This window comes from Trachurus trachurus (assembly GCF_905171665.1).
Source record: "Trachurus trachurus genome assembly, chromosome: 10".
Classification (NCBI taxonomy): Eukaryota; Metazoa; Chordata; class Actinopteri; order Carangiformes; family Carangidae; genus Trachurus; species Trachurus trachurus.
In genome coordinates, this window is record NC_139894.1 from 18,496,528 (window position 1) to 18,565,218 (window position 68,691).

Sequence of the window (68,691 nt, forward strand, 5' to 3'; positions counted from 1 at the left end):
ACAGTGGCCACAAATCAGAAACAGCACTGTCAACATTTTCTCCTGGTGTTCTTTGTGTCCTACATACAAACAAACTGTCTCAGGTGTCAGCGACAAATTTGTGCCATGAAAAGGATCCAAATATCAGAATTACAAGACATCTACAGTTTTTTGGTGCAGCTTTTTTTTCTCGCTTACTTTGAGACTCTAATCAAAAGATTAAGAATGTGAAAATTGATGATTTTGATTCTACTCACACTGATGATTTATTTATTTATTTATTTGCTAGTTTCCCAGAATAAAGCCTGACATTTTGTGAGCAGGGGAAGTCTGATGGGAAATGGGGGCTGGGAGTGGGTTAAAACCTCCATCTGCACATTTCCTGCTGTCAGTATATATATAGGAGGAAACCCCAGTGACAGCTCACAAGCACCCAAACTCCGGACGCTGAAGGGACACAAAGGAACTATAGGTCTCAGTTAAGGTTTTTAGCTCTGATACAGAAGACCTCTGTCAGGACGTCTCAAAGGAAGATGCTGCAAGTCTCAGCGGGAGCTCTGCTCCTTTTCCTGCCCTGGTTTGGTTGCCTGGTCCTTGGAGAGGTCAGCGAAGACTTTTCCAGCTGCCTTGATTTCTTCTATGACAAAACTCCACCACAGGGTATCAATGGAGCAGGATACCAGCCAATATGCCAACGCTACAAAAACCAGTACCGCTTCGCCAGCCTGTACAACCGTCAGCATCGCACACCACTGTATTCTGCGTACATACTCAGCCCTCCAGATGGCAAACGGCCCAATTCAACTTGGATGTTTGAACCACAAGTAAGTAGAAAGACAGTGTGTGATTATTAAGAGCATTACTGATGTGTTTCGATATGCCGATGACTATATATTGATTATCTGGGAAAACCCATATTCTGACAAGGGCAAAGTTAAGCAAAATTCTTCCTCAGCTGAGACAGAGTGATCCCTCCTTTGATTCAGTGAATTTGCAGAGTTTTATAAGGCATTGTTGTCAAAGTGCAATGCTCTAATAAAGACATGTTAAAAAAAACAAAAAAAAACTAAGATGATCATCCAGTCCTCACACTGGAATACAGATTTAGAAAGAGGTATGCTTGATGGTGAGTGTGTAATTAATCATTTAAATTGAGTTTTTGCCAATAATTTCAAGCAGAAGCTAGAATCCTTTTCTGAATTGTAACTATAAAAATACTGTCACTCACATCTTTTCTCTTTTTTAGCCTCTCGACAATTTATTTGTTAGAAACTCCCGCACACAGTCGGTATCTTGCACAATTAATTTATGTGCTGCAACGTTTCGGTTGTAGACCTTCATCAGACAAACCATTCAACGTCAGTGACAGGGTGCCTTAAGTAAAGAAGTGCTTACCTGTCTAGCCCATTTTCATGACGTCAGAGTTGTATCAGTATTTTTTGAAAAATAAATCTTGTTGAAAACAAACTCTTGTTCTAAATGACAAAAAAGCACATTATAATTAATCAAAAAACAAAAACAAATAACTATTTACATTTCATCATAATAATTTCAAATAGGCGTAGGTCAATTCTTGTACATATGAATAGACACACCAGACTTGATCAACAGTTCTTCTCAACAGTTGCATGTACAGTGGGGCAAAAAAGTATTTAGTCAGCCACCAATTGTGCAAGTTCTCCCACTTAAAAAGATGAGAGAGGCCTGTAATTTTCATCATAGGTATACCTCAGCTATGAGAGACAAAATGAGAAAAAAAATCCAGAAAATCACATTGTCTGATTTTTTAAGAATTTATTTGCAAATCATGGTGGAAAATAAGTATTTGGTCACCTACAAACCAGCAAGATTTCTGGCTGTCACAGACCTGTAACTTCTTGTAACTTCTTCTTTAAGAGGCTCCTCTGTCCTCCACTCGTTACCTGTATTAATGGCACCTGTTTGAACTCCTTATCAGTATAAAAGACACCTGTCCACAACCTCAAACAGTCACACTCCAAACGCAACTATGGCCAAGACCAAAGAGCTGTCAAAGGACACCAGAAACACAATTGTAGACCTGCACCAGGCTGGGAAGTCTGAATCTGCAATAGGTAAGCAGCTTGGTGTGAAGAAATCAACTGTGGGAGCAATTATTAGGAAATGGAAGACATACAAGACCACTGATAATCTCCCTCGATCTGGGGCTCCACGCAAGATCTCACCCCGTGGGGTCAAAATGATCACAAGAACGGTGAACAAAAATCCTAGAACCACACGGGGGGACCTAGTGAATGACCTCCAGAGAGCTGGGACCAAAGTAACAAAGGCTACCATCACTAACACACTACGCCGCCAGGGACTCAAATCCTGCAGTGCCAGACGTGTCCCCCTGCTAAAGCCAGTACATATCCGGGCCCGTCTGAAGTTTGCTAGAGAGCATTTGGATGATCCAGAAGAGGATTGGGAGAATGTAATATGGTCAGATGAAACCAAAATAGAACTTTTTGGTAAAAACTCAACTCGTCGTGTTTGGAGGAGAAAGAACGCTGAGTTGCATCCAAAGAACACCATACCTACAGTTAAGCATGGGGGCGGAAACATCATGCTTTGGGGCTGTTTTTCTGCCAAGGGACCAGGACGTCTGATCCGTGTGAAGGAAAGAATGAATGGGGCCATGTATCGTGAGATTTTGAGTGAAAACCTCCTTCCATCAGCAAGGGCACTGAAGATGAAACGTGGCTGGGTCTTTCAGCATGACAATGACCCCAAACACACCGCCCGGGCAACGAAGGAGTGGCTTCGTAAGAAGCATTTCAAGGTCCTGGAGTGGCCTAGCCAGTCTCCAGATCTCAACCCCATAGAAAATCTTTGGAGGGAGCTGAAAGTCCGTGTTGCCCAGCGAATGCCCAAAAACATCACTGCTCTAGAGGAGATCTGCATGGAGGAATGGGCCAAAATACCAGCAGCAGTGTGTGAAAACCTTGTAAAGACTTACAGAAAACGTTTGACCTCTGTCATTGCCAACAAAGGGCATGTAACAAAGTATTGAGATGACCTTTTGTTATTGACCAAATACTTATTTTCCACCATAATTTGCAAATAAATTCTTTAAAAATCAGACAATGTGATTTTCTGGATTTTTTTTTTCATTTTGTCTCTCATAGCTGAGGTATACCTATGATGAAAATTACAGGCCTCTCTCATCTTTTTAAGTGGGAGAACTTGCACAATTGGAGGCTGACTAAATACTTTTTTGCCCCACTGTATCTCTCTCTCTCTCTCTCTCCTCCAGTTAGCCTTTTCCCGTGCTGACTCAGAGATGAAACCTTTCCCTGACCCTGTGGACCAGAATGTGATTGAGAGCCAGGCAGAGCGTCTGGACTACAAGAACTCCAACTTCACCAAAGGTCATCTTAATCCCAGCATGCACCAGCTGACAAAAGAGGACCGCGAGGCCACCTTCACCCTTACTAACATCGTCCCTCAGCGGGCGGGCTCCAACTCGGGCCCCTGGAGCATTCTGGAGAATGAGATGTTGAGGAAATTTAAGGCCTACTGTGATGGGCCGATGTATGTGATCACTGGGGCCATGCCTTATGAGTCTGGAGCACGTTGGATTAACAACAGGGTGTCTGTTCCTGAGTATATGTGGTCTGCCTACTGTTGCCCATCCTACAAACCCAACCTTCCTGAATCTGTGCAGTCATTTTTTCCCACGTATGCTGCGGTGGGAAGAAATGACCGCAACAGTGGAGAGGAGATTGTGCCGGTTAATGCCAAAGCAAGAGCCTCAGTGCGAGGTTATGACGTGAGGCGGATGACCTTAGAGACTCTGGAGGGGATCCTCAGGCAAAGGCTGGACATCCCCATCAGTCTGTTCCACGGCCAGTGTCAGTAGGAATTAGGAAATGCTTCAGTCACGTGTTAAAATCAAATGAATCACCACATACAGCACATACTTTTAATGTCTGATTAGAATGAAGAAGTTGAGGAGATTTAATTCCCTCATTTCCTGTTTCTTGAATTACTGAATGATTGTTTAATCATGACATTATCATTTTGTGAATGAATTTCTCCCAATTTTTTCTTTGAAAGCATAATCTTGTAATGTGCTCAGTAAACGACCTGATGATTTTACTTGCAAAATAAAAATGAAAAAAAAAACACACACACAGGACTTTGGTATAAATGAGAGTTTTTGTCACTGCTTGTTCACAAATGATGAAAAAAGGTTATAACTTTGTTCAGACAAATACCAACACATAAACAAATGTTCAGGACTGCATACATTCTGACGCTGACAGAAAGGTACGACCCAAAAAATGAAGGTATGGAAAGAATGGAGATATCAAGGCCAAATGAGTTAATGGACTCTTCATCCTCTCAAAACTCATATATCTCACTCTCTGTACATTGTGTAGGCTACTTGTGTTTATATTGACAAAATGACTTAAGCAGGTGCACCTGTAAGATCCTACCTACAATCACTGCCATGTTGCTAAACAGTGAAGTGAAATTAGCATCTTAAATTGATCAACCATGCTTTCTAATGTAAAAAAGATGGGTTGGGGTGAGTGCTTCAAAGGCCAGAGGAAGAAAAAAAAGTGAAAAAAAAATGGAGTAACTCAAGGTGCTCTTCAAGGAAAAGTGGTAAAATGAATAGAGAAAGAAAACTGACTGTCTAGGAATGGCTGGTATCTGGTGCAGTCAAAAAGGAGAGATCCAGAGGCACTCTTGGATGAAGCAGAGATGTAGGCTATGTAATAAATAAAAAAGAACCCAATGCTGTTCATCTATGCTTTCTAATGTTTTGGGAATATGTGGAACTTTCTAAGATGAGGAAACTATCAATGATTTTCAGTGCATGTTCCTACAGTAGCCAGGGACGACCAAATCAACAAAGACAAAGCCACTGTACTGCAGCGCCACTTGGAAAGGGGGGTGAAGGTATGGGTGACCATTTGGTTACAATTTGCTATCTCACCACTAGATGCCGATAATCCTACAAAATAGGCTTTTTGCTCCTGCACAATGAATCATGAATAGGCTACAATTACAGTGTCACACCCAACACAATCTTATTCAAACAAATACAAAGGACAAATGGTGACTGAGCACTAAAGCCTGCCACACACATAAAGATTTTATAAATCTCAACCGATTTATTATAAAAAATCTGTGATTGAACAGTTTTGATCGTATTGTGTGTGGTGTGCTGCGATATTCCAAACACAGCACACCACACACATTAAGATTTTTCAGAATCTTGACCCTCTGGTCAGAAAACAATCCGGCATCAGCAGCGAATAGGGGTGTCGTTGTAGCTACTCTTTCGGGTCTATTTCCGGAATGGACAATGAGAGCGACGTAATTTTTTTTTAATGAAAGCGGGACACTTCAGCCTTTACAACGATCCCATCTGTGTGTGTCTGTGTGTCTGTGGCTCCGGACGCCAAGCAGTCAAGCGGCTGTCCAATAGGGAGCCGTGCGCTGTCACATGACGGGCTGTGAGTGGCGGTCACATGATCGTTTTAACATGGTTGCTCTATTGCCGGCTGTTGCCGGCTACGAGCGCTACCGTCTTTGCTATCGGCTATCAGAAAATCTCCTGTGTATGCGTGAATGTCTGTGTGAACCTCATGTAATGCCAGGGCTGCACTGTGGCTCTCTGTGAGGTTGCCGGTGCTGTGTGGAGAAGTGGCTTGTTGCCGCGAGCAGCATGCAGAGCTCGGTGAGCAGAGCTCGGCAAGCAGGCGCTTCTCCGCACAACACCGGCTCTCCACACACAAGATGACTTTTGATTGAAACGGCCACCGAAGTCGGCCCCGATAATCGTAAATATTGAACATGTTTAATACTTACGATTATCGGCGCCGAACGTTTTCCGGGCCGATTGTCGGGGGAATTTTGACTCTTAACACACCACACACTACAAGAGAATCTTATAAGATAATCTTAAGGCCTTAAGATAATCGGGCGGTGTCTGTCCGTGGTCGGAAGGGGGAAAATCGGGGCAAAATCAGCCCGATTATCTTTATGTGTGTGGCAGGCTTAAGGTGAATGTTGAATATTATTATATTATATATTATATATTATTATTATATAACACCCACTCTACAAAGAAAGTTAAGGAACAGTTATGTTTACATTTATGTACCGGTATGTTGGTTTTATTGAAGTAAGTTACTGCTCCTTCTTCCTTCTTCAACAGTAATTTATTTAATTGCTAATTTAAAAGCTTTTAGCTACCAGATTTTCATGCTGTGATCTTTGCTGGAGGCGACATGGTGACCTGTTTATAAATATGTGTGATTAAGTATATAATATTTTTGCATAGATTGTGAATATTTCAAAAAAAAAATTTTTTTTACAGAGAAATTGATTTAAGCTGTCTTCATCGTTCAGCCTTACAAAGAGAAGAGTGTACAGTATTTTCATTTTTACATACTGAACATGTTTGCATAAGACAGTTGGCGAAATTGCTACTGACATGATAGGGAAAAACGTACAGGAGAGCAGTAAAACGTACAGGAGAGCAGTTAATTTGATCTACAGATACTGAACACCACTGTGAGGCTCACAGCAGATGAATTCCCCAATTTGTTTCTCCATAGTCATTTGTCTATAATGTGGAGCAGATAACTTTAAAGGCCCTAAAAATATGTCACTGACTGTTTCATGAGCAGTATCAAGGCAATGGGCTTTTGTTCTCTTTCAGTTCACTTATTACCTGCAGTGCACACAAATTATGAAAATATGGTGAATAATAAGAGTTTAGGACCCAGTAAAGTCTAAAGTATCTTTCATTGTACTACCACACTCTTTAAACGTGTCATCATTTATTTGGTAATTTTTTTTATACAAGGAACATTGCAGGGAAATTACTCAATCAGACATCAAAAAAGTCATGGTTTTTGAATACTGACAAAAAAAAAAGGTTGACTTCTTGACATTAGTGTTTTCCAAATCTGCATTTGGGTTGGAATTCTGCGGATTTAAGGGGTTTGAGTCTGATATTTGAATTTCCACCAAAAAGTAGGTGGCAGTGGCAGTTTGTTCACGTTGTTTGCTTACCAGTAATTAGAAACATCACAATACATTATTCACAATATATTACAGCATATTTCTTATTCTCACCTAAAACGACTCGTTATGATTTCAGACACCCCTGGAGGCGACTGTGCCATTTTTCCATTAGCCGAATGTAAAAATTTTATTGCCTCCCTCTTATCAGTGCATGGCTCAAGTGTCTCTGCTCCTGAGCTTTGCACAAGCAAATTGAGAAACTGTAGGTAAATGTAATTTGTTCAATATGGTGTCCAGGGTACAGGTGCTGAATATTATCAAAATCCATGTGTGCTGACGGCAAAATGTTATCAGTGGTTAATAAAGTATACATTTTGTGTGTAAGTGCTGTAGTTAGTGCACATGTGATATACCAAGTTTCTATTACTTTATCCAAACAAGATATTGTTTGTGTAACACTCAAGTATAGTTTCTTTATTTATAAATATGTGATCAAAATGTGGGCAATCTTGCTTTGACATATATCATATTTGACTATATAAACAAGAAGGAAATGTGCTCTCAATATTATCACATTTAATGAACAAATGGACAACTGCCATGCTCTGTTATACATATATATACCTGAAACTTCCAATTGTGTTTGAAAGTATTTTTTGTACCGACAAATATTTCATTTGGTTAAATAAATGTTGGATTACATCTTATATTTTCCATGTCCTCTCTTTTTCATAGAGTGATTTGTTGTTGCTCTTCCTCATTCTGAATGTATATATGCTATTAAAATTGCGAATCAATAACTTTACTCTTAACAATTATTATTTAGTTATTTAGTAATTATGTCATTAATGCAAAGAATATGGTTCTATTTCCAGAACTGACTACATGATACCATAAATTTAGATTTAAAAAATTAAGTGCATTTAGTATGTACAACAGTAATGTGGTGGTAGTCTACTGTAAAATCACCGTAAAATACAGCAATTATTCAGTACATGGTATTATGACAGAGTGGAGTAGTAAGAGAGCTGTAAAACTAACTGCTTCTAGTATATTACTGTTGATTTGCCTGGCAATCTTTTGTCCTACACACACACACACACACGCACGCACGCACGCACGCACACACACACACACACGGACCACCCCCAGAGGCTGAAGAAAGAGTATTTAACCTGCAGGCTGTCTCAGTTATTTCACCAACGGAGAAACAGGCAACACTCATCGTGCTCAACGTGGAGGAAACCTTGTAGGTAAGACTGCTCAGAAGTGACTTGTCAGAGAGGAGGTCTTAGACCAGTGTTTTTCAACCTTGGGGTCCGGACACCACGTGGGGTCGCCTGAAATTGAAATGGGGTCGCCTGAAATGTCTGGTATTTGATAGGCTACTCAAAAAAATTACTGATAAAAATATATTTTTTTTTACTAATTATTATTCTTTTTAAAATTATGATTTAAAACACCATACACAATCTTAAACAACTGTATTCTATACTTTAACTTTCTCAAATATAAAGCGAGTTCAAATAAAATGCAGCATATGAAAATATCGGAGCTGGCGCATCTTGATTGAGGGCATGGGGTCGCCAGAAATGTGTGATGTCAAAATGGGGTCACAAGCCAAAAAAGGTTGGGAACCACTGTCTCAGACTGACCACTGTCTGACTGGCATCTCTGTCTCCATCACAGGTGGCCTACATACCGTCTCTGCTCTGCTGTGTTGTGCAGGATGTCTCACAGGAAGATGCTGCTTCTTCTCCTACCCTGGTTCAGTGGCCTGGTCCTCGGCAGGGTCGTTGATAACTTTAATGATTGTACGAATAATGATGGTGATACATTCTTTTACAACGGCAATGCACCGACAGGTATCGCTGGAAATCAATATCAGCCAATCTGCCAGCACTACAACAACATGAACCGCTTCGCCACCCTGTATGACCGTGACCGTCGTTCTGCACTGTACTCTGCATACATACTCAACCCTGGAGAGGGGGCGAGAGAGGAAAAATGGATGTATGAACCCCAGGTAAGATATAGGCAGGATACTGATAGTCACATAATCATTTGTGTGAAAGTCACAAAGTCTTTTATTTTTTCTGAACATGACCCATCAAAATATTAGCCTACTCATTGGTTGTGAATTTTCAAAAAAACGTCACTTTTTTTTTCATCAGATCAATTTAGATAATAATAACGTTGTTTTAATTATAGCCAACTATTACAGACAATAGAAAATGAACTATCCAAGCATCAATTATCCATACTGTTTTGCCTTATAAAGGGTTATAATGGTAAAGTGATATCTTCTTCTTCTTCTCTTTTAAGCTTGCGAACCGTAGGACAGGTGACCCAGCCATGAAACCCTTCCCAACTACAGACAGCAATGTGATTGATAGCCAGGCAGTGTCTGAGGACTACAGTGGCACACTCTACACCAAGGGCCATCTCGCCCCCTTCAGTCACCTGCACACAGAGGATGACCGTGTTTCCACCTTCACCTTGACAAACATTGTTCCTCAGCGGGAACGCTCCAACGCAGTCCACTGGAACACACTAGAGAATGAGATGATTGACTTAAAAAATTTCTGCCAAGGAAAGATGTATGTGATTACTGGAGTCTTGCCCGGAAATCAGTGGTTGAAGACCCAGACCAAGGTGCAAGGAAAGGACAAGGAGACAAACAAGGTGTCTATCCCCAAATACCTGTGGTCTGCCTACTGCTGTCCAAATCCCACCCCTGACCTTCCTGGGGATAAGAAGTCAGTTTTCCCAACCCATGCTGCAGTGGGAAGCAATGTTGACAAAAAGCCAACAGGTGACACCGTGGGAGTCGAAGTAACAGACTTTGCTGTAACACGAATGTCCTTGGCAGGGTTAGAGAAAATCCTGAAAAGAGAGCTGAATATGCAAAATCTGAATCTGTTTGACGGGCAGTGTCAACAGCAGCAGTAACAAAGCGTGATGAGCTTTAGCGGGAGTCTGTTGTTAACTAACTGCACTCACAGCCAGGGTGCAGCACACCGCCCCCTGGTGTCTGCTCAGCCTCACTGCTTCTTTGCTGAATAAATGTTTCATCAAACTGCTGTCTTGTCTCATGATGGTTGGAAATGAATAAACTAAAATGTGTGAAGAGTCGTGTGATGAATTGAAATATTTATTTCTTAATGACATGACCAAAACACAAACATACAAAACACCAAGCTGTCAATGATATTGTCAGAGAAAAACAAAGGCCGTAGCTCAGATTTTAACACGAGTGAATTACTGATAAAAAGATAGAAATGTACAATTTATTGATCATCATAAATAAGTACATACTTTGTACATAAAAATGACAACAACTCCAATTAAAATAGCTGGATGTCTGAGATTATCATTATTTCTCCTCCTACGGAGAAACAACATACAGAATTGTCTTGCTTTCTATTGGCTTCTTTACTTAGTCCACATTAAGAAATCATCCACACACGTATCCACTCCTCCACCTTCGAGTCAGTTTAACTTCTCATCCAGTCAGAGAGTAAGAAAGGAAACACAGAGAGTAAAAGGACCATGTGACAGTCACATTCATCACCTAAATTCTGCCACATTCAGCTCAAGTTCAGCACTTTTTTTCTTTCCAGTTCTGTCAACGACGTGAAGGGAGTGACTCTAAAAACACTGGTGGTTTTTCAGCTGCTCCACGTCGCTGAAGCCTCGTCCGCAGTTGGAGCACTGGAGCGCCGCCTTTTCACTGGTGTGTATGAGTTGGTGTCGCTTCAAGTACTCCACGCGACTGAAGCGCTTTCCGCACGCGTCGCACCCGTACGGACGTTCGCCCGTGTGGATCCGCTGGTGTCGCTCCAAGTTGCCGAGGCGGCTGAAGCTGCGTCCGCACTGCGGGCACCGGTGCGGCCTCTCGCCGGTGTGCACCAGATGATGCCGTTCCAGCGAGCGCGAGTGCGTGAAGCGCTTCCCGCAGATCTCGCAGCAGTGCGGCCGTTCGGCGGCGCAGGCGCACTCGTGGTTCTTGAGCGCCCAGGAGTGGCTGAAGGTGTTGCCGCAGTGGGCGCAGGGGTAGAGACCCTCCTCTCCGCTGCCCTGCATGTGGGCGCCCCCTAGTGGACACGGGTGCTCGTCCACCTCGGCCTCGGAGGTGAAGCCTCCTCCGCACTGTGGGCAGAAGTGGAGCAGGTCCCCGGCGCCCTCCTCTTCCCCTCCGCTCTCCCCCACGCTCCCAGGAGCAGACAAGTGGGGGAGGGGGTCCGAGTCGCCCTGATCCATCCCGTCCGAGTCGGTCATGACTGTGACCGAATCGCCCTCCCTCAACTTCTTCGACCAGCCTATCCTCAACTCCGCCGCTCCCACCCTCACGCTGTCCTTTATGACGCCTTGTCCTATGTGGTCTTCTCTCTGCAGGGTGGGGGGCTGCGGCTCCAGCTCCTCGTCCTGCTCCATACCGTCCAGGCCGATGTATTTGGGCGCCAAGCCGCCGCCTTGCACCGCCTTTGAGTCGGGGCTGACGGGCTGGGAACCCGTCATGGTGGCCTGCTCGCGCCCTCTTTCGGCCCTCAGCGCAGACTCCAGCCCCCTCAGCTCCTCCATGGTCATGCCGCTCTCCGACGGCTCCGTCGAGTCGACCTCCCAGTCCTCCTCTGCTCTGTCTCCTGGGTGCAGGGTCGGGGGCTGGTCTGACAGTTCGCCTGCGTAGGGAACAGGGGGAGCGGGAGAGATAGAAAGGAGGAGAGGGTGAGAAAGTTGGCATGAGCAATCATTTCCACTTTTTTTTTTTTTAGGAACTATCAGTCTCTGAGTATTTCAACTATAACTTTCCCTCCCTCAATTAGTATATCGTGGGCAAATTACCATCGCTGTGAGCTCTGGAGCCGGCGTGGAGCTTCTGATTGGATGAGCCCATCTTCAACGCCTCCTTGATTAGCCGGAGAGAGGCGGGTTGATAGCCCTCTGTTTCAGGAAACTGCATAAACAAACAGATACAGGACAAACAACTGAAATCGGGGAGTTCACACCGCATATTGATGAATCCATGAAAACTTAATGTGCAGCATTCATCAAAGCCATATTATGTCACATCAGAACTGAATTTGGGCTTAACGTTATTTTTCTTTGGAGCCATTTTAGTAGATTTCACAGGGAGGCTAATAACACATTCTGCATGCTATGAATATTCAAATACATAAAGAGGTATGAAAAGTGGATCTGTGCCCCGCCACTTGGTCATGTGGTGGAATAGCAAACAGCTTTTCACCTCTACCAGTAGTATTTCTACCTAAAAGCTCACTGCACTTGAGATGTGGAGAGCTCTACTCAACAGGCCCCTCTGGAAGCTAAATATCGAATCAACAGCCGTCCCTTCATCCGCCACATCGCTGCAGTGATTCGACGGCTCAAAAACACGAGCAGAACTCTCTGCGTCTCCGTGTGTTATCACTCTCGTTTCTCGTCTGTGTTCTGTTTCATTCTATATGAAGCTGCTGAGCAGTGCAGAGATGATGTGCCACTTTCTCCTCCTACTCCTCCTCCTCTGAGAAAGCCCGTCTCCCTCACCTCCTCTTTGATGTTGGCCGTCTCCTCCCCCTCACCGCTGAGGCTGCCCTCCCCTGCCTCGTCCTCCACCATCCCTCCTTCATCCTCTTCATCCCCGGGGAACTGGATGAGGTACATCTCCCTGGCCTCCTTCCCCCCTCTTCCTCCTGCTCCTGCTACCATCCCCACAGCTCCTCCACTTCCTCCTCCTCCTCCTCCTCCTCCCCCACCACCGCCGCCACCGCTACCTCCTCCTTCCTCCCACACACCTCCAGGCCAGCCTTTGCCATAGGCTGCTGCCAGGGCCTTTTTTGACTTGCCTCCTGTGGAGAAGAGAGGAAGACGAAGGAAGGGTGGGAGGGAGGTTGAGAGATGAAGGAGAAAGTGAGGAGAAGGAGGAGGAGGGGGCAGAAGAGAGGGAGGGAGCAGGGAGACAGGAAGGAGAGAGAATGAAATATGAGGGGGAGAGATAAGTGGGAGGAGATGATTGGAAGGCCAGAAAAGAAAGATGAAGGAGAAAAGAGGGTGGAGAAGTAGGAGATGAGGAGGGGGTGAGCAGCAGAGGAGAACAGGAGCAGAGCATAGGGTCGGGAGGGGGGAAAAGGGAGCAGGGGGAGGAGACGTGAACGTGATGAACGAGTGAAGAGAGAGGGGGCATAGAAGGACAAGAAAGTGGAAAGGAGACGAAAACACGTGACAGTGAAAAGAGGAGTGAGAGACAGAAGAGAGGGGGGGGTAGGAGGAGGAGGAGGAGAGGGAGGAGGAGGGGAGAGGATGAAGAGGTGAAAAGAGGAGAGAGACAGAGAAAGACAGAGAGAGGAGAAGTGGAAGTGGAGAGGGAGTGTGTAATTATAATGGTGGAGAGGAGCGGAAGAGGAGTGGGTGGAGGAGGAGGAGGAGGAGGTGGGGGAGTGAGCGGAGGAGGGAGGGAGAGAGGGAGGAGGGAGTGTGTGTACAACGTGATGAAGGAGAGAACAGAGCAGGAGGAGGTGGGGGCGGGGAGAAAGGAAAGAAGGAGAGGGCGTGAAGGAGAGAGGAGCGGGAAGGGGAGGAGGTAAGAGTTGGAGAGACAGAGAGAGAGAAGTGAAGGAGGTGGGGGGAGGGAGAGGAGCAAGACAGGAAGGGAGGAGGGAGGAGGAGGAGGGAAGGAGAGAAAGAGAGAGAGTGCAAGAGCACAGAGGAGTGGGAGGGACAGAATGCAGAGAGAGAGAGAGAGAGGAGAGGGGGAGGTGAAGGACAGAGGGAGCGATCATGAAGAGGAGGCGGAGGAGGAAGGGAGGCGGGAGGAGGGAGGGGGAGGGAGAGAGGAAGGAGGGAGGGAGGGAGAGAGAGATCAGCTCTTGCCAGATGGTTTCCAACAAAACAAGTGCGTCTTCACATAAGCCCTGACTGCATAGTAAGAACCCTGTTTCTCATTTTAAAAAGAGAAAAACACACACACACACAATCACAGTGAAACATGTGGGCTGGTTTAGCAGAAATGTGTCATTTCACTTTGATGGTAGATCTACCTCATGTGCCACAATCTAGAGATGATGTAACCCTCCTTGTTGGGGTAGGAGGAGGAGGAGAAGCCATTATTAGAAATACTTACGGCTCATCGCAACTTTTCGTTTACGCCGCCTTCCTGCTCCTTTTCCTGCTCCTTTTCCCTCCAGCTGCTCCTCCTCCTCCTCATCCTCCTCCTCCTCCAGCCCGGCGTTGCGGCGGTTGGCCGCCCAGCCCATCCCGTACTTGCGCTCGTTTCTCAGCTTGTTCTCGGTGAGCCGGAGCCGCAGCTTGAGCGTCTCGTTCTCCTTCCTGTTGAGGGACAGCTCCACCAGGTAGCTGTTCACCGTCTCCTGGAAGAGCTTGGTGATCTCGCACACCGAGGCTCGGATCAGGCTGTCCATCACGGCCGTCAGATGCGTCTCAAACGTGGTCACCGACTCCTCCATCATTGTGACTGGCCGCCACCACCACCACGACCACCACCACGACTGGGTCACAGGGATTTTGAGATGATGACCTGATGATGTTTGATTGACAGCTTCAGTTTGTTGTCGTCGTTACCATCGTTACATTTAACCCCCCCCCCCCCCAGTTATCCCCTCTGGGATCACAAAAGTTTCAACAATGTTGTGATTAGCTAGTCTACACCTCCAATCTAGACCCGACCCATAAATGTCAGTTTGAAAAAAACAAAACAAGTTCATGTCGATAGCAGCTAAGCTACATCTGGACTGCAAAGTGTGACAGGGCTCAACGAATCACGTAGTAACAGAATCGTTATTCCTTTATAATCTATTTAAGAAATATACATTGCCAGTTTATTTTAATTTTAATTTTAAAGTACAACAGTGATATTATAGTTAAGTAAGCAACAATAACACAACCTTGGTGAGGTAGCATTTGGGTAAACTTGTATTGATCGATACGGTAATGTTTGAGTGCGAGGGGAGCAGCAGCAGCAGCCTCCGTAAGGTTTTAAAGTGAATGTGCTAGCAGCAGCCTGGCTAATCTAGCTTTTGTATACGCACCGTATGCGAGGAGGAGAAATCCGCGGGACCGACTTCAGCGAGAAACGGCGGCACTCGGTAACAATTTGACGGTTCACGGTCGAGCCTGGTCGTTGTTTGAGCGCAGAGACACGGTGACAAAGGAAAGAGCCATCCAACTTCTGCCCTCTCTCCCTCGCTCTCCCTCTCTGCCACTGTTTTCCTTCTCGCCTCCTTCGGGCACTGCTTGACGATGACTAGCGACGCACTGCGCATGCGCGGTACCGTAATTACCCTACACTGAGGAGCAGCCGCACCCAGAAAAGAGCACGCACACAGATTTCACCCATTATCTTCCAGATTTGTGTAACCTAAACCGCGATGTTAAGAAAAGAAGGAGCTTCTGACGCCTAAAAAAAGGCGGATCTTCCGCTAGGTGAAGGTTGTGCTAAGCTATAGTCATCATAGTTTCATCACCAGCGTCTTCCGGGGTGGAGAACATGAGAGGCGCTGTGGTCATATGGTTGCGCAGCTTTCAGAAATAAGTAGGAGAAGAAGAAGGAGCAGGGCAACTGTCAGTCTGCATTTCCGCCTGTGTGAGTCGTAGCATCTGCATCGAGTGAGTGGGAGAAAGGAAGCGCTAAAAAACGGAGTAATCATGCCGATGTTTGTAGTGAGCACCAACGTGGCAAAGGGTGATGTGCCAGCGGCCCTGCTGTCCGAGGCTTCGGAGGAACTGGCCAAGGCTATGGGCAAACCTGCACAGGTAGGCCGGACAGGGGTCGCCCGCTTAGCCCTGCAGAATCTATTCATAAAACTTAAGTCCCTGGCGTTGTTGTAGATTTAACTCTGCTGCACCAGCACCTGTACCCTCATCTCCAGTCAGTAGACATGAAATGTCTCTCTATGGCATGTGTAAGACTGGCATCTTGTGCAATACTGCAGACACAATCTTGACCGGGTACAGAGTTGGGTTGATGATTGATTGATCAGTTAACTAATACTCAGGGTGCAAGTCTTCTAACAATGTTTTATGGATCACCCAATCATATTTAAAGATACTCTTAATTCTGAACGACAATTTAATGACAAAATTTGGATTTACATATGGGCTCCCACCAAAATAATAATCCACTATAAGTAGTTGTACTGTAAGCATTTGAATTATGAATATATCGAGACCAACAATATAGTGATCCAAAGAAAATCATAGTTCCCTTTGGGGGATGTCTGAGTTATAATTCATGATTTTGAAACATTATTGTTACACTACTTTTTATGGTTTGTGTGAAAAATGTGCCTGCTATATGCATGCTGAAAATACAAAGTCACACTGAGCTTCAAAAACTGACACCATACTGACACAATCAGTGCATTTCACTGTGGACTGACATCTGTTTTGTGTATCTATCCTTTTGTGTACTAGTACATAGCTGTGCACATCAACCCCGACCAAATGATGATGTTTGGAGGAAAAGGAGATCCCTGCGCACTCTGCTCCCTTACCAGTATCGGCAAGATCAGCGGTGCGCACAACAAGCAATACTCCAAACTCCTGTGTGGGCTCCTCAACAAACACCTGGGAATCTCTCCTGACAGGTAAGCACAGTTTGACAAGTAAATGTAGTAGGCTAGTATTGAGACAGAGACACAGAAATTAAGACACTCCTGTATCTTTCATACGTTACTTACAGTTAATGTCCTATCTCATTAACCTAATTATCTTTGTGTCTATTTCAGGATTTATATTAACTTTGTAGACATGGATGCCGCCAACGTGGCCTGGAACAACACAACCTTTGGCTGAGATGGAGGTCGACACACTGAAATAGAAGATCATTCCAGTACTTTCCACATGGATGAGCATAGTGAACAGTGACAGAATGAAAAAGCAGGCACTTGGTAATCCATTGGCCAATATGCTGTACAACTATGTTAAAAGCACTTAACTGGACCCTTTAGCTTTGCACTGAACCTTTCCCCTTTAAATGCAATAAAGCAAATCCTGTAGATCATGAATTTGTCTCTCCTCTCTTTGATTCTCTAGCCTCATTAAGAAACTGTATTTTTCAAGCATGGTTAATGTTGTAAGATTCAACCCTGGAAAAGATGCTTCAAAAGACAATATCTTTTCCACAATTATTCTCTGAAAAGCGCATGTGTAATGACTCCCTTCCTTTCAAATCTTCCAAGCCATGACAGTGAGTCATTATGCACAATATGAGGACCATACACCACAATTTGTCATAATTTATACCCCTGCTGAAAAAGGCCTTTTTAGCCAGACAGAAAAGTTTTGCATGTTATGACTTTGCAACCTCTCACTTTTCAATTAAGCCAAGGGTATAAAGTGAAGTGTTGCCTCACATAGGCTAATTCACCAATTTTTGTGGATAGTTTACAAGAGAGCTAACGACCTGTCGACAACAGCAACCAAAATAAAAAAAGATTTAAATAATTAAAACACTAATTGAGAAGAACAACTTATTGCACACTATTGATCATTAAGAAGTCTAGAAAAATATATTCTGTACCTCTCTGTCTAACATCTTGGTGGGATCAGCCTGTCACTGTGTGTGCTTTTTCTAAAAACCATGCATGGAGTGGGTGACTGTCATTGCTCATGATGGCATTCATTTTTCTGAGCATCCTCACTCCAGCTATCTACTCAACCCCTTCCTGACTGATACCAGTGATGTTACTTGATTTTTTAATCAGCTTGTTCAATCTGTTCCTATCAGCTGTACGAGCACCATCACACTCAAAAACACAGCACTGGTCGCAAAGTTAAAAAAGGAGCGCAACAGCGGTTTACAAATGTTAAAAGAGCAAGCCTTCTCAAAAATAGTCTCTGGCCTTTTTTGTAGACTGCCTCCATATGATTACTCCAATTCAGCTTGTAACCATTCTGCTGAAGTAAAGAGTGATGACAATCAATCAGTTATTTAGCCTACTGTATTGTCATTGGGACATGTTCATTTAATAGTCAGATATTTAGCATTTTCTTGTCACCCGTGGACAGTGAAATGCAGGGGTGCAGATCCGATGCCAGGATTGGGGGGGACACAAGTGTTTTTTTTTGTTTTCTTTGCCCATATGCAACTCATACCATGCCGCTATAAATCACAACTCCGCAGAGGCTCGGCATATCATTCAAAACGTACTGCACAGTCCTAAACAGCCAACAGCACATATCACTGCTGTTATATTAGTAAATGATCATTAAAGGGTCTCGGACATGTAATGTCTACTCACGTTCTTATATTTCGCCTCCCACCGACCCTCCCAGATCCCCAATTCTTCTCACCATCTTCCTTTTCTCCCAGTGTATGGAACTATATAGGCTACATGATTAATTGATATGGATGAAAATCAAATATGAAGCCCTAAGATTGAGGGGGTCGTTTTTTTTAAAGCCTGCTGATGTCATCAGCGTCTGTGTAAGAAACTACCCGTTCATTTGCATCGTAGTGGAGGAGACCAGAGACGGGATGTGGAGTCAGAAATATTTTTGTCAAACATTATTTGTTCCACCATTTCAATCATTTATTTTTAGATGTGAAGAATGTGAAGTCTGAAAATACATTTGTTCAATTTTGAATAGTTTGGGGTATTTTTATTGGGGGGACAATTCATGTTTTTCAGAAATTGGGGGGGACATGTCCCCCCCCGTCCCCCCCGGGATCTGCACCCATGTTGAAATGCACACTAAACATAGACTAAGTATATTGAAAGTAGGCCAGTATAGTCTTCTCTGTGACATGCATTAACTTTATCTTGGACAGCTGCATGTGTAGCCTACATATACAGTGGAGGAGGAATGATAGCGTAACTGTCATGGCAATATTTTCTGATTAAAAAAACAGTCTCATACTTTGTGCAGTGAGTTTTGGTCCAGATGTGATGTGATACTGCTTCTTTGTACCCTCCTACCTAACTGCATCAGCTGTGTGTTGTAGCTTTTATGTTCATTACTGTCCACCCTCATATTTAGCCTCCAGTTAAAACCATGGATCTATATAATACATCCATGGTTAAAACGTGTAGGCACCTGGCTGCATCCGACCTCCTCGTTTTCATCACATCACCCGATGTCACCGCGTTTCCTTGTATAGTGGTTGCTATGGTAACTCGGCTGAGCAATAAATAGGAAAAAAAAATAAAACAAAAATATATATATACATACAATTTAACGTCTGTTCCTATTCCACCCAATGGCACGGTCATTTTTTATTCATCTTCTATTATTTTTGTGTGGGGTAAGTCAAAATGACGTGGTAGTGACGTAGCCTTCCTGTTCCTCCTCCATGGCAACCTGAGTAAAAAAAAAATGGCGGATAGACGACCGTCGTGCGCTGGCCTTTCGTTGGCTAGTTAATTAGAAACAAACGCAGCTTATTTGATATTAAAGCGTCAGGTGTGGGCAAGCGGTCAGTGTAATGTGTGTGTGTTTGTGTGTGTGTGTTGCAGACAAAGTCGTGGACCGTCAGTCAACGCAAAGTGCAGTAGTTGCTCCGCCTTAACGGTCAGTACGTTAACGTTACGAGTTACCCGCCATGTTTAACATCATTCATATCTGTGATTATTTTGTAACTTCTGAAGGTTTGGTCATTACAGCACGTCTTATATGAATGTATGTGCGTGTGGCAGTAACACAACTACAGCTCTGTTGTTTGTTCCTCCAAACAGTGCTAATTCAGTGAAAACACAGCTAGCACAGTAAAATGAAAGGGTGGCAGCAGGCTATTCCTTCACTTGTCGTTGCTGATGAATTCCCCACTTGATGTAATATAAATATATGAAATTATTCATTCCACAGACCTAGATATGAAATAGTAGCTGTGAAGTGGGGTAATGGAAAGAGAGAGAGATATAAAATTACACTAAAGTGACCCAGTCTTACACATGCCTAACCTGAACTCATATGCATCTGTTTAGGGGTCAAGCAACTAAAGGACCAGTGCAGCAGCATCACACAGGACTGATCAACGACACTTGCAAACTGTTGCCAGCCATCTTCAATTATGACTGACTTTCTGACAAGAGGGTTCAGGGCCCAGCTGACCACAGCCATGGACTCAGTCCTGAGGAAGGCTCTGGTTGACATAATGGTCATCTTTGAGAGCAGCCTCCATGGCCATCAAATGGACATAGTGCAGAAAGGAGAGGAGATTGCTCACCTGAAGATAAAGTTACAGACAGCAGAACTCAAATTGAAAGAAGGGGTGAAGGGCAGAGCTGACGAAGGAGTAGAGACGAACAGAAAAGAAAAACCAACGAAAAAAGCACAAAAAGAGTCTGAAGTTGTTCCGAAGCCCTCTGGGCAAAACTCTGACGTTCCTGAGATTGATTTTGAAGGTACTGTGTAGCAGTGGGTTTTCCTATCTTTCTGTTTTGTAATATTGTGTCACTTTGAATGGAAATAGGTTTTTATGAATCTGTCAGAGGCAAAAAAAAAAAAAAAAACTCACCATAGCAAACAAATCATCCAACATTACAACTTAAATGGAGATAACCTGTTCCATGTCATGGTGTGACAAGTAGTTTTAGGTGAATTCCAGTTATTTCCATTGCACAAAATATTGTTTGCAGTACAGTAAGCTGTATAAGTTGCATGTGAATGTCAGTGTGAGTTTGAACTGTACAACACAGAGTAATGAGTATGTATGAGTTACAGCTTGATGATGTTTATGTCTTTGTTTTTTCATTTGGTTAGTGCCTGATGACTGGTGTGCTCCCCTGGGCTGTGACACCACGACCAAACCAGACGAAAATGTGTGTCCTAGTGTAAGACTGCGTCCACTGTTGATTCCACTGTGGCGAATCCCAATCATCAAGCAAGAGGTGTGTAACTGAGGTGACTGCATCTGGCAGCATTGGAATTTAGTTTGATTTACAAGCAGAGAAAACTGCAGATGACAGCGTGATTATTTATGCTGATTGACGAGTCTGCACATCCTGTTGTGTTGATTTTTTTTATAGGCAGTTGATGGCAGAGTAATAATACAGAGCAATGTAAGAGGTTCTGAGTGACAGGTGAAATGAGCAGCTGCAAATTTGATCCACTTACATCATTGATTTGTTACATTGGAAACCATAATGGCTCTCAGGAGATGTTGCATCAGCCAGGGGAAAGAAGCTGACAGGTATACAGTTTTTACAGGAAAGGCTGAAGCACTAATTTGTTCTGTATTGGCCGCCTGACACCTTTTCATTGCAGACTGGATATATTTGTATTTTTTAAGCTGTGCTGGGTTCGGAAGAACTAGTCTACCCTCTTACATTTAGGCAGACATAACTCCACATGTTGCTGTTTTCTTTCTTGCTTTTGCGGTTTCAATCATTAGTGATACAACCAATAATGTTTGTGTTTTAGGTGGCTAACCGTGACATTGACACCCACCAGCAAGGAACAGGTCTCAGGAGATCCACGAGAGGTGAGTTTTGTTCTTCGCTTATTATCCCATTTATTATTTTGTGCTGAAAGTATTTGGTATTGACGAAGTGAAGACTGTAATTGCCTTCTCGTGTCCATGCTTACTTTAACTCTGATTCACTTATTGTTTTCACATACAGCTATTTTTTTGATCCCATAGGCCGCTTTTGTTAAGTTAAATACTTTCTTTGCTATCTTTTCCAATAAAAGGTTGAATGTCCTGTTATTCTTAATTAACGGGTTAGTTCATCAAAATTATTCAAATGTACCGTGCGTGGCTGTCTGTCCATGTACAGTGTTTCCTCTACATTAATTTACGAGTGGCGGGCCGCCATTCCTAAATTCTAGCCGCCGGCGCCGCTCCTTCATTTTTTTTTTTTTTTTAATTTTCGCAAATAAACCACTGCCGCAGGTCTTCCATTCATTCAAAGTGTTTTATTCATGTTAGCTATGCTTTTTCATTCGGACACAGTTTGACATTGACGGTTTGTAATGTTTCTTTCACAGGCACCCTATTAAATGAGAGGCAGGAAGTCACTCGGGACAAAAGTTTACAAAAGAATAACCAAACAACGCGACGTAAACCAGTGAAAGGTGACATTAAAAAATTGCTCCAGGACATCAAAGAGGAATATTCTGCACAAAAAGACGGGATAGTTCTTAGAAAAAGAGTGAGAAATTTAACAGGAGAGGAGCAAAGAAAAACGAGGAAGAGAAGAAGAGAGGAAAGGGAAATCACAGTCGCTGAGTCAAAGCCTGTAGAACAGGAGACAGAGGAAGATAATAACAGCAAGAAGTATCCCTGCAAATTCTGTACAAAGGTATTTGATACAGTGTTTGGTCGAGATGTGCACACTCGATCACACAAAACGTGCAGAGGTTGCAAAAAAGAGTTCTCCTTTCCAAGTCTTCTCAGCTGTCATAAACGGTCTTGTGAAAATCTCAAGAAATTGTTAAAGAAGAAAGCAGAACGCACAAACCCTCCACAGCCTGAGTCCCACAATGAAGAGAAACCAACTCTAACAAACAAGAAACAGCCACGCGACTCAAAGGAAAGTTTGCCTTCCTCTGACACCGAACCATCAGTCCCGAACAGTGAACCTACCACAACACTTACCTGTTCATTCTGCAACAAGAGGCTTAAGTCACGCAGCAGGCTTTCGGACCACTTGCGTGTTCACACTGGGGAAAAACCGTTTCCTTGCCCCGTGTGCCCGAAGAGGTTCCGCTTGAAGCAGATGCGCAAAAATCACGTAGTGAGAATGCACCCGAAACGAACAGATTCCACTGAGCCAAATGGAGACCTCGCGTGGACCAAACCTTTGGAGGACACTGAAGATAATCGACAGGATGTGATTTCTCCCAGTAAAGATTCAAGTCACACCGGCAACCATGTTAAGGAACAACGCAATCCGGTTGTGAAGCTGAAGAAGTACCGATGGCAAGAAACGGGTGTGAAAAGCTCTAATGGTTTCAGCTGCTTATCGTGTCAAAAGTTAGTGAAAACCAAGCGCGCCTTAAAGGAACATGTTCGCATCCACACAGGAGAGAGGCCCGTCAAATGCGAGGAGTGCTCCGCAAAGTTTCGTACTGCTCAGCAGCTATACGTACACAAAAAAAAGATGCATGTTCCTGGGGCGCAGAGTGTGAAGCGGCGGAAAAAAGTAAAATCAAAATTAAAGATACAATAAGCATTGTGTATAGTCGTAGAGAGGACTGGCCAAACGCCTACAAGGTTTGTGGAAAAGGCTTTATGATAAAACGACACCTCAGGAACCACATGGAGCGTGACCATAAAGAAACCGGTGTATAAATGAGATCAACTCAGCTGTGGACATTGAACATGGACACCATCATAATTTATTGTTTTGTTTTTGAAATATCACAGACAGTTCCCTAATTATGAAAAGGACACAGTACTGTGATACTGAGACAAAAAGTAATAGGACTGATTCATTACAGTAAATCTTTAACCTGACAAAGCAGTACTTCATCACATTGATGCAAAGGTCATAAAATACCAATATTGCCTTAAATTAGACTTCACCACCACCTTGGAAACAAGCTGCATAACAACCTGTTAAGTATGCAGTATAAAGTATATCTATCAAATTGCCCACCTCTGTTTTTGTTTTCACAAAATGACTGCTCACCTGAGAGTGGACAGGTGATTTATTTGGTTGTAGACTCGCACTTCCAGCCTTGCAATGTTGATTGTCTTGCTCTCATCACATCAAATGTAATTGTTTTGCTGTGAAGTCTCTCCTGTTGTGTGACAGATCTCTAAAGAAAATGTTGCACCCACCCTTGAGTTACCTTGTTGTTTCAACTAATACCTGAGTTTTGAAACTGTTCTTTCTAACAGGCCCAAACAGAATTTGTTTTATTTTCTATTACGTTTTGTATTGCTTTTCAATAGTAGTAGTAACTTGTAGTAGTCTCCAGTAGTTCTCTTTTCTCCAAAAGTTGTGTTGCTAGACAGAGACATTATCAACATTACCTTGAATAAAAACCATATTTTATAGCTTGTCTTGTACCGTATATTATTGTATAGTACGTTGTTTTGTTACGTGTGTATTTTACATTAAGAGATGGTGTACTACCTCGTTATTAAATTTTAATATACATCTGAACGTGTATGTATACAACATGACACAGCTGTATTTATTTGGGGTTGTGTGTGTTTTGTTTTCATATCAGATTGAAGAATCATTTCGCTCTATTATCGCGAGACTTGCAACGTGACCACATCACAGACATCAACCTGCTAGCCGGGGGACGACGAGTGAGCAGATCTGTGGTTGTGACCGCCTTGCATGGGTTTAATGTTCACCACCAGGGAAGATATTTGTAAACCGACTGTCGGGAGTCACTGTCGACCAGCGTCTATGGCTGTTTCCATTTCATTCACACGGTTTTCTTGAGTCTGGGCTTCAGCAGCACAGCTGGCTACGCTTCGTTGGCTCTCTTGTTTACACGGTAGCTAGAGGTGATGTTAGCTAACATACCTTAAAGCTCTTGTTTACAGCCGGGTTTCTTCCCAATAGCCAAAAACGGACGATGTTTATATCTTTGTATTATGCAAACTGGCTTACTGTGTTACATCGCATCGCTTGTCATCACTGTGTATTATAGCAGTGGCGTTAGCCTACCGAGCAGACTAAATTGCATTGACACCACAGCTTTATTGATAACGCCGAAAACACCGCAACGCTTGACCACTTTCCCCGATATTAAATCACAGCGAGGTTGGGCCGGTCAAAGCAAAAAGAGCTGCAATAGATGGCGATTAGAAATAGCATAGCTACTTAGCATGGCCACATCTAATGGCAGCTCATAGATGCCAGGGCAGAGGAGTGTACAGTGTTAGCCACATCGTCCCTCAGCTGCCTCTGGAGGCCAGACCCAGAGGAAAACAACAGTGGTGCGAATCAATCGTTGACGTCAAAACATCAGCACTAAAACAAAGCACAATGGAGGCTGTGAGGAGTGCTTTCCACGCTCAGCTGGCCACCGTCATGGACTCGTTGCTGGCAGCCGCCGTGTGTGAAATAGCCAAGATCTTCGAGAGCAGCCTGTGTGAACAGCAGGCGGAGCTGGTGCAGAAAACCGAGGAGATCTCCATCCTCCGAGGCAAGCTGGAGAGGAGGCAGAAGGCGAAGGGCGGAGGGAGCGAGGAGGGGGAGATGCCATCAGGAGACAGAGAGGGCAGCTTGAGGCAGCAGACCCTATCAGGATCAGGTATTGCAGCAATATTATCCTTATTCAACTCAGGATTAAAAGTTCATGGGCAGCACACATATGGAATTATGTAGTAAACAAAAAAAAGTGTTAAACAAAGCTGAATATGTTTTATATATTAGATTTTTCAAAGTAGCCACCTTTTGCTTTCATGACAGCTTTTTGCACACTTTTGATCCAGTCATCAGCTCTATCAGGTCGTCACCTGCAACAGTTTTCTAACACAATAACAATTTTGTCTTTTACTATAACTCTGTATTCCTTCATAGTTTTGACATCTTAAGTATGAATCTACAATGTAGTAAGTAATACAAATAAGGAAAGACCATTGAATGAGAAGTTGTGTCCATACCGTTAAGTGGTAGTATATCTTAAACCCCTCCATTATCTTTGTCATCCACTGGCATCTATTCATTGCTCAACCCCATTTTTCATTAAAGTAATCCACATCCAGTATGCTTTGACAATGCGCTAACTAGTCTCCAATGAATCAGTCCACCAGCCAAATTCAACCCTTTTTTTTTTTTTTTTTTTTTTTTTTTTTACCTTTTCATAAATACTTGTCAAATAATGTCTTTAAAGACAATTTCAGTTATAATTTCCCCAACCCATTTTGAACTTGACTGGTCTCAGTGCAACCCATGGCAGAGAGACAGCTCTTGTTAACATTTCTGAATGATTTGGATCAAATTCTGATTGTTGAAACATGTTTCTCCTTATTCTGTTTGACCTTCAACACTACTGACCATGATCCTTTTCATTACATTCATCCTGGGAAATTGGTTGATCCATCTCATACACTTCTAAGCTTTTTTTTTAGCCATACTGAAAAAAATGTCAAAATTGGAGAACACATTTGAAACACTAAATGTTGATTAAGTTGTGACCCACAGCAATGACCTGTTCTCAGTCTACTGTGCCCGCAATAAAAACTCATGCCACGGCATCAGTATGGCATGAATTTTCACAGCTGTGCTGAGTCTGATCATGCACAGCTGTATGTGTCAGTGAGTCCAGCTGACCCAAATAACAGACCGCCTTTTAGCCACTATTGAGTAGATGACCTAAAACGTCCTTCAGTTAAATGAAGATATGACCAAGATCCTCCTAGTTGGCATAAATCATTATCTAATATTAGTGTGAGAGCCCATTTGAAATCTTTGACCGGAGTGGCCTTCTACTTGCACATTGTAATTTTAAAGATGAAAAAATTATTAAAGAAAAATTAAAGATGATGAAAAGTTTGTTCACTCTTTTGTCTCTAGTTCTGACTACACTAATGTTCTGTATTATTGCCCTCCAAAAACAGCTATCGCTTAACTACACTCTCTCCAGAATAAAGTTCTTCAGTGAGTTTCCAAAGTGCTAAATGGCCTTTTATTGTTCTATGATTGTCCACAAGCTGTAAGATCCTTCACAGCTGCATTTTTAACTATTCCCAGAGAACTTACTTAGAACTTTCTTAATTCATCAAATTTTTGTACTTTTCTTGCAGTTTCCATTTTGCTGCTGACATGCAAACCACTTTGAGAGGCACCAGCACCAGACTATACACTAACCATAGATTTTTTACTTGCACAGGACTGAATGAGGGTAAAGATCCGTCTTCTCACCACGACCCGGTGGAGGGGCTCACTCAGAGTCTGAGCGGGCTGAAAGAGGAGGTCACAGGCCAGGATGGAGCTTCAGTAAAGCATGAGGTCAGACCCTGTCTTGTCTCTCCGTCATTTAACAGCTGGAGGCTGAAGTAGTTGGCCATCCACACAAAGTGGAGTTTTGACCACACAATGCGGTTGGTTTTCCTGCGTCTTACACACTTATTTTGACTTGTGCTTCCCAGCGAGCTGCATCGCGGCCTATGACTGGGTCCGTTGCTGTCCAAGCGGCAGAGGGAAGCCTTGCTGCTGGGGACCAGAGGCAGATTGATTCCCTGTCTGTCACACAAACCAAGACAAAATGTAAGTAGCCTTCTGAATTTAGTTCTACTCTTGTTCACTTTTATACTAGAGCAAGATTATTTTGAGTGTCAAAGAAGGTATCATAGGAGGTGAGATGAAAGACTGTCAATTTTCCCTTTTGCCCCTAATTTGTCCACAGTGTCTCATTGGGATCAGGACAATCACAGTGCAGACCACAGACCCCTCCAGGATCAAACCTCCACCCCTTTTCTTTCTATCTCTCAGAGTGGACGTTGCTCCCCCAGGCCTGACCCAAACCTAGCTCAACCAGGGGAGTGGTTACCAGGGTTGGACGCCACCCGAGGTGGGGTGTCCGGTCTTGAGAATCTTCAGGCAGATGGCACCGGCTGCTCCGGTCCAGCCAGCAGCAGCGCCGGTGCCGAAGGACCCTGCTTCCGACCCGGTTTCGGCTCCGACGAGACCAGCAACGAGGATGACGAGAGCTCTTTTCCTTTCCTGGACCAGGAGCCCGAGAACCAGAACTCCAGTAGGAACTCGGTGCAAGGCCAGAGCGTTGGGCAGAGGGGAACTCGGCAGGATCAACCCCAAGCTCCCTCTGCAGAATCACTGTGGAGACCCAGAGATGACAGGGGCGGGAGAGGCCCCATCAATCATACACGGCGACTCACAACATTTGGCAACAGAGACCCTCTCCGACCACAGTCCAATTCACAGTCTCTGGCGCTACGGCACACAAACACCCTCAGCCACCCTCCGGCTCCCGGCGGAGGGAATGGTCGACCTTACACCTGCCCATACTGCGCCAAGTGTTTCACCTATCCCTCCCACCAGCGGAGACACCTTCTGCGCCACACGGGAGTCAGACTTCATCCCTGTCAGTTTTGTGACAAGAGCTTCCTCACTCCCTCTGAGCTCACCGTGCACACTCGCACGCACACGGGTGAGCGACCTTTTGGGTGCACGCAGTGTGGTAAGCGTTTTGCCCGCAGTGGGAACTTGAGAGCCCACCAACGGGATGTTCACATGGGGAAGAGGCCCTTTGCATGCACAGAGTGTGGGAAGAGATTTGCTCACAGGGGGAACCTCAGGGTCCACAATCATAGAGTCCACCAAGGAGATCCCTACTACATGGAGGATCAGCAAGAGCCTGACATCGGCCCTAATCCCATTTGAACAGATTAAGAAATGATGGATTGCACTTGAATTCTGTTTGTAAACTAAATGCTAGGAACTCATGTCAGGGTAATGGGCCCTAAACTTATTGCTCAACACTCAAAACAATGTGAAAGTATTTAATATTTTTGTTCACATTTGATGTGTGTTAAATGAACCCCAAACAATAATTTTACAACATCAAAAAAATTATTTTATTTTTCTGAAAGAAATTGTAGATCAAAGTTATGGTATTATGGCTCACATCAAAAGGGAGCGATTTGTATTTAAATGTATTGTAAATGACTGGATGTGCTGTAATGATCAAGAAATGAGAAACATTGGCTGCTGTTATAAAAAAACAGTTACTCCAGGATGACGGTATTGTTCCTCCCAATCAGTGGAAGGTCACAGAGCAAAACTAAGTACCATTTCCTTACTTGAGATGGAAAACTATAAAACCATTTTCCATAAAACCAGTAAAGAAAGTCTTGATGTTAGATTTTAGACATGTGGCATGCAGAGGTAGGCTAGCACGTCTCTTCTTTCAAAATTTGTGCTTATCTACTGCCCATCTCCTCAAACTTTTATTTACACTGTGCTTTAAAATAGAAACAGTATTGCAACAAGTACATAGCTGTGTTGTTAAAGAAGAACTGTGCTTTTATTTTCCATCATGTTTTTGCAAAGTCAAATTAAATGATATAGTCTTGTTGAATCTATTTGTTCTCCTTCGCCTGATACATTCATGCATTGAGCAGTACTATCTAATGTGGTTGCACCGTTGCTTGTCAGACACCAGGGGGCAATATGAGTATATCAAATAACAATAGAAATGGCTATGGGTGGCATTGAAAATAGATTACAGATAGAGGTGTCTGGCATATTTTACTGTGTGGTCTATGGTGGACAGATATTTATATCATTCCGTCAATTTATTCTTTACTGAAGTTGGTGTTTGTGAAGCAAAACCGAAATGTGAGTGTATCCAAGTACTGGATGAATGTGTTCACATGTACATAATATATTTGTGTAAAAGAAGAGGCAAAACGCTCGAGCCTCATATTGTCACTGTTGAGTGGAAACCTTGTTTGTCCCAAATCGTTACTTTTTCAGGAAATGGTAGAAAAGTGTATTTTGAAAGTACCGGTAATTGAACTCTGTGATTTATCGACAAGTTCTTGCATTCACTTTACATTCATTAAGTATTTGAAATCCACAGATGGGCTCTCAGAGTTATCGATAGCATTCATATACGAAAAAACATGATATAGTAGAAACTAGGTTTCCATTTAACAGTTATGATAATTGCTTCAACTGAACTGTAGAATCACAACATTGGCATTGGACATTGTGGATTTCGTCCCTGATTGACCTACATGCATACTGGCCTCCATGAAAATATATCGAGTGTATGGAACGCGTTGAGGTCGATGACATATTTGTCCCTGTCTCTCACTCTCTGTCTCTTTTCACGCCCAGTCTCTCTGCTGAGCGAGGCCTGGTCAAGCTGTGTTTTGTGTATTCCCCAGGCTGCTGAGTCCTCGGTTTGCTCGCTGAAAGATTACATCCAGTGACCGCTTTCGGTGACCTCCCCTCCCTCAAAGGTCACCTGTGTTTGTCTCTCCCTCTGGGGTTTTACTTTCACACTTGTTAAAATTAAACAGTTTTTAAAGAGCACACAACCTAAGGCCAACCCTACACTTGCTACTGTATAAAGCAGGACAGAGAGAAAGCCTAACATTAATAGGAACGAGTGTATATCATGTTCACAAGAGTTGTATGTGTGCGTGTGACTGAACTACTCTTAATGTGAGAGGATTGAGTCCCCACTGAGTAAAGCTGCTGGCTCTCACAGAGCTTTTAGGGGCATGTACTGTGTAAACGCTGTATTTATGTGCGGATGAAAGCCCTAAATCTATCTACAGATTTGGGTCTCAAAATAGGCACGTCTCTTTGTTTTTTTTTTTTCATAAGCAAGGGTCACATATAGGCTTTACAGTTTGTTTATTTGGTTACATGTGTAATCTCCTTTTTGCTCTAAGCAGCTTTGCTCCAGGGGAAGAAAGGTAACAAATGAACCGTTGATCAGTCTGGAAGGACTACACAGAACTGGTTATTTGAATTAATGCGAAGAAGGCACTACATAAAGTTAACACTGATATAGATATTTAATCAGTCCACCCTCTAAAAACGACATGTAAGTGTTTTACCCATGTTTTGCCCTCTGATGTTGGGGTAAAATCAGATAAACTCATTTGACCAAAGTCTAATGGCCCTGTGGTTCACTCGTCTCATTATCTGATTTGGTATATTTTCAGCCTTTCTGTTTATTTTTTACAGCCAACATATAAAATGGTACCTCCATCACTGTCAGGTAACCATGTTTATCACCAGCTGATAGTGTTATTGCTCCATTTTGCAGCAGAGATCAGGCTCTAATGTGCTCTTTAACTTTTATGTCACCATGTGTCAGTTTATTTCTTTCATCCCTGGGGCTGCTGCTTTGATTTGCCCTCCCCCCCAAAAAACACTCTCAACCTCCAGCAGCTTCCTTGCCCCTGGCCCAAAGAGTCATTCCATCACCGTCCAATAATCCTTGAGGAGTGAAATTATCCCCCTGACACCGAGGTACTACACTTTCCTCCCCAAACATGTCATATAGAAGCAAAAAGACTGCAAGTATTAACCACCACCAAGGAATCAGGCAAATTATACCACTGGGTATTGCATGTGTGTGTTGGTTTTTATGTGGCAGTGCAATCACTCTCTGTCTTTATCTTTTCCATTGTCAAGAGTGCTTACGTCTGTTTTTTCATGCATGTTATGGTTATGTTTACATGTGCACATTTACTTGCCTGTGTGTGTGTGTGTGTGTGTGTGTCAGTAACTGCCGTGGGTTTAGTATTGCCCCCAAGGCTGCTCATAATCTACCCAGTCCCACCACTCCCCATGGGCTGCAGTTTCATGCGGGTTGCCATTACTGTAGTGAAACCCCCCTTTAGGGGATTACAGTGCTGTCTCCTGCTCAAGGCAGTGAGTTGATCCATCGTCTGCTGACTGTATTTAAGCACTCACTTAATGTGCTAATAGTGTTAGACTGGAGAAATGCAGCAAAGCTTTTAACTTTCATCTCTTAAAGCTCTTTGTCTGTAGAATTTGCTGATTTCATGGCTGCCTGTCTTAAATCCATTTGTATTTGCTCAGCTTTGGAAAATATTAACTGAGATGTTGATATGTGTGATAAAAATTTATTTTTTATTAATTATTATTATTTTAAATCAAAGACACTGATGGGATTGTTTTGCTATTATTTTGGATGTGCTGTGAGTGTGTGATGCCAACAGTTGAGTGGAGGGACAGCTTTCTGCTCAGGCACTGGGCTTTTATGTGCGCATGTTTGTGTGTGTGTGTGTGTGTGTGTGTGTGTGTGTGTGTGTGTGTGTGTGTGTGTGTATGTGAGAGAGAGGAGAGAGAGAGAGAGAGAGAGAGATCACTGGGTTGAGTCCACACCAGGCAGTGGCATGGACTGTTTCTCTTCACATTTTGGGGGTCACAGAGCATGATGGGGGTGGAGTAGGAGTACATTATCTTCCCCTCTCAGAGTTCCTGGGTTTCCCAAGTGTGTGTATGTGGTTGAATGAGTGACTGTCTGCACAAATTCACCATAGGCTGCTCTTTGGTTGCTAAGCAACCCTGTGGCTGCACGGTGGAGTGGGGGTGGAAAGGAAAAGAAGCACCAGGTCAACAGAGACAGACACTCACAAGCATTACAGCGTCTGATTGGACACATCAGTGCTCCTGATGAATGGTGCTGATCGTTATCATGCTGGCTGTCTGCAGGCCTGAACAGTAGCCTATTTGGGTCTCAAAGTCCACCTGAGACGAGATGAAACAGGGTAAACTTGTGGGTTTTGGATCATCTTAAGGAGAATCAGATTTTGTTCATCACCATATGACAAATGTTTGGTCAATAGTTAATAATTAATAGTTAAATGTGTTTGCATGTTGCCTTGATTTTACTTATGTAGGCCTATTGAATGCGCTGATTTGTTGACAGCTTCGGCTTGTGAACTCAATATAAGTCATTCAACACATCAGCTGTAAACCCTCTATTCTATTTAATCTGCACTTGTTTCCATCATGTCAGTCAGATCAGATCAGGGTTTACTTTTCTATGCTCAGATGAAGACCCAATGAAGATTGTCCACCAGTTTCTCAGTGATTTCTCCCCGTGGAGATGACGTGAGGACACAACATGCTCACAGAGTCACTCCGAGGTAAAACCTATGGGTAAAACGGGTCCAGGAGAAGGAGAGGAGGGTCGTCGTCACGCTCCACCGTCACCAAGGTAACTGGTCGCTATGGGAGACAGACAGGTGTGAGGCTGGTTTGTTTCACACAGGCCCAGGGTCAGGCATGGTAGGTTAACAAGGACAAGCTGAACTGGATTTACTGTACAAGAGCAAAAACCACATGCAGAGGTGATGATGGTGATTATCGTATTACAATGATTAGTATGGTCATGAGATGATTTTACAATGTGACAGTGTGGAGAGAGTATGACTGTGTGTGTGTGTCACTATTGTTTATAATTGTATTGTGTGACCAATTTAAATCTGCCTAGAACAGCGATTGAGCTCAGCTTTATGTTTGTAAACCGAGTTAGGTCCTTGTTATTTTCTTCTTCCCTCCAAAAATGTTAGGTTTAGTCACTCACTCATCAACCCCGATTGCAATCTTCAGCTGCAAATCTGAGTATCAAATGCAGAGAGACAAACAATGGACTGATAAATGAAGCTGAACTCCTGGCAAGCTAAAATAAGATCTTTTCTTCTCTTCTCGTCCCTGTGTCATCAGAGGGACAGGTGAGTGGACACTTACCATCATCATCCCTTATCCACCACAACAGTTTGCTAACGCTAACAGGCTAACACGTTAGCTTCAGCGATGTCAAACGGCTAAAATATCTCACAACTGCGTTTATGTGTATTCTTTTTGCTCCATAAACAGGTTAAAGCAGATTTCTGATCAATTAGCTGTTTATTTCTGTCGGTAAATGTATCGCAGACCGCCACTGACTGTACTGCGCTCAATGGTTTAGATATCTTTCCAGTGGCGCTGGCTAAATAAATAATCAGTGGTGTAACGTAACGTTAGCAGCAGGTGTGTAGGTGACTAGTTTCTTGTCCCCATTGTTGCGAAACTAATAATGGGTGGACATACGATAAAAACAAACAAACATAGGCATCCATTTTTAATGATTCTATGTTGTTTAATTATGCATTTACAGTAAATTCATTTAGGATTTTTTCGACTGGCCAATCTCCAATCTCCTTCTCCAACTGAGTTGATACATGGAAACTTTGCTAGATCAACTTATCAGAAACAGCTTTTTTGCCAACACTATCAGGTCTTCATGGATATATATAGATTGAGCCCATTTATATAGTAGCCTAATACCAATAGATATAAGATTCAAGATTCAAAAAACCTTTTATAAATAAAGTGCAAGAACACCCAAGACATTAAAAAACATTTGTGGTATAACCCCCCTTTCCCTCTGTGCTTGGTGACTTTGTACTCTGGATCAGATCTTACACTGATGGAACTCGCTACAAGAGGAAAACACTAAACCTAATGGTTTTATAGATTTAACTGAGGGGGATTTGGGTGGCATATGGCTGGGGTGAACATGTGGAGACAGGTAGAACAGGAGCTATATAAGGGACACAGTGGGGGGGCTTATGGGGAGCTTTGTGGTGGATGTTAGGCTGGCGGGGGGCAGTTAGAAGGGCAGATATGGCAGCGGTGTGTGGTGCATTGCCCATCATTGGTAAGTGGTGGGGTGGGGGAGGGCGAAGCTGGCAGTCTTGGAGTAAGTCTGATAAACAGCTCTTCTTGTTCCCTGCTGTGGGGGGGTGGGGTGAGGGGGGGTTAAAGCCTGGTGGCAGACAGCCAGCACTAGTGATGGCACCAACTGTCACTGGCAGCCCCTCACTCTGCTGCCATTCTGTGTGTGTGTGTGTGTGTTGATTGGTGAATTGAAGTGTTTCTCAGCGGTCATTTCTACCAGGGCTGGGATTTAGGGGTACTTGAAATATTTGTCTCAATAATGTAATAAGGATATTCTCTGTTATTGATATCAGAATATGGCAAATTAATTCAGCATCAGAAATTATCCCATTAAACTGGTATGCAAAGTAGGGGTCGGTGGATTATTACCTTGAGTGTCATTTTGAGTTTGGCTAGCCTAATCAGTGAACTGAGAAATTATTCATTGATTAGTTGATTAACAGTTGCAATCTGCAACTTTTATGATGACTTTTATCAATTAATGAAGTCAAGAGCAAATGTTACAGATTCTAGCCTCTGAAATGTGAATATTTGCCTTTTCTTATTCATACAGTGTATGGTAGTGAAAAGTGAGGTCATGTGTGACTAAGCAATAAACTGAAAAGTAGTGGTAAAGAAAAATGTATAAAAAATTTGCACCTTAGGAATTCACCTCATAAATTATGACACATGACACTAAATTACATTTACATAATTTAATAATAACATTACATACATTTTCACTGTAGCACATATTATCAATAGCAATAATTCTGGTTCTGGCATTAGTAGTTTGTACTGGACTGAAACCATTTTCTTGTCCACCACAAAGTCCAGCATTTGCTTATCAGTAGGTATGCACAATAGTTTGACATTTAAGGAGAGACACTTTCTTGTGTTAACTTGTTATCACACAGTTATGTGAGTGTAATAATAATATAGTGGTGTCAGCCTCCTCAGCAACTCTCAAAGAAAGTGAAAGTAGAGCAGCAGAAATACACACATTTGCTTTTATATCGGCTCATATCATGATCATATCATATCATACTGCTCTAAATTGATAAATAGTGATTGAATTATTGATCAGCTGCGCCTTCTATGTAGATTTGCATTTGAAGAAAGTCTGCTGTGTGTGTGTGTGTGTGTTCTTCAGTTGTGTGTTAATTGTCTCTGTGTTTAATTGAATTATGTCTCTAGGTGGAACATCCAGTAGTCACTGTGCCGTGGTTCATATTCAGCACTCAGTGAAGTGAAACAGTGGCGCTCCTCTCTCTCCTGCTCTCTGCTTTCTCTCCCATTAATCACAACCTTATAAGACACTCAGCCACTTCCGCTCTGTCACCCACTCCTCCGTCCCTCTGTTTCTTTATCATATTTAATCACCTGCAGCCAGTGGTCAGGCAGATATCAGCTCAGTGACGATTGGGTACCACCGAGGAGTGGGCGGGGCCTCCTCTGATGCATCACACACACGTACCAGCGCAGCAGGACAGATCCCCTCTCTCTCTCCCTCTCTCTCTCTCTCTCTCTCACTCTCCCTCCCCCTCTCTCTACCTCTCACTCTGCCTTTCATACATACGCCAGAGCGCAGACTGCAGCAGAACGAAGGGCCAGTAGGATTTTCCTCCTCATACTGGAACAGCCTAGAAACCAGGAAGACAGGTTCTCGCCGAGGAAGAGAGAGAGAGAGAGAGAGAGAGAGAGAGAGAGAGAGAGGCGTTATCCATGGAGAATCCGTTGAGGAGTACCTGACCCGTAAGCTGCCGAGTGTGTAGGTGAGTGTGCGTTTGTGTCACCGTTCATGTGTGTCCATGCGTGCGAGTTCACTGCAGAAGCAGCAGCACTGCAGATACACCGACCGGAGGCTCTGCTCATCCCTTTCCTCCCCTCCCCCCACTCTCCTCCTCCTCTTCCTCCTCATCTCCTCTTCTTCTCTGGGAGCATCCATTACCAAGTAGGGACTTTACCCATTTCTGAGATCACAGGGCTGTGTATGTATGTTGTGTTTGTCGGAGAGCGTAATTGGTCTGGGCCACACCTGGACTCAGCAAACTGAAAGCTGGACACGAGGTCCACTTGATTTTTTCTCGCCTCCTCGTCGTGAGCGATGTGTGTGTTCTTGTGAATCACAAATCCAGCTCACCCCTGGTAGTTTCTAAACTGTTTTCAATTAATCCTCCTCCTCCTGCAGGGTTGCATCTGGCTCTCAAAAGCAGCCGTGTAGACTCCTACTCGCACCCATCCCTCCTCCCCCCCCTGGACCGGTCCACCCCCTCCTCCCTACCTGCCCCTCATCCTCATTTAAGGATAGGATGCCTGGCTCTGCGCCCCTGTGCTGAGGAGGCGTCGGCGGGCAGCAGTATGGGCGCTGTGCTGGCCAGCATCCCCACAACCCCCTCCACCACCACCGATCTGCCACCACCACGCTGCCCCACCGAGACGGGCGCTCCCCCCAGCCCCGCCGATGGGCGAAGACACTGACGCCACCCCGACGCTCAACCACCGCGGCTTCCTCCCCGACCACAACTATGTGACTGAAGGTAAGAGGATGACAGAGGCAAATGTATGTGTGTGTCCGTTTATTACGGCCCTCACTTGAGTGTGCAATTTGTGTACTGGACCTTTGGAGAGAGTGTGTGCATCTGTGTGTGTGTGTGTGTGTGTGATGCTTGTCTGTCAGACTAAATAAGCTCTGGACAGCTTCCTAATCTTCTATAAGCTCTGTGTTGATCAGGTTTCAGACAGACAGAGTTGTTGATGAGCAACATGAAGCAAAACACTCCTCTGCAAAATTAATCTTTGGCAAGTTCCCCACTCCTCCTCCTCCTCCTCCTCCCCCCATCCTCTCATACTGTTTGGTCAATTGTATGTATGCTTTACACCTGATTTGTTTCTTTGTGTTTGTTTGACTTTTGATAATCACCTCTTTACCTTTGTGCAGCACAGCTATTTTGTTACACTGCAGGGAAGAATTGATCTGGCCTTTGTCCAAGTGTGTGTGTGTGTGTCTGTGTGTCTCTGTTTGTGTCTGTATGTCCGAGACAGAGTAGGGGAACATTTCTTTTTCTGTAATAGCAGAAATTCCTAGAAGAGAAGCTAGTAATTTCCGCCACATTCTTCCGTACCCATCGCACTGCATGTCATCTGTTACATCGTGATAGAGCCACAGACATGCGCTCTCTGTTGCTCCCTCCTCTTGAATATAACAGGTGCAGAAGTCAAATTAGATATGTAGCATATCAGATCTCATGGTTGGGTTGGATCAGGGTTTTGTTTCATAAAAACAGATGTACTGTAACCCTGGATAACCTCTCCTTCTGCTGATTCTCTATTACACCACTAATCTCACCTGCACACCAGCTTCCCTGCCTGCCTGCCTTCCTGCCTGTTCCCAGTCTGTTCCTCACACTCAGCCACGCCTCTTAGACCTGAACAGTGGATTATCATCCAGGGGTCATAAATGTGTCACGAGTTCATTTGTGATCCTTGTATCACTGGCAGAAAGGGAACTGTGCTTCCTGTGTCAGTGCTGTAATATAATTCAACTTGCACAGACTGAAGCACATACTGTAGTCAGGGGAGACCTGTAGTGCCGCCTGTTGATTGTGTAAATATGTGTGTGCATTCGCCGAGAAGATTTCTGTGTTCTGTGTCTCTTTGTCTGTGCGTATGAGAGCGTATGTATGTGAATGTGTTACACATGGCAGTGTTTCCACGAGCGAGGTTTGTCTTTGTCCGTTTCAGAGAAGAATTTTGATGAGTGAGTGGCAGAACATCAGATGTAACATCCCATCACCAATCGTCCATTATTGCCATAGTAACAGTCCTTGATGATAAACATGCCTCTTTTCATGCTTGGCCGATATGACTGACAGGTCGTCTCCACCCACCAATAATGGCAGTATTAATTATTCTGCACATTGCAGGCAGACACAGACATTATTCAGGGTGAATTGCTGATTAGCTCACACCAAGGTGGACAGACACACCGCTGAGCAGTATCGGTCTGCAACACTTAAACAACCTGAAAAGAGATAAGTAGAGAAGAACGAGTGCAAAAACCTCACAAGAATTCCCCTTATCATCCCAAATGAAGGCCATTATCTGTCACAAATAAATGAAATGATTCATTACCTGCCTCTTGTTCTACATCCACTCCAACCCCCCTCCACCTTTCCTCCATATTCCACCCCATCCCCCGTCCTCCTCCCCATTTCCATCCCCCACTGCCTTCCCCTCACTCCCTCCCTCCCTCCCTCTCTTTCCCCCTTCAGTCCTCTAATGCAACTCACAGCATTGCCTGGTGCTGAAGTGGCACATCTGCCAAACTATTATCCAACAGTGCTCTAAAGGCTGCCCAAACACAATGTGCCTATGTATGTGTGTGTTAAAGAGGAATACAGAGGGTGGTGGTGGAGTCAGAGGTGGTGCATGTAATTTTATGCCTGGGTGTATTTTGTTATCTCCTGTGTGTCTACATCTCTCTTTTCTTTTTTTTGCCCATGTTGCATTCTTATTCATGTCTGTGTCTCTGAGTGCACGCTGTGTGTCTTTCTGTTGAATCAGGTGTGTGTATGTATATGTATGGATGTGTGTCTGGAAGTGTTTTATGTGTGAGTATATGTGTGTGCGGCTGTGCGCGCATACATAACAGCGTGTCTGTCTGTAGCTCTTCCCGTGGGGATTCCCCCTGGCCTTTAACTCCTACAGGGGAGGGATGCTTAACCTCCCTCTACCTCACCCTGCCTTCCCTCCTCCCCTCCATCTCTTACTCCCCTCCTCTCACTCCCTTTGGCTTTCTCAGTACTGTATCTCCCTTTTGCTACAAACTCACCTCCAGCTGGAGTAGCATCACATTCCAGGATGCTAAGAAATTGTTTAACTTTTTGAGGTTTTTGTAAGTTATTTATGAATGATTACGTGTCATAAATAATGCACACACATCAACCTCCTTATTAATGTGTGTCATTTGGATGATTGTCTGCCTTTAGAGGTGTGGAGTGAGAAGCTGTAAAATCTCTCAAATGACTTTGCTTTTAGAGAGATGTGTTTTTGACAGAATGTCACAGTCTAGTGAGGAGCCAAACATAAACATACACCTGAATCATACAATACTGCAGCGACAGGGGCCACTGTAAAGTCCACAAATAGGTAAATTGTATAAAACATGAAAATATACATTATGAGACCTGATCATTTACTTTCATTTGTTTTTCTTTGAATTGAATACTTTAACATCATCGTTATACTACTAAGTATCTTATTAGTATCTCGTGAGAGGAACTTTTGAATTACTTTGATTAAAGATGAATTCAAAAGAGTAAAAAAGAATAATCGATAAAGTAATGGTTGTTCACAGCTCTCATACATTCCATTATATAATTGTCACTCCTGTGGAAATGTGAGAAAGCGATCCAGCCTCTGGCTTTCTCCTCATGCAGTGAGGACGCTTGCAATCATCTGCAAAGACGACTTTCACGAGAGAGGCCTAACAACACTTACCAAAACTGTCCCATCAGTTGTTTGATTGTGTTCATCCGTTTCTTGGTTAGCCTTCTCACAGGACCCATAATGTGAATATTTCATGTTACGTGATTAGATACGGTATGATCATGAATACGCCACCAGTAGAGACTCTCTGTGGTGAGTACTCATGGCTGATTGTGGTGCTGTAGTAATTCAGTCCCTACCCTTTACCCTAACCCCCTACCCCGCCCTGCTGGGTCCTCCCTCCTTCCTCCTTACCTTCTGCCTCCCTGTTGCTCTCCTCCCTCCCTCCCTTGCCTTCCCTCCCCTCCATCCTTGCTCCTCTTGCAGGGCTGCTCCTGGCTATAGCCTGAAGAGCTCCGCCCATCCCGTCCACCCCTCTCCACCCTGGAGTCCTCCCCCAGGATGTTGAGCCCCATCCAGGTCCTGTGCTCCGACATCACTAACCTTTCTCTGGAGCCTGAGCCGTTTGCCGCTTACACTGAAGGTGTGTGCTCTATCCTGTTCTATCCCGAAGGTCATATCTATGTCGCACAATTGCGCCACATGACCCTAGTGTGAGATATGAGAGTCCACGTGTGTGCGTGCCTGTGCGGTCGGTTGTATGTGTTTGGCTTGAGTGTGAGTGGTTTGAATCAGTTTGAATGTTTTACATATCTTGAACGTGACTTTGTCTCTGTCTGTCTGCCCCATCCTTTTTTGTGTCTCTATTTTTATACTTGCCACTTTATTTTTGTCTCAGTCTCCCTGCGTCTGTGTGTGTGTGTGTGTGATCTCTTTAAATAGTCTGACCAGACGACACCACATCTCCTCCAAAGCATAGCTGTCTTACATCTATTTTTGTTTAATATGAAGGAAGACACATACAAGCTTCCACATCCATGCACAGACACACTTTTGAAACCTTTTAAACATTTCACTGTGTAGGCATCCATTATTCCCTCAATGTATTAATTATTTGTGTGGTCTATAAAAGACTTGATGATTGGGGGAAAACCTGTCACAGTCTCTCAGAGGTTCAGTCTGAAAAACCGTCTTTGATCCAATGGTGATTGGTTTGTTACTGTGAAAGGCTAAAGACACCAGTAAAAATTTCAATCTGAGATGGTTAAAACATTGCAGATTAATTTTCTTTTGACTGACTTATAGTTTTGAATCTAAACATAATACGTACACATATGACGGACAGCATAAAAAGCCCGAGACTTTTCTGAATATAGGATTACATTTCAGTATTTATGAGGCTTGACACATAATCTGAGTTTAGACTGGGTGTGACTGTGAACCAGCTAAGCCACTAATCTTTTTTTTATGTTACAGTCTCACAAATCAGTTTGAAAAACAAATTGATTTTTTATCAAAAATGAAGCACATGTTGCAGCTGTGAACATTCAGGCTGTCAGAGGATGATTTGCAGTTAGATAAAGACACATTACTGGCGCATTTTACACATGTTGGAGCGGGCTCGGTTTGTGTTTCTAATTGTTTGTGTCCATAACCATTAGGCTCACACCAGCTCTTTCCCATTGTGGCGATGTGTATTTTGAGAAATGGCCGGTTCCCTGCTGTGCTGGGCTTCAATCATTTCTCTTCACACATGTGCACCTCGAACACAAACACGTACACCAGTTTTTCCAGATAACTCCAAAACGGCAGGACAGGGATCAATTCAACGTCTCCCTCCGGCAGTCTCTCCCCTCATCTCCTTCGCTCCCTCTTTTCTTTTCTCTCTCCAGCCCGTTTATTTCTCTACAGGGTAATTGAGTACACACACTTGTGCTCACGCACACAGGAAATGCAGGGTGCTTGAGCTGCATGCACACACACACACTCCCAAACACACATACACAAAAATCCCCTGCTGAGTGGACGCTTGTCCATGCTTTCAAGGAGTGTGTGTTTTTGGCTCAGCTTTAATGGTCCATGTTTACCCAGACCCAAGATATCTATAATTGGGACTGTAGGACGTCTGCTCCCCTGTTTGTCCCTATAGTAGCCAGAATTGAAGAAAAAAAAAACCTCCCTCCCCTTTAGCTATGACACCACCCTCGCGTAGCCCATAATCCTCCTCTGCTCTTCTCTGCCTTATCTTATTTTGTAGACACAGATTTTAGATTCCATCATCATTTCAGCCAAACCATGTACAGAAAAAAGTGGAAAAATGCAGTTCCCTAAATCTGTGGGTGAGATCGTCATACCATCGCCCACTCATTCCAGATATTCACTTTACCATGTATTGAGACAAAGGAAAACAGCAAATCCTCCAAACTGCATCTAGGGAATATTAACCATGTTTGTATTGAAATTATTAATCGAAAATCCAAATCATTGATTTCCTGTCGGTCAGCTTTGTCAATTAATTGACTAATACGCTAAGGTTTACCTGTCAATAACAGTCTCTAAAATCTGCTTTAGCCAGTTGAATCTCAGTGAATAGCATTGAAAAATGCTGGGTAAAATGGTTGTGACATTTTGAAAAGGCATGTTTTGCTCAGCCAATATCCACATGTTTTCAAATATCTTCATTTTATAATTTGATAAATATTGTAAAACAGAAGAAAAGGCAGAACAAGCAATCATTTTACAGTTTTCTTTATAAATCATCTAAATGTGTGAATAATCATTTAATCTCTGCCTATTTACATTCTTTGGTCATTAAGGAGCCTTGTCCTTGTAAACGCCTCACAGTGAATTTGAGTGTTTGTATGACTTTGGTGTTTCATCACTTGTACATGTTTCTTTTTTGTGCTGCTCTGCTGTGTCATTGGGTTCATTCATGTTTGTGTGTTGTTGTTGTTATTGATATGTATTGTATGTATGTGCAGTCACAGAGTGTTCCCCAGCTCCTGCAGTGTGGCGATGAGTCAGACAGGCCTGCTGATGCTAATGGATTGTCTGTGGGAGACAGAGACACAGCTAGTTTGCTATAGTGCAGCACACTCATCTGCACTAGAAGACACTGAAGACACTGACTTACAGCTTGACAGACTAACAGACAGTCTTGTGCTCACACGCGCACACACACACACACACACACACACACACACACACACACACACACACACACACACACACCAGCATTATATCAGCACACTGGACAGTGGTGCCTCTTGGAGGAGAGCCACCACACTCATGATGATGCTCGTGTCTGCAGCGGTTGTTTGTATTCTTAGTGGTTTATTTTTCTGTAGTGCACTTCTCATAAGGAGACTGAGAGAGACAGATGGGTGTGATCTGTGAGCGTGTGTGTGTGTGTGTGTGTGTGTGTGTGTGTGTGTGTGTGTGTGTGTGTGTGTGTGTGTGTGTGTGTGTGTGTGTGTGTGAGAGAGAGAAAGAGAGACACAGAGAGACACAGAATGATAAAGAGGAGGGAAGCTGAGAAACAGATAGAAAATGAGAGATAGAGAGAGGGTTGCATGCTCCATATTTTATTTAGCTGTATTGTGTACTGCTTCTGTGCTTGTGCTTAGCTTAGCCCTTTCTCTGTGTGACTCAAGTGGAGACACAGTTGTCTGTACGTGTGCAGACACTCACTCACACAGAGTATGAAGTACACACATTTGCAATCTATCATTATGTGGATTCAAAACTCCCCAGTGTGTGCACGTGCGTTTGTGAATTTGACTGCATGCATTGGAGTCTGTATGTCTACCTGTGTACCATCTTTTTTTTTTTTTTTTCATGCATTATTATCAGTGTATGAGTTCGGATCATAGTGTATTATTTTAAGCAGAGTGTTTGTTGTTAGACGCGAGTGCAGCACCACAGTTATCTCATGGCACTCCTTCCTGCAAGGACTGGATTGATGAATGCTACTTCCTCCTTTACCAGACTGCCATATACGGGTAACTGTTACGAGTACCGCTGCTACTGGTTGGCTCAGCTTGTTACTATGGTAACCCCCTGCTCACCGGAGGACACCCCCCTCCACCGCCTCCGCCCCCAGTGCCTCCTCTTCCCTCCCTCCACCTCCCTCTCTCCATCCTTCCCATTCTTGCACCACCAGCATCACCGCCACTACATACACACGCCAACATACAGCCACGCAGCGCAGAGTGCTGTGGGGGAGGGATGAGAGAAAGAGAGGGAGCCGAATGTGGAACGACAAACCAAGAAGAAAATGAGAGAGTGAAATGGGGCAAAAGGGAGAAACTGGAGATGAGAGATGACAAAAGAATGTGTGGGGGGGAGAAGGATAGAGAGAGCAAGAAAAGAAAAGGCCCCAAACTGAACTGGAGAATAAAGAAGACGCCGCAGAGGCTCACAGATCTAGAAACTAAAAGTTGCAATAACTAATGGAAAGATGATAGAAAGAGAGAAGCTGGCAACCAGACCAGTATCAGCAAAGTGTGTGAGGAACAGGGTGAAAAAGAGATTGAGGAGCGGTCCCTGCCTCCCCTCATCATAAAATCTCTCTCTCAAGGCCACCATGAAATAGGCAAGGCCACAGTTTTGAATCACTCCGAGTCTCAATAAATAGACTGCTTTTATTGCAGTCAAAGCTTATTGAGGACCATGTTCTTTTCTATCAAAACTAAGCTCACTGAAGCCCTTTGTTGAAGGCTTGGAGGCTACAACAGTGGGTCAGGCAAAATGTAGCTTTCTGGTTCGCCTGTAGGTTGTGAAGCTTAGGCTGTGTGATATCGGCTTATAGGTTTTTATGGGACAGCAATGACTAGTCAACATTGACCTCTTTTTATGTTCCACTACTTATTATCTTATGCAGCAAATTTGGTACACTTTCATCTTATTTATGCTAGGTCATCATCTATTTTAGGCTAACAATCCAGCTGCACAAGTAATATGCAAGCATTTTTATCTAGGTGGTGTTTTGTTTTTTTTAGATACTTTTACTGTGGCATCAATCAGGTAACTGTTTTGTTAGAAAATGTTACAGCAGAGCACAGTCTCTGACATATAAATAGGAACTGGATGCTGTATGGTTGTTAAACCAAGATGTGTGCAACCAGAGTACCTAGCCGATTGAAGCAGTGATGGAAAAAGTATTTAAAGGAATAGACATTTTGGGAAATACAGAGTGAGATAAGAAGATCGATACACCTCTATGTCTGTAAGCTAAGTGTAAACCAGCAGTCAGGCAGCACTGTGCATCATAACGACAGGAAATAGGAAAACACCCAGCCAGAAATCTTTCTCCAAGACAACATGAGCTATTCTAGAAATCATGAACAAGCAAAATGCAAATTCAACATCAGACTTTCTGCCCAATACACAAGCAGATGACAACTGAACCAGTGTTGTTTGTATGAACACAACAATATACAGATCAATTTTGATAAAGAGGCGTCATGTGGTGTTTCATTTTAAAGACTCTGCAATCAGAGCTGATGTCATCATCGCCATGGCGATAAGTGTCACCAACAACTGTCTGTGCCTGAATTTGATAGTGTGAAATCTCCAGAGATTAGTTCAACCACAGATTGATATTATATGAACTGAACTGGACACTTGAGTTCACTTCCATTAGTAACCAATATAGTCTTGTTTAATAAGAGTTTAAAAACCTGAATGTAGAAATTATGAAAATGAACAAAATGTGTAAATGATGGTGATGCCCTTAAAGCAGAAGTGAGTGATATATTTGTGTTTAATATAAGTCTTAAATAGTTATATTTTCCGACAGCAATCACTTACATAGAGTGTTTGGTCTGAAACACGGGTCTGTCAGTCACTCTGCTCTGCTCTGAGTCGAGGAGAAAACATTTATCGTATCCTACAGTTTTTATCCAATGAGGAGAGAGAACGGCATGCAGGGCTGTGTGTGCAGCCAAGGAACGCCGTGAATGTGGCGACGTAGGGACGAGGACTGTTATGGTGCGTTCAAGGAAACTCGTTTTTTTCCGACCTGTGACGTCGTATCAGTTCGATCTGGTACATAGACTGTACAAAAAGACGTACTGGTACGATTTCACGGGTCGGAAGTTACGAGTGGCCGTTATAGTGACTTTCACCGGTAAAACAGGTCGGAAAAACACGAGTGGGTTGCCTGGAACGCTACAAAGTCGTAAGTTGTGACTTGAAGCTGTAATTTATGATTTCAAAAGCCTGCCTGGAACGCAGCATTAGCGAAAACGACCGGATCACTCACTTCTGCTTTAATATAACGATCACAACAACAGAGGAGCCAGCTATGCTTACATGACTTTACCTGGTCCAAATTCCAATTTATTAAGAAAAACTGTTTTGTATTTTAATCTTATCTTCACTGTTCTGGACCAAATGAAGACTAGCTGGTTGTCTCGACATCAGATGTAACCATGTAGCCTAACAAATAGCCTATACAACAACAAACCAATAACCTGTTAATGGCTGATTTGAACTGGATAAAATGAGATGCCCTGAGAGAACTTACTATGGCTTAACTTCAGATCAGCTACATCCTCTCTCGCCACCTCTTTTACAGTGAACCTTTAGAGATTTTTTTTTTCTGCCTCTAAAACTGCTCCGTCTTCAAATAAACTTCAATGTGAAGCACAAAGCAGAAGTGAAAGGAGGATCAGCAGACAGAACGGCAGGGAGGAGATTACATGCAACGTTAAACCAGAATCAAGGTTCAGATGTCACACTCACATGCCTTCATTAGACGGCACAACTGACTACTATTCTGTGTATCACTGAAAGCATTGAGTCAGTAAATCCAAAGTGGTTAATAATGTGCTTAGCTCCTCAGAGTTGACACTGAGTCAGACTGTGTTGGTGTTTTAGCACACAGAGCTATTGATGGGGACGTGTCGCAAATATGCAAATGAATGTGCTAAAAAAACCATGTTTGAATGATTTTTTATCACTAATTGAAAGTGTGTTTACACCTTCAGACACTACTGCTGTATTTCTCACTATTACACACACGGACATACAAACAGTTTGTGTGTCTCTGTGTTTGTGTGCGTAATCCTGTGCGTCATTGTGCATGTGTCATAGTTGAACACAGATGATACCTGTGCCTAATGCTAGACAGCTGTGTGTGTGTGTGTCTGTGTGTGTGCGTGTTCGACTATCTTTGATTTTCTGATGGTGGTTATATGGCCTATTTAACCTGAATTACATCTAATGGTTGACACATTTGTGCAGAATATTTATGTTATTGGTCAACTGTTGTTTTATTCTGCACATTAATTTGCATATTCTAATCCACTTACATGTTAATGCAATCAATGACTCTTTCCTTGGTTTAATAATTTAAAGTCAGATAAGACGATTATATAGAGGAATGATGATGTGTGGTCAATTAGCTAATGGCTCCCTTCTCTCTCTCTCTCTGTCTCTGTCTCTGTCTCTGTCTCTCTCTTCCTCCATTTTTGTCTGTCTCCTCCCAGCTGATATCATCTCCACTGTTGAGTTCAACCACACAGGAGAGCTCCTGGCCACAGGGGACAAGGGGGGCCGAGTGGTCATCTTTCAGAGGGAACCAGAGGTACACACACACACACACACACACACACACACACACACACACACACACACACACACACACACACACACACACACACACACACACACACACACACACACATTCGCCAAGTCTCACACACTTTCACGCACACACGCAAATGCACCATTTTTCATTTTGGCTGTAGGAGCGGCGATGAACGTACACTGTTCCCCTCCAGCTACACTTTAGATTGATTGATAAATAGTTGATGCTCCTGCTGTGTCAGAGAGTGCATCATTATAGCTGTGCACAGTCCGTGCCACACTACATCTACGCTTGCTCAAGGTGAAGGTGACGGACTGGGGCCCGGGGTGTTACGGGTGCACTGTGATTGCACATGTGAGCATGAGCACGTTTTTCTCCACGCACATTTTTCACGTATCTTTTCTTCCATTTCCTTCCTCCCTTTTCCACAGAGCAAGACTGAGCCATTCTCCCAGGGAGAGTACAACGTCTACAGCACCTTTCAGAGCCATGAGCCCGAGTTCGACTACCTTAAGAGCCTCGAGATCGAGGAGAAGATCAATAAGATCCGATGGCTGCCTCAGCAGAACGCTGCACAATTCCTCCTCTCCACCAATGGTAGAGCTCCCGTCCACACACACACACTGGAAAAAAAATAGGAAGATGTGTTTTGCTGAGAGTTTGTAGAAAAACACTTCACGTGAACCAGTGTGAATGATGTTTTTAAAGGGAGATTTTCTCTTTTCTTAAGAGGGAACAGTTGCTCGTGTTGAATATCATTTCTGTGCATTAAGATCTAACTTTGTCTGCTGTGGCATAGAGGTCCATTCATCAGTTTACATTCTCTGTTTATGGCTATATTGGAAGATCTATAGATTTTCTCTGAGAGCCCAGTTATTGATTTATTTAAGTACTTTATTATTTATGATAGAGGAAATGAAAAATGCAAGACCTGCCTCAGCAGTTGGGTAATATTGCTGCTGAGATGCTTGTTGTCATTTTACCCCCAATATAACACAAGAGAAACTTCAAGTCTGTCTGTGTTGATGAAACAAAGACTCACTCTTAGCTCACTCAGAGGTTTGGTCTCTCATCTGTCTTTGAGAGCTCACGGTTTTGAGTGTGGTGGATTGGCTGGTCTATGATGTCATTTATTTTACAGTCACGTCAGGACCTGCCTCATAAACCATGACTAAAGGAGGGAAATGTACACCGTTGTACTGGGAAGAACAAATAACCACATTTAATCATATGAACGGAAACAGAATACATTAACTGGCTGTTTGAAATTGCTAGTAGATCAGTAGTGAATGATAGTGTCTGAATTTATGGAAATGTATTGTTGTGTGGTACAACAGAATCACGCCCCCACCCAAAAAAAAAGCATGTTATACACGGGGGGATTCAGTGATGGGGTGGGAGAGAAAATGCTTCCTGGAAGAACTGGTCAGGTGCACTGATGTAAACTCCACCTACCAGGATCTGAGGGGAAACTCAAGCAGCAGCAACCAGGGACGAGACACAGTCCCACAGGCCACGCCAGACGGCCGTCACAGTCAAATGCCTGGATTGACTTTGTCTTTATGCAAAAATCTCTAAGAAGCTTTCTGTAAGGCTGTAGGCCTTTGAGGTTCACCAGTTGGAGATAAAATTCTGTATTCACTTTACTCTGTTACTATGAACGGATCTCTAGATAACGTCCTAACCTCATAGCATATCCTCAAGCACTTCCTTTATTCATTTGTCAGACCTCCAAGTGATGTAGTTTCCTATTTGATGATCAGTTAACGGCCCTTATCTGTTTCACAGATAAGACCATTAAGTTGTGGAAGGTGAGTGAGAGAGACAAACGGCCTGAGGGATACAACCTGAAGGATGAGGAGGGTCGCATCAAGGATATCTCCACTGTCACATCCTTACAGGTATCTATCTATCTATCTATCTATCTATCTATCTATCTATCTATCTATCTATCTATCTATCTATCTATCTATCTATCTATCTATCTATCTATCTATCTATCTATCTATCTATCTATCTATCTATCTATCTATCTATCTATCTATCTATCTATCTATCTATCTCACACTGAAACATTCATGGATGCAGCGTAACTGGGTCAGTGGGTACAGAAGTGTTTGCATGTGCAAAAATGGGTCAGTAGCACAAAGGTACATTTGTGTGGAATCGCGAGTGTGTGTGTGTGTGTGTGGAGGAGAAATCCTCTAATTCCAGCTGTTGTGAACAGCAATGCAACATCTGCACTGGATGTAATGAAAGCCTCAGTGTGATGAGTGTACACAGTGTGTCCATATGCTTGTACAGTACGTATATCTATTTCTGTCCATTTCTAAGAACACGTGTACAGTGGCAGTGCTACTACTGTGCTGTATCCAAATATAGCATGTTCAAGCTGTGTATAAAATGGAAATCATGCATTGACAAATAATGTGTATATTTTAGGAAATGTCCAGATGGTCTTTAATTAATTTACTGGATTGGCTCTTAATCTTGCGAGTGAGCAACTTGAAAGTGAGCAAGTTTGGATCCTAGCAGTGATGTATTATTGATGCTAAAGGACGTAAAGCATTAATTATTAATTTATGATACAATAAAATGATTTAAATGTAATCTACTCGCAGCTGCTTGGCCATTTTTTTTCTCATAATCAGTTCAGAAGAACGTTCATCTCTCTCTCTCTCTCTCTCTCTCTCTCTCTGTCTTTCCCTCCAGGTGCCGGTGTTGAAGCCGATGGATCTAATGGTGGAGGTGAGCCCACGGCGCGTGTTTGCAAACGCCCACACCTACCACGTAAACTCCATTTCCGTCAACTCCGACTATGAGACCTACATGTCAGCTGATGACCTGAGGATCAACCTCTGGCACCTGGACATCACTGACCGCAGCTTCAGTATCCTTTATGGACTGGCGTGTGCGTGCGTGCGCAATGAGGAGAAGAGATAAAGAACAACAACCCCACAAACAACTATAAAAGCAGGAACAGATTTATTAAAACACAAGGACACTGATAATTAATGCATACATTAACTCGAAGATGCTTATGCATGCTCAATAATCAATCCCCACCCACACACACACTCACAATCACACACATAACAAACTCCCACATTGTAAATCGCGCTTTGCTGTGTGAAATACACAAAGACACACACTGTTGGGGGAGGGGGATATTATTCTTGAGGAGTGAAAGTGTAGCTTAATGAATAATTCAAAGGCTGCATAAATATTTCAGCTCCTTTCTGAGTTCTAATCCAGCTCAATAGGACACCGTACAGTCACATCCCCGACCAAGACAGGATTTATAATATTACATTTTATTTGAATATGGAAATACTTTTCTCCCAACAATCCCCTCAAGACAAATTTATATTGGTTTGCTTTACTTCTGTGGTAAATTATTTACATTTAGTTAGTAATGTATGCACATTTATGTTTTTGTGTGGTGTGTTGATTGTGGCCCATGAGGGTTTCCATGTGAATCAAAACACAAGTCTAATTGGTTTCACAGTGACTCAGTGAATAAAATTGGTTTGAAGATAAATGAGTATGTACGTGCGCTACAGTTAGACTTCAGCAGGTGTAAAAAAGTCCAGGCAGAAATAAACTGCAGGCCCTGGGAAGCTGACTCTCTTAGTAGTTTTCCTGAGCGACGGTCTCTCTCTCTCAGACATTGTGGACATCAAGCCAGCCAACATGGAGGATCTGACAGAGGTGATCACAGCGGCTGAGTTTCACCCGCACCACTGTAACTTGTTTGTCTATAGCAGCAGCAAAGGCACCCTGCGCCTCTGTGACATGAGGGAGTCAGCGCTGTGCGACAAACACTCCAAATGTGAGTAAATGCGCTGAGCTGCAACAGAGACACACAACATACAACTTAACTTTTCCTGCTTATTGTAACATTTTTCAAACCATATGCAAAGATTTTTTTAGATTATTGTCTAGGCTCTGAAACAGCTGTAGTTTTCAATTAGCAAAACACATTGTATGCCCCTGTAATGACAAAGGACTTTTCATTTGGTGTCAATAGCATCCCCATTGCTTTATATTTAGTGCTAGGTAGGTATGTTCATTTACTGTGACATCACTCAACAGTGTAAGAAGTTTGATTTACCCACATATTCTGGGTGCAATATATCTTTTTTTCCCCCTGTGTCACAATATTTCTTTCTACTACAGATCCATTAGTTTCTCTATAAATATGCTGTCCACTTTTCTTCCACTAAAGATTTATGGGTCCCCCAACTTTCCTTTCACTTTTCATATTTCTTGTCCCTGTTGACTTCCACGTTGAAATGGCCCGTTTCCCATGTGTTTTCCTGCTCCGAACAGTGCAGATTGTATATATAGTGGAGCACACCAATAATAAGAAATATGTGTTTTTCTTTGTTTATCTGGAATAAGCAAATGTGCAGAAACATTCACACGGGCACATCTATTTGCAAACATCTGTTTGTCTGCATCATTGCTCTGTACATGATCTAAAGAGATTGTAAACATCTTTATGTGACACAATACTCTATCTATATTTCTGCCTGCCACTTGGCTTGACACCTCTCACAGTCCTGTCCTCCTCTCTCCGTTTTTCTCCCCAACCCTTCACCAGTGTTTGAAGAGCCCGAGGATCCCAGCGCCCGCTCCTTCTTCTCCGAGATCATCTCCTCCGTGTCAGATGTTAAGTTCAGCCACAGTGGCCGCTACCTGCTCACCAGAGACTACCTGACTGCCAAAGTCTGGGACCTCAACATGGAGAGCAAGCCCCTGGAGACATACCAGGTGTGTGCCTGAAAAAAAAAAAAAAAAAAAAAAAAAAAAAAATATATATATATATATATATATATATATATATATGGATGCTGTGTTAAAAATGTTTCTCTCAGGCTCAGCTACTATGATGAGATTCCGTCTGGCAGGAGCAAATTTACTCAGGGCAAAGTAAACTGATCAGTGGTTTAGGAAGCATTAACATATTTTCTTTTTAATTTGCTCATAACTCAGTAATGGAGCAGGTAAATCAAATCAAATAAATTGTTGAAGATCCAACTGGAATCTGAGGTGTATAGTTGAAGAATTTCAGCATGGTCTAAATACTAATCTTCTTGGCGCAGTACAAAACATTATAGAGCATGGGGTTCAGGCAGCTGTGTTATTCTCACTCCATCATGACCAGTTCATGTATTTTGGAAGAACACTGGTTGATCCATCCAGTAGTAGTAGAGTTTCAGAGACTTTTACAATCTATATCAGGGAGCACTGAGCCGCTCTTGCAGACTTAATATTGGTTTTCCTTGGTGTGTGTAACTGTTTGTATTAAATGCTCACTTCACTGACGCAAATGTTTGCGAGCGAAATCACTCTTGCATGTCTCAACCTGCTAGGTGACTAACTGTCCCTAAAAGAGGGCATTGTCGACCTGGTAAATGTGCATAATTGGAGACAGAAATGAATCACAGGAACAAGACAGGCCTCTCTGAATCACAGTGCTTTCTGATGATTAGATTTTTTCCAAAACCTTTTAAGGATAATTGGATTGATTACGTGCCAGATAATGCACTTCTTCCCATCAGTGCAGAATCACCAGAGACCCTTGTTGGGTTTTTAACTTGTAATCTCTAAATGCATCTGTGTGGCAGATTAATACAAGTGAGACAAACTGAAACGGTAAATTATCATTGCACCATGTATGGGTGGTGGATATCAAGTGGGCCCAACATACAACAACATTTAATACTGAGCTGATAAAAAAAGAGTTTTCTCATATTTTTGTGTTCATCTTTGCTCCACACTGTGTTTGTCTCCAGATAACGTCCCCTGTTAAGTGTTTACAATCAGCCACAGCAGCCTCTGTTTATGCATTTATGTTGTGTGGTAGAAGTATTTCTCAACTCACTTTTTCAGTGTGTGTTTAATATTCCTGCCGCGGGCATGTGGGTGAAAGTGTGTGTGTGTGTGTGTGTGTGTGTGTGTGTGTGTGTGTGTGTGTGTGTGTGTGTGAGTCTTCCTGACGTGGAAGGGCCCATGAGGCAGCCAGGAGTGGGAGGCTAAGACGCACTGGAGCTATTTATAGGCCGCCGAGCCTCCACTCATAAAGTGAAGCGGGAAGGAGGGATACCTTACACAGCGCCCCACACCTAGATCTGCAATGCAGCATGGAGAGGGAGGAAAGGGAAGGGAGGGTGAGGGTTTGGGAGTTGGTGTGAGGATGGTGTGATGAGAGGAGGAGAAAAATAATGAGGGGAGAGTTTGTAAATGAGAGGAGACGAGAGAAGCACTGTGGAGATGCTGTATGTGGATAAATAGAGTAAACTGAGAGAAGCACAGGGGAGAAAACTGATTTCAGCGCCGAACTCCTCTCATTTTGGTAAATTTACACTCCTATTCCTCATGGAGCGTGAAAAATATGCACCAATCCATGAGGGATGAGACTGTATATTCAACTCCAGCTGTCACTGTATCATTTCACCTCATGCAGAAACATCCACAGGGAAAAACAAAAATGTCACCAGGTTTGATGTACAACCGTGAGCCGACCTCAGCTTGACCGTTTATTGATTGCGAGGCGGCTGTTGACTGCTGACTTTATGCAGAATGTGGAAACAGGCGGCTTAATGCAGAGCACAGTGGCTGGAGGAAGGTGTAGATTTCCAACCTTTGCACCAGCGAGTGGGCACAGTGCTGACACAGGCAGGTCCAATGAAAGCACAAGGGAAAAGAGTTATTAGTCAGTTAATACGTGTGTGTGTATGTGTGTGTGTGTGTGTGTGTGTGTGTGTGTGTGTGTGTGTGTGTGTGTGTGTGTGTGTGTGTGTGTGTGTGCGTGCATGCGTGCGTGTGCGCGTGCATGTTCACATGTGTGTCTCTATTACCATGTCCATGGTGGGTTTGTTAATAGAGAGCTGGATCTTAATGGATTTACTGATATGGAAAAGGGGTTTAGATTAAAATGTACTCCTGGCCCTCTTATTGCTGAGGGCTGGTGTTGTGTCTTATTAGTGTTGCCTTCAGGGAGGTTTGTGTTACAACTTGCCCACATTTAATGTGTTTTGTCTGTACTGGGATTTGTATGCACGGCACGCGTGTGTGTGTTTTTCTTCTCCTGCTCACTCTTCTATTTATAGTTTACATTGAGAGTCAATACCTGGGAGGGCAGCAGCCGTGTGCTGGACTCATGTGTAATCATATCTCTCTGTGTGCATGTGTGTGTGTGTGTGTGTGTGTGTGTGTTCATCCCTCCAGGTTCATGATTACCTCCGCAGCAAGTTGTGTTCCCTTTATGAAAACGACTGCATCTTCGACAAATTTGAGTGTGCGTGGAACGGCTCCGACAGGTGAAGTGTCCAGACGGTTTCGTCTGGTTTTATATTTTGTACACGTCTGAGGTAAAGACAGGAAGACACTGCTGCCTGTATTTTCTGAGGGTGCTTTTAAGCTTTTAAAGGACTTCACTCTATTTCCAGAATAAAAAACAACAACACGTTTTTCTACATACACATGGAGTGATCTTGTCATGTTAATAATCTCACTTTTATGTGCTGAAGTACTGAGGAATTTCAGAGGAATATCAGTCACCTAAATACAATACTATGATTGATCTAATACAAATACAGATCAACACAGTTTCTGTAGCATTACATTTGAAAAAGTCAACACCAGTGGCTCTAACCAGCAGCTGTGCCTTAATAGCTCAAGATGATCCACAGTGCACATTTCTCTTAGGATCTACTTTTCCTCGTGTGCAGTGTTCCTCTGTTGATTGTCTGGAGTACACATCAGACACTTTATGACTTTTTTTCAAAACAGATTAGTTTATTCATTGTTTATGTTGAAGGTGAGGTCAAGCTGAGTGTTGAATTATTATATAACGCATATAAACAATGTAAATGGTTTTATTTGGTTACAACAAAGCTAAATTGAGCCAGTTTACTGTTATGTAGGTTATCACCTGTGTTGGACAAATTTCTATCATGAATGAAATTACTTGAACTTGTGAAATATGTCATGAATATAAGATAATATAAAAATAGTCAAGTGAGGTACTTAAGTTATCAGTTGCTCTTTACTTTTGAAAACATTTTCTCTGTTTAAAAGAAGTGGAGGAGGATGTGGCCGGTGACAGTCTTTGCTAGTTTAATAGCAGAAAACAAAATGCAAACGTCGTTGTGTGTCCATCATGTTGTAACCGGATCCTTCTCCTCCTCTCGTGTCCAGTGTGATCATGACAGGAGCGTACAACAACTTCTTCCGCATGTTCGACCGGAACACCAAACGCGACGTGACCCTGGAGGCGTCGAGGGAGAGCAGCAAACCCCGAGCCGTCCTGAAGCCGCGGAGGGTCTGCGCCGCCGGGGGAAAGCGCCGGAAGGACGACATCAGCGTGGACAGCCTGGACTTCACCAAGAAGATCCTCCACACGGCCTGGCACCCCAACGAGAACATCATCGCCATCGCCGCCACCAACAACTTGTACATCTTCCAGGACAAACTCAATTCCGAGATGCATTAGTGAACGGATGTCGGCGGCGCATATGAATGAGTTTACACCCGAACACGCAACAACCATGCCAGAATGTACACATCGACTGACATATACACACACAGGAATATGCCTAATCCACACACACACGTATGCAGAGAACATACACAACGTATGTCTTCTCTGACACTCCTCCTCCTCCTCCTCCCCAGCCACTGAAAGGACCTAGAAAGGGCTAGAAAGGGAACAGGCTGGATTACGCAATGGATTATGGATTGCAGAATTGTTCCGAACAGTGGATTTCTTGATTGTTAACCTCTGGATTGTGCTCGATGGTGTGTTGATTGCTACAGCTCAGCTTCGGAGGGGGATAACCCTCGCTCCCCCCCCTCCAGACAGGAGAGATGTTCACATATTTGTTTGTTTTTTTTCTACTTCTTCTTCTTCAGGCTCTTTTGCTAACTCCACCTCCTCCTCCTCTCCTCTGTATTTGTGTGCTCGAGCAAAGCCTATTCTTATCCCTGGCCCACTGTTTTGTGTAACAAAACCCTCCGTGGTTGTTGTCGACCAGCGGCACCAATGAAAAATGGGGCATTTATGTAACTGGCTGTTTATTTGATTTCAGATCAGCTAACCCCCACTTCTTTTTTTTTTTGTAATTTATTGAAATGATGTTAACGATGGTAATTATGATGACAAGGACGATTTGAAATGATACGTGTGATGTGCAAGGATGAACTCGGGACCCCCTCCCCTTAACCCAAGTGCACCCAGACGCCTCTGAGCTCAACTGGACTGTGTTCAGTGAGGTGAAATATTTTTCAGTCCTGCAGATAGAGGCAGACGTTAATAGATTATTCCACCACGGTCTAATATGAGGACACACACACTCATATTTGCTCCACGCAGTGTGTTTCAGTCATCCAACTTTCTCTGATTGTGGATCCTGCTTCCGGTCTGGGGGATGCGTCGTGTGCTACTTTGCCGTTAAAAACAGTTCAAATCAAGCAGAGAAAAAAAAATTGAAATGAACAAAATAATTTCAACAATCAAACAAAAACGATGCTGCATGTCAAACAGATTTAGCCTAGGTGTTTATAAATTGACTGACTGACTTGGCTGCCTTTCTTAACCATTTAGACCCAGCTGTACAAAGGCTTCTGGGGCCCCCGGGGGCCCCGTGCAGCACGAGTAACCATAGATGACCGAGCGCTCCTACCTTTGTTTGTGTCTTCGGACACTGAAGCATGTTTACCAGTGTTCGGTTCATACACTACATGTACATTTTGAATGAAGCCGTCCAAGAATCAGTTTCAACTCGACTGAAACTGAGAACCAAGAAGAATGGGGAATGTTTGATTAATGTACTCTTAAAAGAAAAAGAAAAAAAATCCAAGGGCCTAAATGGTGTCTGTATATATCAATTCTGTTTTTGACACACATGAGGTTTTTTTTTTTTTTTTTTAACATCCATAAAATGGACTGCGGACTCTGTCATCTGTATTGATGATTGCCTCCTCAGCTGCAGCAGAGAGATGCTCCTTTAATCTCTTCAGCCTTCCTCATGGATTACTTTGCTGATGTGCAGAAGCTTTTATTTTTAGAGAACAGTTTATTCTTTTATTTATCCTTTCTTTTTCTTTTTTGAGAAACATCTGTCAGTTTTACTCTACGTCCTGACCAAACTAATGTCGATTCACATATTTGTATGTTAATGTATGTTGTTGACAAAATTGTCAAATGGACAGTTATAAATAATGTTAATATGTTTTTTTTCTGAATAAAGATTTCAACAAAATTGCATCCAATGAGGGTACAGCTGTGATTTTTATTGCAGTTTAATCAGAGAGCTGGTGATAATGTCATTATGTTAATGTGCACGCTTTATAGCTCCAATTTATATGAGTCTTTGAGGGGTCATCATCACAGTCTGGGATACAGGTGGAGCCATATAGTCAAAGACGCCACCTAGTGTCAGGACGCACTCATCACATCAGGAGGTGAAATGAGTTCAGATTTCACTCCTGCAATGAGTTAGCTTTTCCTGCTACGCCCCCATGTGGAAATTGAAAATATTACACCTTCCACATTTGTCGTTAAAGTAACTGGAGAATCTAGTAATAAAGAAACCATTTTGAATTTTAATGATATAATTACAAACATTTGTCTTTACTCTCCGTTGCACAAATACAAAAAAAAAATACCATTAACCTGAACCATTATGTTGTATGGAGACCAAAATTGGCTTTTTCCTCTATATACTTTTTGACTTTAACCAGCGTAATCTTTATGAGTTCAAACCCAATACACTTTTCTCACTGCAGACATTTTGACAGGTAAAATGAACAATAGCTCTGTTCTATTCAACTGTCCCAGTAAGTCATGGTAGTGAGTCAGCAAGCACAATACCAGGACCTTGAAACTGAGACTGCTGCAAGAAAGTCAACCATCATTCATTGGGTTTTCTCACCCATTGCACTAGAACTTCTTTCGAACAAAAAAATAATTAATGTTAAACAAAACAGCAAGAAGCAATTGTTTTCATCAAATTTATGGGGGTCACAGTACAGAAAACAGTAGTGACGTCCTACACATCATCACATCATCACTCAGGGGCTGCAAATATTCAATATATTAAAATCTCTGCACAGCAGAGATGGAGATAACACAAGGGAGGAGAAAGAGGACAACCAGAGGAGAAACAGCAGAGATACACATGTAATAAATACAAGCACAGAGGCAGGTCAACTTTGTAAAAGGTAAAGGCTTAAAAACATTATTTTCAACTGACACTGCGTCTTATAAGGCACTTGAAGTAATTTCCAGCACCAACCTCTTCCAAATGACATGTACTGTAGTGTATGACTTGAAATGATTAAAGTTTGACAGTTAATGAAAACCTTTAGAGTTATCACAAGAATTAAAACAAAAATCTCTATCTCCTATCATTTGTAGGCCACAGACACAACAATAAAATGAGAGCGTGGTATACAACAGGTAAATAATATCAATACTGATGATTTTGGCCACATACTGGATGCCCAACAGAATATTTACCAACTCACATGAAACTGTGTTTGAATGGCAAACAGACTAAATGAAAATGATTTAGTTAACATTAACTCTTATGGTGACCATAAATGCAGCTTAGATGGGATGAAATGTTTAGTGACTCCAGCTGGAGGAGTTTGATCGTGGTTTTCTTACTTATTAAAACAGTCTGTTTCACTCCCCTTTTGTAAACCTCCCGCTCTTTATATTATGTATTCTCACACATTTTGGCTCAAAACCCAGAAGAACACAAACACAAACTCACAGATCCCATAAATATTTAAGTGTCTGTCCACTCCACTACAGTAAGTAACTCTCCAACACGATATTGCATTTAGATTCTGTTAAGCACAGAGGCGTACAATCATTAATGTTCTCCCACTGAAGGTCGCATTATCGTCACACACTTTTCACACGTCTTAGCTTCAGTTTTCCTTTTTTTTTCTTAGCAGAAGTGTGTCTGCTGGATCTATCAACCCTGCTCCTGCGTCACCACCAGCTCTGTTTCGGTCTCTGTGCCCGGGTGCTGCTCCAGCTGAGCGGTGAGGAAGGGGTTGAAGAAGAAGTCGAACCCGAACTGCAGCGCCTCCTGCGCCGTTCGCCTCCAGTCGTGTTCGATCTTGTACTGCCTGCGTCTCGGCACGCTGGCGCCTCCGCACGACATGCAGTGAAAGGCCTTCAGTTCAAAGACGGGCCATTTGGAGCCCAGACGCCCCTCCAGTATGGTGCTGAACTCCACCAGGCTCCCTGTGTTCAAGTGCAGGAGCACGGACTTGAACTCGTTGCTGGCGCGCAGGACGATGTCCTTAGTCGCGTCTTCGTCCTCTATGATTGTCCCGTTCTTGGTCTTCCTCTCCAGCGGCATGCCCATTGTGACTTCGAATTTGTACCGATCGAAGCGTTTCACGTGGCACTCGTGCTTGGCGAGTCTTTTGAGTTTACAGAGGGGCTCTTCGGGCGGAGGGGCCGGGGCAGGAAGAGGCCGGGGCTCAGCTGTGGCGTTTTTCATCTCATCACACAAAGGATACGGCTCACCGTACAGACACCGCATCCAGTTCCCCACAAACACAGGCAGCAGGTTTATGACCGACTGCGGGCCGTTCTCGATGTCGGTCACGCGGACGTACTTGAAGCGCCCCGTCCAGGTGACGCGATGTCCCTCCAGGTGAGAACACAGAATCTGAGTCTGGGCCATGTTGGACTCTTTCCACGCCATCGGGCCGCAGATGTTGCTGTACTCGGGCCACGTCAGGGTGGAGTTGTACACCTTCATGCCTTCGGACCTGTAGACGTACATCCAGCAGAAGAGCACCACGGCGCTGAGCCAAACCAGGATGAGCTTGACAACGCTGCTCCGCGACAGAGACCGAAAGACGGCGATGGGATTGAGGCTGAAGCGGGTCCAGAGCCTCAACACGACCGGCACGAAGCAAACCGTCAGCGTGACTATCATCTTGGTCACCTCCAGGGCGAGGAACCACTGCAGCAGCTGGATCATGAGCATGGCGGCCATGCCCAGCGAGAGTATGGGCAGGGCGAACAGGAAGAGGAAGTAGCCCACGCCGGTGCGGATGAGTCCTATTGTGCTGGCGTTGTTGAGGAACACCAAGCAGAGCTCACACCAGGTGAAGCAGACCAGGTAGGGCACCAGGCACAGGTACGTGCCCTTGAAGCCTCTCAGCTGGGCCATACGGAAGAGCAGATAGAAGAGGTGTCCGTAGAGCAGCCACGGCATCCCCAGGTTCAACGCCACGACTTCCCCGAGGGGCACGGTGATGAACGTCGCCCCGAAGACCTTGAGGAAGCGGAGGGAGTCTGGCAGGAGGTAGGTGAGGGAGCAGGCGCCGGAGAGGACCTCTGTGAGGAGAGCTTTACGAGCAAAGAGCTGAGCAGAGGCGTGAAGGCTGAGGAAGGCGGTGATGGTGAAGAAGAGGGCGATGGCGGCAAACTCTGAGCAGGGGATCCAGGCTTTATCAGCAACAGGGAAGGAGAAAACCACAAAGACCACGGAAAGCAGGAAGTAGCTGCAGACAGAAAAACCAAAGCATTTAGCAAATTATTTGTTATTTGCTGTATTGATTTCATTCAGTTTTTTTAATTTGACTATTCATTTTCATAGACCTTTAATGACAACCCTCAAAAGGATCGTATCTGCGTAACAAAACCAGTGGAACGTGAACAATCCAAACTGGTTTGCAAACATGCAAATGAACATGTTTACATATGGTTGAGAGTAAACAGGGATGAACATACAGATAAGGCTCCAAGTGCGTCCATCCAAAGTTGGTCTCAGCCTGCTCCATATCAATTCCAGGTTCAAAGTGAGCCAGCAGGTCCGTCAGAGCCCTGAAGTTCTCCCATGCTTTTGAATTCTGCAGACACAGATGTGTATTCACTTGCACAGATGCAACTTTTTTTTACCTGAGCTTGATCCAGAATCTAGAGGAGCGGTAGCAGTTGTCACTAACCTGAAAAACCCGCAGGGTGCAGATGACCATGGAGAAGAACGAGAGGTAGAAAACAAGCAGGGGGATGAGGAAGATGAAGAACTCGATGGTGAGGTTGGAGATGATGAAGAAGAAGATGAGCGCGTTGACGTGGTGGGTGGGGATCAGGGCGCTGAGCCACTGCATGCCGGCCCGCGACGCCCAGTCGATGAGGTGCTCCTTGATCTCCAGCAGAGCGTAGAGAGGGAACTTCAGTAGCTGGAGAACCAACATTTGTCAGTGATAAGACATGAATGAGTGTGGACAGTGTCTGGGGGGTTTAGCAAACACGGTAAACTTAATCAACATGAGTTTCCCACCTTTTGGTGCAGGGGCAGCTCATCCGGATTCTTCACTGCTACACCGTCGATGTCATCTTCGTCGTCGTCTCCTGCAGCGGCCATCACCGGTGACGGCGTGATACCCTGAGCGTACTTTTTAGTCATCTCGACAAAATCGTCCAGACCGACGTGGGAACTGGCTGCATGGACATGTGTTGTGTGTTAACTCAAAGGCCACATTTTCTTAGTGTAAATATGATTTTATCTGGTTAAATAAACAAAAAAAAAACAATGGGATTACTCCCTTTGGGAGATCTAAGACACTTATTACAAAATGCATACAAACAAGCACAACTGTAATGACTTCACACATACCCTCACTGGTGACCATCGTCTCCAGGACTCTCCTCTGTTTCTTGGCCGAGCTGTTTAGTGGACCAGGGGACACCGGTTTCCCTGGAGATTAGGAAATGATTAGGGTGGAGTTGGTGCTACCTATTTTTATTTAGTTTGTTCTCCTGTGTTTTAGCTGTTCAGTTTCATAATAACATAATGAACTGTATGATGCCAGTGTGATGAAAGGAGATACGTTTCCTCCGCTACCTGGCTCTGCGTGGACGTGTTCAACGTTCTCCAGCATCTCAGAAATGGCCACCGACTTCTTCCTCTCTGGATTCAACTTCCAGTACATGAGCAGAGCGGCTTTCCTTACTCCTCTCTCGAAGCGAGTCTCTGTACACAACTTCTTCACCTCCTCGAAGTTCTCCAAAGTGATGCCTGAGAATACGATGGAAAGAAAACGTGCCGAATGTGAAAAGCCAAACTATTCCCAGACAACCAGTGATTTGTTACCAGTTTGTTACTTTGCTAATTAGCTACAGAGTGAGGGTGTGTGACGTTTTGCTACCTTTCCTGGAGCCCAAGCACTGCTGCAGCAGTTTGACGGCGTCCTTGCGTCCTTGTTTAGCTGCTTGAATCAGCCAAGTGACCGCTGTGCAGTTGTTCAGCTCCTCATCCCTTTCTTCTGCTAATGCCAGGTAGTAACGCCCCATCTGGACACACACACACACACTCTCTCTTAGACATGCAAGGCCAGCATCAATGTGACTTAGTGACCTGCCCTTCCCATCAATATGTCACCCTAAAATAACATTTATAATTACTTGGCTGATCTGTTCTGCGCCCACCATATGGCCATTTAAGTCAATGGCATTTGCAGTGAGTCCATCTACACTGACCTTGGTCTGTGCTCTTGCATCTCCTGCCTTCGCTCTCGCCTCCAGATCTTCAAAGCTGACCTCCTCCTCAGGCTCCTCTGAAAGGCACAAAACAAACAAACTCATCGTATAGGTGACACTCAAACAGTGTGACACATTTGTGGCTATAGAATACAATGGCTGCAAATAACTGTATATACATTCTTGTATGTTCTTGTATGTATCTTGTACAGTGTATGTATGTTTTATAGCAACTGCTGTAGTCTGGGACATAACTGTGAACTTCTATCTCCTCCTTGTCAAGCATGTCCACACCACCCCCACGCAAAGACTCAGGCAGACACACACACAGAGAAACATTTCTTCTTTTTTCTGCTGACCCATCTGTCTGATAGAATACACTCCACACTTTACATGGCCTAAAACTGTCAACCAATCCATTTCTAGTTGAAATTCAACAGCGAACAAGACTCAAAGTCTTTGTATTCCTATGTCTTGTTCTTATTTTGTTGCTCACATTTTAAATGCAATCAATCAATTAAAATATACAATGAATTAGGTTTTATTTGTGCTCTATTTATGTTTCTTCATGACTCTGCTGCACACGTGGTCCACATAAACATTAACATAGAAACAGGTCAGTTGTGGTGTGACAGTCAGTGATGACCCCAGAACGTGAGCATGAGTCAAATCCTTCTCAAAACAGCTCCCGTCCTGATAACACCGTCCCACTGAACCCTGCTGCTTTAGCTGTCCTCCTTTTTCAGCTGATGACATCTGCTTCTCTCAAATCCCAATGCCTCTCCAGACCTCGAGCAGACCACATGGAAACGGTGTTGTTTTTAAAGCAGACGACAAATCTGTTTAACCAGGGGAAGAGATGGGGCGGGTGGCAACAAAATGTGGAAACTCTTTCCAAGATTCATAAACACCCACACACTGTAAGCGATACCGGTGCGGGTGGTGACTGACTGCCTGTGTGTTACAGGAAGCAGAGGGGAATGTGTTGAGACCCAGAAGCTTCCATCAGATGTCTGCTCATACTCATACCTGAGGGGGGGGGGGGTATTAAGTTTCGCTTTCACCACGCGCGCTGCTGTTATGCATGCGCGCTTCTCTGTGGTGTGTTTGTGTGTGAGAGGATGCGGAGATGAATGAAGGCGCTCGTCCGACGGGGGGGGGGGGGGGGGGGGGGGGGGGGGGGGGGGGGCGAATATCGCTACATTTTAATTTTTTTGAGACGTTAGTTTAGGCGGCAGCTCATTGTTGTTAAGGCGGCGGCCTTAACAGGAAAGCGCTGCGGGAAACCCTGAAGTACTGTAGAAATGGCTGAGGTGTTGGTTACACACTTTCCCGTAGTGCTTCATATTAACAAGATGTCATGTCACTGCACAGCCATGCAGCAAATGAAAACATGATATCTTCAGCAGAACTAACACATCTCCTTCTATATGAATCTTACATGCTGGATGTGATTGGTGGAAACTAAACAGAGTTGAAGATGTCAGTGAAAAGATAGGGGTGAGACAGGCTTTTCTTCTCAAGTCAGCGAAATGGGAGAGGCTGCTTTACATGTTGTGGTAAGTGTCTATAGTTGTCATGGTGGTACTACCACTGAATAGTGTTGCCTGCAGTGATGGGTGAAGAAGAGGGAAGTGAAATGGTGCAGTGAAGTTTTCTTTTTCTAGGATTAAAGTGTAAAAGATCAGAGTTCAGAGTCGGATCCTCACCTGGTTCAGGTGTAGGAGGAGGCGGAGGAGCAGCGGCAGCGGCTGAGGATCCATGTAGGGGATTCCCTGTGGTGGTGGTGGTGGCTGCGTTGAGCTGAGATCGGCCCACATGAGAGAGGGTCCTGGTGGGCGGGCGGAGGGGCGAAGCAGGCGGCATGGACAGGGAGGAACGAGGGGAGGCAGTGGAGGGACAGGATGAGGAGGAGGAGGGTGTGGCTGGAGGTGTTGGCATGGTGAGTTTAGGCCTGGGTTGGTCTGAGGTTGGTGTGGTTGTGGCGGCAGAAGAGCTGGATGAGGGGCCGGCCCTGAGGGTGGCGGGAGATAACGGGCTCGGTTTTGGGGTGGATGAGTTGCTGGTCAGTGACGGCTCCATGGCTGAAAAAAAAAAGCACAGACAACAAATCAGGCAAAAGAAAACTAAACCAGAGGCAGATAAATCTTTGAGAATCTGTTAGAGGGAAACACCTGTGGCATGGCCTAAAGCATGTGCCACCACCACCAAGTCCCAGCAGCCCAACCCTACAATAACTGATAAATGATCACAGTTACAGACTATAGCTGGATATTTACCTGCACTTGCTTCCATGACTCATAGCTGAGTTAACTTAAACAGTCCCCCTTTTCCTCCCTGTAGAAGATCCTCCATGCTGTGTTTAACTTTACTTTATTTAAACTGTGCACACTGCACAACATTTTGTTTTCTGTGATAACAGACTCGTCATGTGATCTGCAGTCTATTTTAGACAGTATTTTTTAAATGACCCCCGGGCAGCTATATTGAGACTGTGACATCCTTTAAGTGCCCTGACTGGAAACGTGATGAGTCCTGTTGCAGTTTAGGGAACTCCCCCTTGACCCGAGCAGGCTCCACTAACGCCGATTAAACCGGTTGTTTGGACATGCAAATAACCCAAATAGTGATAATAATGCATGTCAGTTCATAAACCACAGCTATACAGTAGGCCTACAACAGTGTAATGTAACCGACATATAAGAAGACAGTGGCAGATGTGGAAGGCAGCGAAAATAACCTGTGCTTATGCTGCTAATGCTAAAGCTCTCCGCTCACCTTTACCACGAGCGCACCGCTTTATTTCTAAATCTCCCAGGTTAAAAAGCTTCGAGGAACGAGTCGGTGTCTTCGTCACTCGGTGTCCCAAGTCATTCTTCGCTTTCACTTCTGTGAAATCCTTTCTCCGGTTCGCTGTTGTGCGGTCGGTCAAACTCCAAACAACACACACTCACAATGTACAGGAAAGTCTGCCAGCTGCTCCGCTCCACGGCCACGCCCACTTCACCTTGTGCCTGTTGTGATTGGTCGAAACGGAAGACTTCGCTGTTCCAAACGCGATCTGATTGGCTGCTGCGACCGAAGGCGCAGAACACTTCTCAGTCCTGAACAATCAATCACCGAAGGTAAGTGTGGTTCAGATCAGGCTCACATACTTTCGTTAGTTAACACTATTTACAATGGGTTACATTAAAATGTAATGATGAATATGTTTGATTGAGTTTAATGTTGTTGTTTTTTTCACTTTGTATTAAACCATTCATTCGATTTCCTTTTATGTCTGCAACAATGGAGTATACGTTTTCTACCAGGAGAGGGCGATAGCCTACATGACATGTTTTTGTTTACATATGAGTAGGTCTATTACTTATTTACTAACCCTAACCCCAATATTATTATAACTACGTATTAAATCCAAATGTTTTTGTAACTCAGAAATCCACATGACAATGACACAATATAAGAAAAATGAACCAAAATGGCAATATAGCAACAACAATAAGTTAGTGAAATTGTCAAACTTAGACTAAGGAATAAAAGAAGAAAAGAGAAAATGCCCAAAGTGCGCTAGATGTCATAATCCCTAGATTGTTGTTTGTTATACAAAGCTGTAGCTGCACAGTGAGAAAAGTGAATTTTCCAAGTTCACTACAAACCAACGCCTGTATCCTAATTCAATTATCTGATTTGGTAAGGGTCCGCATAACAGGGAGTAAAGAAACAGTAAAAGCCTTATATGTAAATAAAATCCAGTGTGCATCACATTAATGGCACAGACAGGATATAGGCTACAGGTCTGATACTGAACACTCTGTTGAACTAACTGAACATTAGCTGTGGTGAGAGGAGGAAGTAAAACAGAAAACCTAACACTTTTACAGATGACAGATTTCACTGCCTTTGGGACTAAAAGCAAGTCAGATTTTACTTTTCTTACTGCATGTGCATTTGTTCCAAATCTGCCTTAAAGCAAGTCAGTGACTCTCAACAGATACCAGTAGGCTATATCTGGCAAGGGTCACTGCTTTTCTGTTTAAAAAGAGCAGAAATCTCTGCTGAAAACCAGGATTTAGGCTAACTAATTTTGAACTTTTAAAAGGTGTGTGTTTATCAACTACTGAGTTTAGAAACCTACAAAAAGGGCCTTCTCATCACAATGCATCACATTCTGCCTACGAACACAGATGGACATAGTTTTATCATTCTACTTCTAATGCTGCCATTTTACAGTGTTACATTTAGTCTCATGGGCTCAGTAATGAAAGACTGTTAATGCCACCGACCTAAATAATTAGTGGCAGAACTCAAGTAATTGAAGTTAAAGCATTGAGTGAGTGGGATCATCTTCAAGTCTCAGCTGTTTTATCAATTGTTAATGAGGGGGGGCCATAGATTATTAAGATTTTTCTTTTACCCTCGAATTCACAGTGCCAGTCCCAAATCTCAGGATGGCAGCTGGTGGATTGTGACTACCACACCAGCAGGGGGAGCCTTGTAGAAGAGTAGAGTCAGGTTAATAAGAGGTGAGAGCCTTCAAACTGTGAGGGAAACTCAAACTTCAGCCTGACCCATTTTATACCACTCCTGTCATATTTAATTCTAGTCATACTGGCCGTGGGAATATACAAGAATTATAGTGACCAAAAGTCAGTCTAAGAAAAGCATAAGGTGCTTATAAACACAAGCTGTGTAGTCGGATTCACCTCTGGATTCAGTGTTAGTCCAACAACTAATTTTTGTAACATTATCCAAATTATGATCAGAGAGTACAGTCAAATGCAGCTGGAGTGTCTTATTCTGAAAAACTAATTTTAATAGTCTGCCATGTCTGTGATTTGGATGTGGCATGTTCTACAGATTCTACAGAGAGGACAACTACTGTAAGCTTGTCACTTTGCTCAGTGTGTACCTATCTTTTTTCTCCGATCGAGAGCAACCTGCCAGGTAGGAGCACAGGGGGAAAAGGGAAAGGGAAACATTCAAGTTCAGAAGTGCAGGACCCAGGCAAAAAAAGGGAAATATATCAGACAACAGGAAAGAGAAGGATTTAAAAAAGAAAGCGTGAGATTTAAAAGTCCAATTCTGGGAATGAGTGCAGATACCACATTGTGGGAAAAGAAGGAAATGGGGGCAGTAATTGCTTAACTGCTGCTGCATTAAAGCAGTTATGTAAATGCCTCCCGATTAGTAGATTAATGCAATCCAGTTGAGAGGATAAGCAGGACCCTTGTACTGGTTTTGGTCTTTCACATGCACACCTTCAATCTATATTAGGCAATCTGTCTTTTAAAGTGGTCTTGGACACACATGCACTCACTGACGCAATTCTCATCTAAATTGAGCTCAAGACAGATATTCGTAGTAATGAGCTTGTTATGAGTCCAAATCTTTTGATTATGCAAATCCCTTTGCAAAAAAATTGTTTGGGCTGCTGAGCCCCTGTCTGAGATTGTCACAGTCATCACTTGCAGCTTTTTACCATGTGGTCATAGCTGATTGAAACAAGCTGGTCTTTTCACATCAGTCTGTTTGTTGTCTCTGTCGTTATCCCCCGTCTCCTGGAAGTACTGACTCAACACTCGTGATGGAGACTCCCTGTCGTCTTTCCTAATTTCATATCTGGACGGCCTTCTCCTCTCAGTTGCAGCGATTTAAAGCTGCCGAATAGCACAACAGAATAGAGGCCATTAGTCCAGCTTTCACTCAGACCCCCCCCCCCCTTTCTTTATCTCCTGTCTGTGTCTATGGTAACAGGTCCCTGTAAATACAGCACAGACCCCACCCATGGGTTCCCCCGGCATTGCCAGTGACTCTCACAGGAAGACACACTTGAAGAGGATGAGAGGAGATGTGGTCAGCAACCATAGCAACCAGGAGGGTTATGTGAGAACGGACACTGACTGCAGCGAAGATGAGTATTTCCATCACAAACGCAGTCCAGGAACTGCTCTGACCTTTGAAGTTTCTGTCTGCGGGGAGATGGGCTGTAATTCTGGATGGACCGGAGCTAGCTAGCACTTTGCCCAATTTTCAAGACCTGTGATAGTTCATTATTCTACATGTAAATGGTATACCTGCATGTTTATATTATAGAATATAGACGAATCGGCTTTAGCCTACAGGAAATTGACGGCAAATACCACATCTTGTAAAATTGGTGCCAC

The 68,691-nt window shown here is 43.6% G+C and overlaps 7 protein-coding genes across 13 annotated transcripts; 5 read left to right on the top strand and 2 right to left on the bottom strand.

Moving 5' to 3' along the window:
• The first annotated feature begins 417 nt into the window (after positions 1–417).
• Positions 418–4,080, top strand: LOC310992434 (endonuclease domain-containing 1 protein-like). Of its 2 annotated transcripts, none has more exons than XM_083980486.1 (2): positions 418–803; positions 3,254–4,080. In XM_083980486.1, the coding sequence occupies exons 1-2, from the start codon at positions 513–515 to the stop codon at positions 3,857–3,859; spliced, it is 897 nt and encodes a 298-aa protein (XP_083836612.1). In that variant the 5' UTR covers positions 418–512; the 3' UTR covers positions 3,860–4,080. The 2 variants fall into 2 exon arrangements, with proteins under 2 accessions (XP_083836612.1, XP_083836613.1); XM_083980487.1 differs by having other exon boundaries at positions 418–581.
• A 6,116-nt stretch (positions 4,081–10,196) lies between these two features.
• LOC310992467 (uncharacterized protein) lies at positions 10,197–15,237 on the bottom strand. Of its 2 annotated transcripts, XM_083980527.1 has the most exons (6): positions 15,033–15,237; positions 14,108–14,521; positions 12,604–12,836; positions 12,535–12,564; positions 11,833–11,944; positions 10,197–11,669 (listed from the first exon to the last, which is right to left on the bottom strand). In XM_083980527.1, the coding sequence occupies exons 2-6, from the start codon at positions 14,451–14,453 to the stop codon at positions 10,639–10,641; spliced, it is 1,752 nt and encodes a 583-aa protein (XP_083836653.1). In that variant the 5' UTR covers positions 14,454–14,521; positions 15,033–15,237; the 3' UTR covers positions 10,197–10,638. The 2 variants fall into 2 exon arrangements, with proteins under 2 accessions (XP_083836653.1, XP_083836652.1); XM_083980526.1 differs by having other exon boundaries at positions 12,535–12,836.
• A 274-nt stretch (positions 15,238–15,511) lies between these two features.
• mif (macrophage migration inhibitory factor) lies at positions 15,512–17,009 on the top strand. The gene is made up of 3 exons (XM_083980389.1): positions 15,512–15,756; positions 16,417–16,589; positions 16,731–17,009. Exons 1-3 carry the CDS (start codon positions 15,649–15,651, stop codon positions 16,795–16,797), a joined length of 348 nt encoding a protein of 115 aa, XP_083836515.1. The 5' UTR covers positions 15,512–15,648; the 3' UTR covers positions 16,798–17,009.
• A 2,312-nt stretch (positions 17,010–19,321) lies between these two features.
• LOC310993131 (uncharacterized protein) lies at positions 19,322–23,744 on the top strand. 2 transcript variants are annotated; one of them, XM_083981437.1, is made up of 5 exons: positions 19,322–19,515; positions 19,929–20,348; positions 20,707–20,834; positions 21,367–21,427; positions 21,934–23,744. In XM_083981437.1, the coding sequence occupies exons 2-5, from the start codon at positions 20,015–20,017 to the stop codon at positions 23,115–23,117; spliced, it is 1,707 nt and encodes a 568-aa protein (XP_083837563.1). In that variant the 5' UTR covers positions 19,322–19,515; positions 19,929–20,014; the 3' UTR covers positions 23,118–23,744. The 2 variants fall into 2 exon arrangements, with proteins under 2 accessions (XP_083837563.1, XP_083837564.1); XM_083981438.1 differs by having other exon boundaries at positions 19,348–19,407; positions 19,970–20,348.
• A 451-nt stretch (positions 23,745–24,195) lies between these two features.
• On the top strand, positions 24,196–28,834 carry LOC310992116 (uncharacterized protein). Its single transcript, XM_083980108.1, has 4 exons — positions 24,196–25,167; positions 26,749–26,867; positions 27,008–27,125; positions 27,265–28,834. Exons 1-4 carry the CDS (start codon positions 24,753–24,755, stop codon positions 28,257–28,259), a joined length of 1,647 nt encoding a protein of 548 aa, XP_083836234.1. The 5' UTR covers positions 24,196–24,752; the 3' UTR covers positions 28,260–28,834.
• Positions 28,835–36,537: 7,703 nt separating this feature from the next.
• Positions 36,538–55,501, top strand: LOC310992317 (serine/threonine-protein phosphatase 2A 55 kDa regulatory subunit B gamma isoform; the record flags this gene model as incomplete). 2 transcript variants are annotated; one of them, XM_083980332.1, is made up of 9 exons in its annotated part: positions 36,538–36,613; positions 46,898–46,995; positions 47,430–47,595; positions 48,787–48,899; positions 49,711–49,888; positions 50,666–50,830; positions 51,605–51,774; positions 54,235–54,326; positions 55,207–55,501. In XM_083980332.1, 9 exons carry the CDS (start codon positions 36,538–36,540, stop codon positions 55,499–55,501), a joined length of 1,353 nt encoding a protein of 450 aa, XP_083836458.1. The 2 variants fall into 2 exon arrangements, with proteins under 2 accessions (XP_083836458.1, XP_083836457.1); XM_083980331.1 differs by lacking the exon at positions 36,538–36,613 and adding an exon at positions 39,966–40,047.
• Positions 55,502–57,017: 1,516 nt separating this feature from the next.
• wfs1b (Wolfram syndrome 1b (wolframin)) lies at positions 57,018–65,491 on the bottom strand. 3 transcript variants are annotated; one of them, XM_083980644.1, is made up of 11 exons: positions 65,306–65,491; positions 64,237–64,611; positions 62,477–62,604; positions 62,197–62,341; positions 61,893–62,066; positions 61,665–61,745; positions 61,329–61,489; positions 60,991–61,227; positions 60,776–60,894; positions 59,000–60,546; positions 57,018–57,028 (listed from the first exon to the last, which is right to left on the bottom strand). In XM_083980644.1, exons 2-11 carry the CDS (start codon positions 64,607–64,609, stop codon positions 57,024–57,026), a joined length of 2,970 nt encoding a protein of 989 aa, XP_083836770.1. In that variant the 5' UTR covers positions 64,610–64,611; positions 65,306–65,491; the 3' UTR covers positions 57,018–57,023. The 3 variants fall into 3 exon arrangements, with proteins under 3 accessions (XP_083836770.1, XP_083836771.1, XP_083836769.1); XM_083980645.1 differs by lacking the exon at positions 57,018–57,028 and having other exon boundaries at positions 58,044–60,546; positions 62,528–62,604; XM_083980643.1 differs by lacking the exon at positions 57,018–57,028 and having other exon boundaries at positions 58,044–60,546.
• Positions 65,492–68,691: the final 3,200 nt, after the last annotated feature.

What these genes read in the sequence shown, in the direction of transcription:
- LOC310992434 (XM_083980486.1), top strand. Translation starts at nt 513, where the DNA reads ATGCTGCAAGTCTCAGCGGGAGCTCTGCTCCTTTTCCTGCCCTGGTTT. An exon ending in CTTGGATGTTTGAACCACAA is followed by an intron (nt 804 to 3,253) that starts GTAAGTAGAAAG and finishes TCTCTCCTCCAG; the next exon opens with TTAGCCTTTTCCCGTGCTGA.
- LOC310992467 (XM_083980526.1), bottom strand. Translation starts at nt 14,453, where the DNA reads ATGATGGAGGAGTCGGTGACCACGTTTGAGACGCATCTGACGGCCGTG. An exon ending in ACGAAAAGTTGCGATGAGCC is followed by an intron (nt 12,837 to 14,107) that starts GTAAGTATTTCT and finishes TCTTCTCCACAG; the next exon opens with GAGGCAAGTCAAAAAAGGCC. An exon ending in CGGCCAACATCAAAGAGGAG is followed by an intron (nt 11,945 to 12,534) that starts GTGAGGGAGACG and finishes TTGTTTATGCAG; the next exon opens with TTTCCTGAAACAGAGGGCTA.
- mif (XM_083980389.1), top strand. Translation starts at nt 15,649, where the DNA reads ATGCCGATGTTTGTAGTGAGCACCAACGTGGCAAAGGGTGATGTGCCA. An exon ending in CTATGGGCAAACCTGCACAG is followed by an intron (nt 15,757 to 16,416) that starts GTAGGCCGGACA and finishes TTTGTGTACTAG; the next exon opens with TACATAGCTGTGCACATCAA. An exon ending in CTGGGAATCTCTCCTGACAG is followed by an intron (nt 16,590 to 16,730) that starts GTAAGCACAGTT and finishes TGTCTATTTCAG; the next exon opens with GATTTATATTAACTTTGTAG.
- LOC310993131 (XM_083981437.1), top strand. Translation starts at nt 20,015, where the DNA reads ATGACTGACTTTCTGACAAGAGGGTTCAGGGCCCAGCTGACCACAGCC. An exon ending in TCCCAATCATCAAGCAAGAG is followed by an intron (nt 20,835 to 21,366) that starts GTGTGTAACTGA and finishes TTTGTGTTTTAG; the next exon opens with GTGGCTAACCGTGACATTGA. An exon ending in TCTCAGGAGATCCACGAGAG is followed by an intron (nt 21,428 to 21,933) that starts GTGAGTTTTGTT and finishes TTTCTTTCACAG; the next exon opens with GCACCCTATTAAATGAGAGG.
- LOC310992116 (XM_083980108.1), top strand. Translation starts at nt 24,753, where the DNA reads ATGGCAGCTCATAGATGCCAGGGCAGAGGAGTGTACAGTGTTAGCCAC. An exon ending in GCAGACCCTATCAGGATCAG is followed by an intron (nt 25,168 to 26,748) that starts GTATTGCAGCAA and finishes TTACTTGCACAG; the next exon opens with GACTGAATGAGGGTAAAGAT. An exon ending in GAGCTTCAGTAAAGCATGAG is followed by an intron (nt 26,868 to 27,007) that starts GTCAGACCCTGT and finishes TGTGCTTCCCAG; the next exon opens with CGAGCTGCATCGCGGCCTAT.
- wfs1b (XM_083980644.1), bottom strand. Translation starts at nt 64,609, where the DNA reads ATGGAGCCGTCACTGACCAGCAACTCATCCACCCCAAAACCGAGCCCG. An exon ending in GACGATGGTCACCAGTGAGG is followed by an intron (nt 61,490 to 61,664) that starts GTATGTGTGAAG and finishes ATGTCCATGCAG; the next exon opens with CCAGTTCCCACGTCGGTCTG. An exon ending in AGCTGCCCCTGCACCAAAAG is followed by an intron (nt 61,228 to 61,328) that starts GTGGGAAACTCA and finishes TTGGTTCTCCAG; the next exon opens with CTACTGAAGTTCCCTCTCTA.